This window comes from Pelophylax lessonae (assembly GCF_965119305.1).
Source record: "Pelophylax lessonae genome assembly, chromosome: 2".
Lineage (NCBI taxonomy): Eukaryota > Metazoa > Chordata > Amphibia > Anura > Ranidae > Pelophylax > Pelophylax lessonae.
In genome coordinates, this window is record NC_138769.1 from 587,102,247 (window position 1) to 587,174,335 (window position 72,089).

Genomic DNA, 72,089 nt, shown 5'->3' on the forward strand with positions numbered 1-72,089 from the left:
CAAACAACACTGGACAAAAGTTGGCCAATCAGTTGGTCAACAATCTGTGCGTGTGTACGGGGCTTTAAGGGCCATACACACTATAAGATTTTCTGAAGACTTTTTCCTTTAAGCCCCGTACACACGTACCGATGGTCGGCTTACAAATGTTCCTCTTTTCTCCCCGGGATGTCGGTGTCTGCTGAAAAGTGCAAAGACAGCACAAGGACAGCACAAGAATTTTGTCCGCCGACTGCAGAAGTGATGTCATGTAATGGTTAACTTTCCCTGTGTTTTCTATTTTCTGAGCATGCCCAGTCTTGCAAATCTGCGGTCTGTCGGCCGAATTGTGTACTGACAGGCGAACAATCGTCCGTTCTGGTGTCGGCATACAAATATTTTCATGTTTGCACGAAAGACTTTTGTCCGCGGATTGTGCGCAGACATCTGTCGGAGGCACCATACTAACACGCGTACAATCGGCAGATCCTTCGTCCACCGACGTTTGTATGCCGACGATCGGTACGTGTGTACGGGCCTTTAGACTTATCAAAACCATATAATATGAGGTCACACCTAAACACTTTCAATTTGTATGCAATCTGGCAGGCCCTTGTACTACATAGAAAAGGTAAATCTGAAGGAAATCTGACCACAATAGTTGGATAGTGTGTATCCAGCTTTAGTCTTTCTGACTATATTTTATTTGTAATATGATAAATGGTTATATTCGTCACAATCTACTGCCCCCCCCCCCCCCTACAGAATTTAAGGATTCTTCTCATTGCCAACTCCTGTCATTATTTGAATTCGGCATGGCTCTGACTGCACAGCCATGTCATTCATTCACAGATGTCTATAAAGGCCCGTACACACGTACCGATCGTCGGCAGACAAGCGTCGGCCGACGACCGATCTGCCGATTGTACGCTTGTTAGTATGATGCCTCCGACAGCCGTCAGCGCACATTCTGCCGACAAGAATCTGTCATGCAAGCATTAAAATTTTTGTATGCCGACACCAGAGCGGCCGATTGTTCGCCAGTCAGTACAGAATTCGGCCGACAGACCGCAGATTTGCAAGACTGGGCATGCTCAGAAAAGAAAAAACACAGGGAAAGTTAACCATTACATGACATCACTTCTGCAGTCGGCTGTAGTGGGCAGACAAAATTCTTGTGCTGTCTTTGCACTTTTCAACAGACACCGACAGCCCGGGGACAAAAGACGGCCGATCGTTCGCCGACGATCGGTACGTGTGTACGGGGCTTAAGGCTCGGTTCACACTAGTGCAGGCAATGCATCCTGCATTTGAATGGGCTGCTGTTCCATGTGAAAGGTACAAAAAAAAAAAAAGATGCATGCACTTTTTTAAAAATGCAACTGCAGGGACTCCGCGTGTTTTTTTTTTTACCATGTGGCTCCTGCACCTGCGATCGCGCTGCAGGCTGAGAAGTCTGCAGGTGCTATTCAGAACGAATGGCAACCCTGCGCATTGCGCAAGAGCAATGCAACTCGGTTGTGGATATCAATGCAATACCCACAACCAGAACGCATGGCTCGCACTAGTGAACTGTTAGCCTAAATTAAAAAAACAGAAGTCCAATCTCCCACAGAGACAGAGAGAGTCATAGTTTTCCGTGTATAAGTTTTGGGGACGTCACTGCACTTGTAGTCCAATAATACTTTCTTCATCCCTGTAACTGGAGGACCGACCTACAGCTGAAGGAATAGTCTGCAAGAGCCAGAACACCGCAATGCACATTTCTTTTAATTTATTAATATAGGCGCATTCATTTATTTATTTTTTTTGCAGAAGGTAAACAATCTTTTAATACTAACTTTCGTTTAACCACTTGCTGAACAGCCACTGTACTTATACTGCGGCACGTCGGCTCTGTCCCGCAAACATCCCGCAACATCGTTTTGCAGGACAGCTAGTGGGGGTGCGCACGTGCAGATTGCCCACAGGGGGAGCCAATCAGTGGGTCCGGCGGCCATGATGTCTCCCGGGCATCTGCCATAGCTCCCCGTGGAGACAGAACGGCGGTCTGCCGAAGTAAACACGGCAAACCGCTGTTCTGTCAGTAGGAACACAGCTTTCTGTGTTCATCCAGCAAGCCCCCCCCCCCCCCCCCCACTGTTAGAAAGCAGCCCCTATGGACACATTTAATCCTTTGATCGCTCCTGGTGTTAACCCCTTCCCTGCCAGTGTCATTAGTACAGTAACAGTCCATATTTTTAGCACTGATTACTGTAGTAATGTCACTGGTCCTCCCAAAAGTGTCAAAACTGTCAGTTACGTGTTCAACTTGTTCGCCGCAATGTCGCAGTCCTGCGAAAAATCGCTGATCGCCGCCATTACTAGAAAAAAATACATTTAAAAAATGACATAAATCTTTCCCCTAGTTTGTAAACACGATAACTTTTGCGCAAACTGATCAATACACACTTATTGGGATTTTATTTACTATAAATATGTAGCAGAATACATATTGGCCTAAAATGATGAAAAAATTAGATTTTTAATTTTTTTTTTTTTATTGGGAATGTTATATAGCAGAAAGTAAAAAATATTGTTTTTTTTTTTTTTTCAGAATTGTAGATTTTTTTGTTTATAGCACAAAAAATAAAAATCTCAGAGGTGATCAAATACCATCAAAAGAAAGCTCTGTTTGTGGGGAAAAAAAAGGACATCAATTTTGTGTACAGCGTCGCACGACTGCTCAGTTGTCAGCTAACGTAACGCAGTGCCGTATCGCAAAATATGGCCTGGTCATTAAGGGAGTAAAACCTTCCAGTCCAGAAGTGGTTAAAGAACCTTTAACTTTAATTCTGGGAAGGGAAGCTGTGGTCTATCAGCAGCCAGCTAATGCATCGTCCAAACATTTCCCAAGCCTCAGAGCTGCAAATTAAAGACTGCTGAAAGCATTTGCTTTTTTTTTTAGGAGATATAAGACATACAAGTTTGTATAAACCCAAATTAAATGGCTATCACATGCTTTAGCTTTTCCAGCTTTGTGTACATGACACTTACACTCCTATCCTGTTTAAAGGTTACTGTTACAATGGCAATGCTCCTCCTGCTCTGTCGCCCAGTAGCAGTAATAGCAGGGCCACCCCCTCCCTGTTCAGCTCACACGCAGGCTGCACACATTACAGGCTGCACTCTCTGACAATGGCCGTGTACATTGTGTTCTTCCAGATATGTGTAGCTCTCATAGCACTGCCCATACACATCCTTGCTTTCCTGGGTCTATGGAATCCCATAATCAAGAATTTTTTTCCTTATATCATGGAAAAAGTCACCAAGAACTTCAACAAATACATGGCCGAGCACAAGAAGGAGCTCTTTAGGAACTTGAATGACTTCAGAGGCCCTTCTAGGGAGCTCAGAATCCTGGAGCTGGGCTGCGGCACTGGTGCAAACTTTCAGTTCTATCCTGAAGGATGTAAAGTCACCTGTGTAGATCCTAACCCTAACTTCAAGACGTTTCTGAGCAACAGCCTTGCGGAGAATCAGCATATCCAATTCCAGGCCTTTGTGGTGGCTCCAGGGGAGAACATGGCCCAGATACAGAGTGGATCCATGGATGTTGTGGTCTGCACATTGGTGCTGTGCTCTGTAGACAATATTGAAGGGATTTTGGCGGAAGTTCATCGTGTGCTGAGACCTGTAAGTGTATTTCTGGTGCCTCACATGTACGTTAGATGTTCAATAATGACTATAGGGTATATCAGTGGCATATAACCAGTTACAGGTGTAGTAGGAAAAAACTCCTTTAAGTAGAACTATAGGCAAAACTTTTTTTTTTCCATTTTGAATAGAGCGAAGGAGGGTTATAAACCTTGTCAGGTTTTATTTCTTCATCTGTGTCCCATTGCCGAGATTTCCCTTCACTTCCTGTCCCATAGCCAAAGAGAAAATGAGCAGAAATTCCTGCAAATTAAAGCAGCGTTCCAGCCTAAATAACAACAATGGCTCAAAAAATAGATGACCACTCCCCCATTCATTTTCGGATATTTGGTATTTATTTATTTTTTGTCATTTTAGGGTCTTTTGCCTCAGCGAGGTATGTTACTTCTGCTTGTCTGTTATCTTCTGGGATAGCTGTGTCATCAATCCTATGAGTCAATGGGCATCCCCCACCACTAGCATTGCGTTATTTTAAAACCAGAAATGACCCAATGCTAGGTGGAGGTAGGGGCCAGTTTTTAAATTGGGAATTCAGTCTGTTGTTTGGGGCGTGCTTCATTCCCACTGCACATGTTCGAGATTGGGATTTGCATGGTGCACCTAATGCTGAAAGAGTCCCAGCGGGCTTCAGATGCCCATAGTCATGATGGCCGCATTGTGAATCAGGAGCTTATAGTAAGTAATGAATGCTGCACAAAGAACAAAAAGAGCATGATTTTGCAGATTGCTGATTTGTCAACCACAAGTGGTAACTGCCACGGGGTTATTTATAAAAAAAAAAAAAAAACGTCTGGAACTCAGCTTTGGGGAAATTCCTTGGAGACCCCCAGTCATGAGAACTAGTGTCCTTATTAGAAGATTTCCTCTCTATTAAGTACATTTTCTTTTACTTTTTCAATGATAATGGTAAACGGGGCAAACAGAGAAGTTGAATCTACTTAAAACTGACAAGCGTTCTAATCTCTCTGCACTCTATCCAAAACTAAAAAAAAAAATGTATACTTTTAATTCCCAATATTGTAAGGAGTCCCACCAGCTTTCTTCTACTCTAGGTTTCCATTTCTGCTTGTGACCCCATTGGGGGCATATTCCCTTTCTTCCTGTTTATGTGACAACTATTCAAGTTGAGGTGTCACCTGACAGGAATTTACAGGCAGCAATAAAAATGTTGTTAGAAGTCCTATCCTTTCTCTGTTAACAATTTGTTTTTGGCTGTCATCTCTCCCGCACTGACTCCTTCATGGACAATATCATAAGGGATGCTTGGCTAATGGTAGTTCTCTATAATGTCTAGTGTAAGGAAGCCAATGTTAGCTATCAAGATGTTCCCTGAAACCTTGGTTTTACATGGAACTCCAGAAAATGCTCTGCACTTAATCTGCTGTCCTGGCCTACTTCTATGCTAAGTTTTTTTTTTTTTGTTTCTGCCTGTGATCCAGTTGGAAAACCCAATCAGGGACTCATTCAGGCTTGTAACTACCCCAGAAGGCAGATACGGCTGCTAAGGATTCTGGGAGTGGGTATAAGTCTGAGGGGATAGCGTAACTCAGTGTCTTTGGCGGGAGCAGAGTCCCAGGAGGGAGAGAACAGCTATCTCTCCTCCTGTTTGAGGAAGTGGATGTCTGAGAATCCAAAGGATGCTGAGTTGAGCTGCGGGCATCCGGTGTGCCGAGAACCAGCGGAGGGAAGCGGGGTCCAGTCCCAGGAAAGCCTACACAGGTCATGAGTATTGAGGATTGCCCCTGGGGGTCTGCCAAGTATCAGTGGGGACCACTCCGGAGAAGGTTCTAGGATCCAGGTACCAGCTAGCTGTAAAGGGGGTGCCTAGGTTGAGGACCTTGAAGTGACAGAGGGGGTACCTAGGTTGATGACCCTGAAGTGACAGAGGGGGTGCCTAGGTTGAGGACCCTGAAGTGACAGAGGGGGTACCTAGTCAGGGGACCCTGAAGAGTTGAAGGGGGCACCTGCAGTTTGGGCCCTGAAGAGTCAGTGCACTGTGTGTAGTGCATCAGTTAAGAGTTGCAGCCATACAGGAATTCACAACAAGCTACCTCAAGCCAGTGTAAGGCAGGAGGGGGTAGTCAGTGACTTTTGAGAGCCAGCATTGTCAGAAGTTCAATGTTCTACAGTCCTGGATCTTCTGGACTAGAGTCGGAGTTCCAGCACAGCTTTCAGAGATACAGTGTGTTCAAAGCGTCAGTAAGCGTTGGCTAGCGTCGGCTGGCGTCAAGACAGCACTAACAGACATTTTTGCTATAAAAGTCCCAGAATTGTACATAGTCGAGCCAAAGGAGTATCCCACTCATTTCCTTCTCCCATCCCCTAAAACTACAATAAAACAATCAAACAAAGATGCCGGAGTTGTCAATGTGTCAGTTCTCACACCCAGGGTCGCAGCTCACATGGGCTGGAGAGGTAACCGGTAATAATGGCAGACCCACATCGGGCCCAATGTCTGGAAAACCTGCTATATATATATATATATATATATATATATATATATATATATATATATATAGTATATATAGTATATATAGTATATATAGTATATATATATAGTAGTGTGTGGTTTTTTTTTTTTTTTTTTTCCCCTCAATGCATTCTCTGCATTATGGTAAAAAAAAAACTTTGAATGGTAGCACAGCCCCCAGCCTCTCCTAAGTACTCATCTAAACCTGATCCGGATCCAGCGCTGTGCACATCTGCAGCAGCTCTTCTCCCTGGCCCTGCTCTCAGAGGCTTGGCAAAGAGCAGCGGGAGCCATTGGCTCCTGGTGCTGTCAATCAAAATCTGTCAGCAGAGGACAGGACTGAGCCGTGCTGTGTGTCTAAATAGACCCAAGCAGCCCTGCTCAGAATCAAATAAACACAAGTGCCCCCATAGAAAGCAGTTTCCTAGGTGGGGGGGGGCAGGAGTGGGGGACCCCAGAAGAGGAGGATTGGGTCTGCTCTGTGCAAAACCGTTGCACAGAGCAGGTAAGTACAACATGTTTGTTATTTTTACAAAAAAAAAAAAAACCTTTACAATCACGTTAAGCTGCCCTTTATGGTTGTGGAATTTTTTGTTTAAAATTTTTATTTTTAAGAACGTTAGACTGAGTTTCTAATATTTAGTGGGGTCAAGCTGACATTAGTTTTCCACCACAGTGATGAGAAAACCTGAAAAACGTTTCTCGAATTAATGAATTTCAATCAGTGAAGGTGGTTTTCATGGAAAATTCTATTCACTCCAACATCGTCGTTTCAGAAAAGTGTTTATTAAAAAACAAAAAAAAAAAAACATGGTACATGTCCAGAACAAATAACAAAATGCTCACAGACTTTAAGAACAGAGTATTGAAGAAAACAGAATTGCACACACATATATTGTCATATCTGGTAACAAATTATAGCACATAATCCACTTTTTACAGTAAATTTATATATAATGGACATAGCTTAGTACGAGTATATCAGAAGCTGACAAATTAGAGAAGTATATTAGTTACTAGTTCTAGCATTCTAAGCCCTGACTTATCTAGCCACAGGGACCATATTTTTTCTAGTTTGGCAGGGCAGCCCCCATGTTGATAAATACGCTTCAGTTGGAAAAGTTTATCTCCCATGTACCCTATCCATTCCTTGCACATGGGGGGGTTAGCAAATTTTCCATGGGTCAGAATCAGTTTACGTGCTTGAAATAGAGCTGTAGTTATGGCTTCTTTTGTAAATTAATGTCTCTGAAGACCATCCAGACCAGGACCCCTAAAATACATTGTTAGGGTTCAGTCTGGATCACTTGAAAAACTGTATTTAGCAGTTGAATGAACTCTGACCAGTATATATGAAGTTTCGGACATTGCCATAATATTGGCTAAACATAAAAGACAGGAAGTAAAAGAAAATCTACTCAATGGAGTTACAGACTGAAATAAAAAACAGACACCATAAAACAAAATTTTTGACGGGATTTCAGTTTTAAAAGAAGTTTGTTGTAAAAAGAAACTCGGTGGCAGTCATTGCTGACTTCCCCTGCTGAAAATGCTAGCTGCCCGTCAACCTGACCATGTTATTTTTACACTGAACTGTTTTAGTGACCTGAAAAAGTATGCAAATAAAGAAACTTGCATGCTTGTGACTCAGAAAGCAATAAAGACAGAGGCATATTGTAACAGCCGTGGACCTAGCATTTTCAGACCAAGATCAGCAATGACATCCCCTAGATTTCTCTTGACAAGTTTACTATAAATAAAACTCATGTAGAGGAAAGCAAGAGATTTATCTTAATGAAGACATTCCCAGCCGCATAGATTTCTTCTTATTGCCAATGCCTGCTACGGTCAACCATTAGGGGAAAAAGTAAAGTCCTATGTATCCAGGAGTTGTAGCCTACACTGCAATGAAGACTTCCAATACGACACCTCTGATTGACCCAGTACTGTCACATGCGCCTACATACCTGACAATATTAAGTATTGCACGCTGAGCAAAGAAAAGGTCAGTATATTGTACTGGGGACGGAGAATTTAAGAGACGTAATTCCGCTCATTCAGAGCAATATTACAGTGTACCCGAAAAAACTAGAAATAGTAGATAAGTGGTCAAATAAACAAAACAAATATAATTGTAAAAACTAGTTGCAGGCACACTAGTGATATCAACTTTGTCATACAAAACTAAAAATACTGTGCTGTGCTAAACAAAATAATTATGGTGCAAAGTTTAGTGAAATACCAAAGAAGTTATTTAACCACTTGCCGACCGCCACACGACTATTTACTGCGGCGGTCTGCCCCTCACAGGCAGAGCGACGTAGTACTACGTCGCTAGCCTGTGAGGGTCTAGGGAGCGAGCGCGCGCCCCCGGAGGCGCGCTCCCACTCCCGAGTGGTCACGGACCCCCCTGCGCGTGTGACCGGCGGACCCGATGTCCGCTGGTCACTCGGCGATCGTCGGTGCAGAGGGAGAAAGGCAGGCGGCTAATGTAAACAAGCCACCTGTCATTCTCCTACTATGTAGGACCGTTGATCACTGTTCATACAGCTCAAGCCACAGCCAATCACAGTTAGAATCACGTCCCTAGGGACACACATAACCCCTCCCTCTCAAAAAAAGTTAACCCCTTCACTGCCAGTGTAATTTTACAGTAACAGTGCATATGTATAGCACTGATTACTGTAGAAATGTCACTGGTAACCCCAAAAGTGTCAAAAATGTCAGTCAAGGGTCCGATCTGTCCGCCGCAATGTCGCAGTACCGCAAAAAAAATCGCAGATCGCTGCCATTACGCGTTAAAAAAAAAAAACAACAAAGATGACAAAAATCTTTCCCTTTGTTAGTAAACGCGATAACTTTTGCGCAAACCAATCAAAATATGCTTTTTGCGATTTTTTTTTTTTTTTTTTTTTACCAAACATATGTAGCAGAAAACAAATTGGCCGAAAATGTTAAAAAAATTTGATTTTTACATTTTTTTTGGGGGGAATATCATATAAAAAAAATGTGAAAAATATTGTTATTTTTGCAAAATTGACGCTCTTTTTTTGTTTATAGCGCATGATCAAAAAATTTCACAGGTGATCAAATACCACCAAAAGAAAGCTCTGTTTGTGGGAAAAAAAGGATGTCAAATTCGTTTGGGTACAGCGTCGCACAACCGCGCAATTGTCCGTTAAAGTCACGCAGTGCCGAATCGCAAAATAGGCCCTGGTCAGGAAGGGGGTAAAATCTTCCGGGGCTTAAGTGGTTAAAGCGGTCCATTACCCACCTCCCCCTGAGATCCTCCTCCCTTCTGCCCCCATGCTCGGTCCAGCGCCGTCATCTTCATTTGTGATGTCCTCTGGATTCTGATCCCAGAATAGCCAATGGCTCTCCAATGCCTCAGCGCTAAGCCCACCCCCTCCTCTTTTCTTAGTGAAAGCTAATGCATCCTGGGATATGTGACATGCATATCTGAGGAGGCACAGTGGGTAAAGTGCACGTCGCTCACCTAGGCAAATGAGGAGAATGAGGGGCAGGCCAGAAGAGTTTTTACAAAAAAAAGCTAAAAAAAACAAAAAAAAAACCATTTCAACATCAGAGAGCAGGAGGGGTGTAGATGAGGACATATGAGAAAGAGGGTGACAATATGCTTTTACTTTAAAAAAAATACAAAACATATAATTGTGAGAAAATGTCTACTTGTAACTCATTCCCATGTAGTCCCATTCTTCACTGAAAAATCAAATGAATCAGTGCATCCTCCACCAGTGTAATGAACCATCGCCAAAAATGAATGTATAAACACTTACTATAGTTCCATGACCTCCTAAATTAATAGAAAGGTCATCATTTGCATGAATAGAAGCTCCCTGGCACACTGTAGGACACACAAGTTGGTAGTGGATCAGATGCAAAACTGCCCAAAGATGTTAGAGGGCCGATTGACAGAACTTCCTCTGGTGCCAAACTCCCTTGCACTTGCCACATTCTTAAAGGACTGGAACAACCCACAAAGTCAAACAGTGACCATCTTAGATCTATAAGGAGCCTCAGTTAGGATACAGCAGCCATCTTTGACCCAAAACAAGGCTTGGCCCTATCCCTCGTGGATGTTAAAATTAGCTTATAATTGCCCACCCCAAACCCTCCAAGAATGCCCCTACCTTCCCTGTACCCTCTACCCCACTACTTCTTGACCTACCTTACCTCGGCTCCTAAGCCCTCCATACCCAATCTCTCTTGCTCCTATTTTCTCCCCTATTTTCCATACCCCTCTACTCCCTGTGAACCTTACATGGTCTGACTTGAGTCCAACCAGGATCCTCCCTGATCATTTACGAGGCTACGCCTTCCGTAACAACTGGAGGGCCACCACAGGTTGAGCACCCGTGTGCTAGACAGTACCTTGGTATAGAAATTCCCCTAGGCTAACTCTCACTGGGGCTCAATCAGTACATGCAAATGATAGGCCTACAGACAAATATTAGATTCAACACACAACCCCAGTTTTGTACCTAAAACCTCTAGGAATCTATATTCCATTCATCCCAATGCGTTTGTCCCCCATTCTCTTGTTTAGGCAATACCTATATTGAACTCATCTGTGCTCTCTGGAGTTTTTCTATTTTCATCCTACTTTTGCAGCTTGTACTTATGTTTTTTGGATATACTTGCATAACAGTTCATAAAAAACTTTGTGGGGAAAAAACGGAAAATTTATATCAATACTTACCGTAATTTTCCTTTCCTGATGGACTCCATGGCAGCACACGTATGGGTAGGCTCCGCCTCCTCTCCTACCCTATAGGACCCCACTCCCATAAATCTTTGCTCCATACCAGGAGCCGTGTTCCATAACTAGAACTACTCCAGCAGATGGGAGGGGACTCCTGCTGCCATGGAGTCCATCAGGAAAGGAAAATTACGGTAAGTATTGATATAAATTTTCTGTTTTCCTGACAGACTCCATGGCAGCACACGTATGGGAAATAACTAGCCATACACACCCGGGCGGGTAACTGCTGGTTTAACAGAAAAAGGTTTAATTTGCACCGTCAACAGACAAGACTTTTAAACCAAAGTTGACCGAAGATAAAGAAGCCGGTTCAACACAGTAATGCGACATAAAGGTATGAATTGATGACCAAGAAGCCGCTCTGCAAATCACGTCAGGAGCTACATGGAGAGAAGCTGCCCACGATGTAGAGATCCCTCTAGTGGAATGAGCTGTCACCACCTCTGGAGGAGCCAGTCCATTAGCTTTATATGCCCACTGGATGGTCTGAACTATCCAACTAGCTATAGATCTTGAGGAAGCTTGTTTGCCCTTGTTTTTTCCACAGATGAGGACAAAAAGATGGTCTGACTGGCGGAAAGGAGCTGTAGTTTCCAGATATAGCCGAAGAGTTTCCCCCACGTCCAAAGGATGGACAGAATTTTCATCTTGAGATTTGAACGTGGGTAGGACAATTTCCTGGTTGACATGGAATACCGACATTACTTTCGGATTGGAGCCAAGCATCGGAACCAATACTACCCGATCAGGGAAAAACGTAAGGAATGGTTCCTTGTAACCCAAGGCACCGAGTTCAGAAACCCTTTTGGCCGAAGTAATAGCCACCAGAAAGGCTGTTTTCATGGAGATGTTTTTAAGGAAGAATGGATCCTTCTGATCCAAGGTGAGTGAGGAAAGAAACCCCAAGACCGTAGGAAGATCCCACTTAGGGAACCTGGGCTTTCTAGGAGGTCTTAACCTAGTAGCGCCTCTGAAGAACTGGCGAACCAGGGAGTGTTTCGCCCATGCAGTCCCAGTGAAGGCCGAAATGGCTGAAATTTGGACCCGAAGGGAGCTTACTGCTAATGACAGGTCCAGACCGGACTGGAGGAAGCCCAAAATATCCTGGATTCCTGGGTCAGAGACAGAGCTAGATCTGCTATCCACATAATCCTTAAACTTGGACCAGATTTTTTCATAGACCTTGTTCGTGCCGGGTCTTCTGGCACTCATCATTGTAGCGATTGCCTCGTTTGGACAACCGAGCGCTTTCAATCTTTCCCTCTCAACAGCCATGCCATGAGATGAAGCTGTGCTGGGCAGGGGTGAAGAATAGGCCCTTGGGACAGAAGGTCCGGCCTGACTGGCAGAGGTATCGGGTCCCGACAGCTCAGCTGGAGCAACAGAGGAAACCACGGTCTCTTTGGCCAGAAGGGAAGAATCGCTATGATCTGCACTCTCTCTGTCCTGAGTCTGTGAAGAAACTTGAAGATGACTGGCACTGGAGGAAACGCATAAGCCGTTTGAAAATTCCAATGATCCGTCAGGGCGTCTACCCCGTAGGCCTGGGGATAACGCCACCTCGTGTAGAATCTCTCCAGTTTGGCATTGCTTGGAGATGCGAACAGATCTACCTCTGGACGGTAACCTAGAGACATGACCCATATGAAGGTCTCTGGATGGAGTGACCACTCGTTGTTGTCCAGAGCAGACCTCGAGAGGAAGTCTGCCTGGACGTTCTGGGCACCCGGAAGATAGGCGGCTGACAAGTTGGACAGATGTCTTTGAGCCCAATCCATAATAGGTTTCACTTCTTTCAGAAGAGAAGGACTGCGGGTGCCCCCTTGTCTCTTGATGTAGGCGACGGCTGTCGTATTGTCCAGTCTTAGTAGGACCGAGGCATCGGTCGCCAGATGCTGAAAGGCCTGGAGAGCACAGAACGCTGCCCGAAGCTCCAGCACATTCGAGACCACCCCGTATGTAGGGAAGTCCCATCTGCCCTGGGCCACCTCCGACAGGCAATGTGCTCCCCATCCCGTCCTGCTGGCGTCCGAGGTCATGACCAACCAGGACGCTGGAACGATTGAATGGCAGTTTAAAAGATTCTTTCGCTGAAGCCACCAGGTTAAGCTGTCCTTCATGGACGTAGTTATCCGAATGAGGACTTCTGGATTCTCGAAATTCCATTGTTGGAGGAATCCCATCTGAAAGGGCCTCATCTTCCACTGTGCCCACTTCACCATGGGAGCCGTGGAAACCATGGTCCCAATTATCTTCATGCACTGGGACGCCCGGAGATGAGAGGCTGATAATGCCGGACGAATCCTGTTGCGAATTGTCGGAATCTTCTCTAATGGAAGGGAGATAGTGCCTCTGGAAGTGTTGAAGAGGGCCCCTAGGAAGACCAAAGACTTTGTGGGTTCCAGATGACTTTTTTCCAAATTCAGGAGCCACCCAAACTCTTGAAGGGTGGAAATTACTTGAGATCTGTGAAGCAGAATTTGATCCTGATGTTCTGACAGAAGGAGCAAGTCGTCCAAGTAATGGTAAAGATGAATCCCTTTTGCTCTGATCAGGGCTACTACAGCCAGTAAGATTTTGGAAAAGATTCGAGGTGATGTGGTAAGCCCGAAAGGGAGACAGGTACATTGAAGATGCACCTGACCCACTGCGAATCGGAGAAATTTTTGCATTTCTGCTGCGACTGGGACGTGAAAGTAGGCATCTTTCAAGTCTATGGATATCATCCAATCCTCTGGCTGTACCACTTGCCGAATTGTAAAAAGTGTTTCCATCCTGAACCTCTCTTTCTTGATGAAGGTGTTTAGGTGTGTTAGGTCTATAACCGGCCTCCAAGAGCCGCTTTTCTTCAAGACCATGAAGAGCGGAGAGTAGATGCCTTGGAACCGTTCCTCGGTTGGGACAGGCACTGCCGCACCCTGGGCAACCAGGGATTCTACATATGTAAGAAGAGTTGACTTCTTCTCTTCTGAACGGGGTAAGGCCGTAGGAATGAAGCGAAGAATGGGGCTTCTGTCGAAAATCCACACATGTCCGTGTGATACGGTTCTGACGGCCCATTGATCTTCGATCGAGGCTGCCCAGACGTGCGCAAACTGAAGCAAGCGTGCGCCTACCCGCACCGTCTGGACAGGTTCGATGTCAAAAAGACTTCGTCGCCTCTCGGCTTGCTGAAGATTTTCCTTTGGAGAACTTCTGCCCTGTAGACTGAGGGCGCTTCCAGTTCTTCCTGAACTCACGACCGGGCCTGTAAAAACGGGCCTCTCTGGCACGATCAGGATTTTGTCTGTTTTGAGGTCTTCTCTGATCTATCAACCGGCGATCCTGGGGAAGGAAACCAGATTTACCACCAGTGGCACGGGTAATAGCACTGTCCAGTTTATTACCAAAGAGGGAGGAACCCTCAAAGGGAATTTTGCACCAGGCCTGCTTAGAGGCAGGGTCGGCCAACCAGGGGCGCAACCACAAGGCGCGTTTGGCCGTGACAGAGGACAGCATGACCCGCGCCGCCAAGCGGATTATATCAATGGATGCCTCACCCAAGAAAGCCGTTGCCAGTCTCAACTCCTGAATGGCTGAACTCCTGGCCACCTCTTCGGAGACACTCTGAAGTGTAGCCTCCACGCTGTCTACCCAGGCTTCCATTGCCTTGGATGTGGCTGCCAAAGCCAGAGCCGGCTTACACGCCATACCTGCGGAGAGATAAATCTTCTTAAGATCTGTGTCAATCCGCCTGTCAAGAGCGTCTTTGAATGAGACTGAGTCTTCCAATGGTAAGGTTACGTGTTTCACCAACCTCATCAAGGCCGCATCCACCGTGGGAGCGGAGTCTAGATGTTTCACCTTATCATCCTTAAAGGGATACATTCTGGAGACCTTAGATGACAAAGAGTTTTTCTTTTCAACTCCCTGCCACTCGTCTGTAATAATTTCTCCCAATTCCCCTAGGAGGGGAAAATGGGAACGCTCTTTTTTGAGATGTTTGAAGTATTTCTTCTGTTTAGCTGGGGACTCAGCTGGATCTTCCCATTTTAATGCCTCCTTAACCGCCTTAACTAGCGGTGGGACCATAGCAAGTTCAAAACCTACATTCTGGTCTGCCAAATCATCTTCACTGTCTGTAGAATCTTCTGACAGACGACTTGGTTGTGAAGTACCTGGCTCCACTTCATCCCTTGGGAGGAAACCAGGAGCCTCTGAAGAGTGACCCGAAAGCCTGCTCGAATCCCAATCTCTAAGGGATTCTTTTACAATCCGCCTGACCATAGCCTCCACTGGTTGTGCAGTGTCTTGCTTTTCCCTCAAAACCCTGGAATAACAGGTATCACATAGGGATCTATCCTCAGGGATATGGGCTCGACAGCCCCAGCATGATTTCCCTGAACTGCGGTCAGAATGGCGGGATTGCCGCGGAGCGACTGAACTGGAAGTGTGCTCATGTCGTTTAGACCTGGAGCTAGACCTATGACCAGACTTTGATGAAGAATGCCGATGGGCTGAAGGAGAACGATCCTTTGATCCAGAAATAGGGCGTTGGTCAGACCTAAAAGGGCTAAATAGGGAAAGAAAAACACACTTAGGCTCCATTCCACCAGCCAACGCAAGCAGGTAAGGGTTAAGAAAAACTAGCTCACCTGTTGCGCAGGGACTGGCCACCGGGGGGTGGTGAAGCATCCATTTGCAGATAGAAGCAAAAGCCTGTACAGGAAGAAAGTAAGCATACATGTACTGACTTTCGTCTCCACACCAACCCTTTTACCCCAAATGGCACCTGGATCAAAGCATGACTCACCGCTGAAGAGCAGAGAAACAGCACGGGGAAGCCACCGCAACGCCCGCAGACATCCCATTGTAAACAGGAATGACAGCTGCTTAAATCTCCCGGGCGCCGCAAAGCCACGCCCCAAACGACGCAATATTGTCATAGGAGATCGGGAGCGATGCGCGCGCAGACGATACCAGGGCCAAGCCTCATCCTGGACAACCAATTGAAGGTCCAGCGAGGCAGGGGGAGGAGCCTAAGCGACGATCTGGAACGCAGGAGCGCTCCACCGACCACAAACAGGAAATGCAATGAAACCAAAAGAAAGTTTTATACTTTACCACCATGACGATAACCGAACAGTCTCAGGCCTGGATGAATTCATGCGTGTGTGACAGGGCATCAGGGCCTATCCGCTCAATAGCAAGGACGTATTGGCCATCAATGCAGCCCACCTCTCATTCAGGATTTACGGCATCTTCAGCATTTTAAAATAATATTGCCCGGGTCCACCCGATAAATATAGAGATTGCTGGACATAAAACAGGAGGCATCCGACATCAACAAGGTCCACACGCCACCAGCTCGCCTGAAACCGATAGACGTCCTATAAGGTAAGACTTCCTTCTCGCAGGAGGAGGACGAAAAAGGAACACGGCTCCTGGTATGGAGCAAAGATTTATGGGAGTGGGGTCCTATAGGGTAGGAGAGGAGGCGGAGCCTACCCATACGTGTGCTGCCATGGAGTCTGTCAGGAAAAGTAGTTTTTAGCAATACAAGTAAAAATCAACCTAAAAATCTAATTAACCACTAGGACCATGCTAACTTCTGACACTTGTTGGTTACAAGTTAAAATCAGTATTTTTTGCTGGAAAATTACTTAGGACCCCCTAAACATTATATATATATTTTTTTTTTAGCAGAGACCCTAGAAAATAAAATGGAGATCGTTGTAATACTTTGTCACACAGTATTTACGCCTACAAACACATTTTTTTTGGAAAAAAATACACTTTTTTTAACTAAAAATAATGTGAAAGATAATGTTATGCCGAGTAAAAAGATACATGTCATGCTTCAAAATTGCACAGGCTCGTGGAACGGTGACAAATATTGGTACTTAAAAATCTCCATAGGCGACACTTTAAAAATTTCTACAGGTTACCAGTTTGGAGTTACAGAGGAGGTCTAGGGCAAGAATCATTTTCTTATTTATTTTGCTTTTTATTTTTACTCTGTCCCTTTTTAAAAAAAAAAAAAAAAACAATTTTGATCACTTTTATTCCTATTACAAGGAATGTAAACATCCCTTGTAATAGAAATTGTCAAACATGAGGGCTGGGAACTGCAAGAAAAAAATTCCCAGGACTAAACCGTAGCCAACCAGGTAACATGGAGCTCAACCATAAACAACTGGAGCTCACCTGAAAAAAAAACAATACATCCAGGTCCTCTAAACAGCAGCCTACAAAACCTTGTGGCCAAAAGAAGCATCCGCAGATGCCAACACATCCATCTTATAAAACTTTGTGACAGTGTGCACAGACGACCAGGTAGCTGCCTTGCAAATCTGCAGCACTGACACCTGAGGACAGAAGGCCCAGGAGGCATTAAGCGCCCGAGTAGAGTGCGGGTAAACAGGAAAACGAGGAACCTAACCCCTAATAGAATAGGCCTGAATCACCGCCTGTCTGATCCATTTGGAAATGGTCGCAGCAGAAGCGGCCAACCCTTTGCGATGTCTATCTGTGAGTAAGGATGATCGAACTTTTGAAAAGTTCGGTTCGGCCAGAACATCCGAACTTCCCGAAAGTTCGGCCCGGATTTCAGAACCCCATTGAAATCAATGGGACCCGAACTTCGGTAATCAAAAAACACCATTTTTAAGCCCTAAAACCCAATAAATGCCCCTAAAAAGTGCCTAGGGTTCTGGGTCATGCCCCATTAACTATTAATCACACAAAAAAAGTTCTTAAAAATTGTCATTTTTGATAAAAAAAGCCAATTATTGAAAAATTAAAAAAAAAAAAAAAAAAAGAGATTTTTTGATTTTTACTTTGGATTTAGTATCTGGGGGGTCTAAAAGGTGTGCATGTGAAGTTTCAGCTCTGTAGCATGTCCAGAACCATAAAAAAAAAATAATTTTTCAGTAGAACAGGGATGTGGGACCCGCCTCCTTTAACTTTAACACCTATATGATCTTTTTTTCTGGTTCTGGACATGCTACAGAGCTGAAACTTCACAGGTACACCTTTTAGACCCCCAGACACAAAATCACACAAAAAAAAGTTCTTAAAAATTGTCATTTTTGATAAAAAAAGCCAATTATTGAAAAAAAAAAAAATTAGTATCTGGGGGTTCTAAAAAGTGTACATGTGAAGTTTCAGCTCTTTAGCATGTCCAGAACCATAAAAAAAAAAAAAATTGTTTGTATTAGAAAACTTTCAGCACAGGAATATGGCTTCTCTGCTGTAACACCTTGCCGGTTTCAAAGCAGGCATTTTTTTGGGTTCTTTGCAGTCAGGAAAAACATCTGAACTTGTGTATAATGGTACTGTGCACAAGTTCTGATGTTTTGCCTGCCTCCAAAAACCCCCAAAAATGCCAGCAAAAACACACCTGGGAATTTTTTTTTTTTGACGCTAGCGTTTTTTTTTGCATTTTTTGGGGTTCTTTTGAGGCAGGCAAAACATCTGAACTTGTGTATAGTGGTGTATATACACACATCCATATATTTATATACACACCTAGAAATATATAGGTGTGATAGTAGCAGAAATATATGCTTGCGCTAATGAAATCATTTACAGTAATATATTTCTGCTACTATCACACCTATATATGTCTAGGTGTGTATATAAATATATGTATGTGTGTATATATACCACTATACACAAGTTCAGATGTTTTGCCTGCCTCAAAAGAACCCCAAAAAATGCAAAAAAAAAACGCTAGCGTCAAAAAAAAAAATGCCAGGGTGTGTTTTTGCTGGCATTTTTTGGGGGTTTTTGGAGGCAGGCAAAACATCAGAACTTGTGCACAGTACCACTATACACAAGTTCAGATGTTTTTCCTGACTGCAAAAAACCCAAAAAAATGCCTTCTTTTAAACCGGCAAGGTGTTACAGCAGCGAAGCCAACCCCCTGTCTGAAAGTTTTCTAATACAAACAATCTTTTTTTTATGGTTCTGGACATGCTACAGAGCTGAAACTTCACATGTACACTTTTTAGACCCACCAGATCTGAAATCCAAATCCTTTTTTTTTTTTTAATTTTTTCAATAATTGGCTTTTTTTATCAAAAATGACAAATTTTAAGAACTTTCTTTTGTGTGATTTTGTGTCTGGGGGGTCTAAAAGGTGTACCTGTGAAGTTTCAGCTCTGTAGCATGTCCAGAATCAGAAAAAAAAAGGATTGTTTGTATTAGAAAACTTTCAGCACAGGAATATGGCTTCTCTGCTGTAACACCTTGCCGGTTTAATAGAAGGCATTTTTTGGGATCTTTGCAGTCAGGAAAAACATCTGAACTTGTGTATAGTGGTACTGTGCACAAGTTATGATGTTTTGCCTGCCTCCAAAAACCCCCCAAAAAATGCCAGCAAAAACACACCTGGGCATTTTTTTTTTTTTTGACGCTAGCGTTTTTTTTGGCATTTTTTGGGGGGTTTTGGAGGCAGGCAAAACATCTGAACTTGTGTATAGTGGTGTATATACACACATCCATATATTTATATACACACCTAGACATATATAGGTGTGATAGTAGCAGAAATATATTACTGTAAATGATTTCATTAGCGCAAGCATATATTTCTGCTACTATCACACCTATATATGTCTAGGTGTGTATATAAATATATGGATGTGTGTATATACACCACTATACACAAGTTCAGATGTTTTGCCTGCCTCCAAAACCCCCCAAAAAATGCCAGCAAAAAACACACCTGGGCATTTTTTTTTTTTTGACGCCAGCGTTTTTTTGGCATTTTTTTGGGTTCTTTTGAGGAAGGCAAAACATCTGAACATGTGTATAGGGGGTATATATACACATATATGTCTGAATATATACCCCTAGACATATATAGGTGTGATAGTAGCAGAAATATATTACTGTAAATGATTTCATTAGCGCAAGCATTTATTTCTGCTACTATCACACCTATATATGTCTAGGGGTATATATATACAGACATATATGTCTATATATACCCCCTATACACATGTTCAGATGTCATGTCTGACATCAAACATGTCCTCAAAAAAGCACTGGCAGTGGCAGCCCCTGCAGCATAAAAAATGCTTGGCTGGTGAGAAGCCATATGGGTGTCCCGAAGCAATTCAGAGAACTGATCATTTCTCTATAGCGGTCACCCTGCTATGGAAGGGTTTTGTCACCCTTCCATAGCAGTCACTGCCAGTTAACCCTACACTACACTACGGTCCCCTGACACTTAACACTTTCCCTACAGAAACTAAATTTTTGAAGCTAACTTAAGTGTAAAGGAGCACTCTAACTACACTAGATATCCCTTTCCTCACACTAATAAATAGCTAAATGACACTTTTCAAGTAAAATTAACAGAACTGCTTCCACTCTCTTCCATGTCCAGTATAACAATGCTAGGAATATGGCGCGGGCGATCTTATATACTGGGGGGCGTATTCACTAATGATTGGTCTAGGGACCCCCTAGTCACTCCAATCACATTCCTAGCATTCTCCTGCCCCCTCAATTGGCTTTTGCTAATGGTTCTGGTCCAATCACGGGCTTTTAAAGCCCATTTCCTGAAGCATTGCATTTTGGTCGGTTCTGGTTGCCGAATTCCGAACTTTTTGGGCAAAAAGTTCTAAATTCGGCCGAACCTCGAACACCCAATGTTCGGGCCGAACCGATGGTGGACCCGAACCGTTCAATCATCCCTATCTGTGAGTACAAATAGTGAGTCTGACTTCATTAAAGACTCTGTATCTGCCAGGTACACCCGAACCCCATCCAGGGAATGCAAGGCAATCTCCTTAGAATGTTCAGGCCTGGGATATAGGAAAGGCAACACAATGTCTTCATTCAAATGTAAACCAGAGACGACCTTTGGGAGGAACAACCGACAGGGACCAGGAACTACCTTATCTCTACCTTATCTCTGTGAACCACCAAGTACGGTGAACAACAAGACAACGCCACCAGCTTCGACACCATGCACGCAGCAGTAATAGCCACCAAAATGGCCACCTTCTGGGACAACGTAAGCAGGGGATCCTCCCGAATATTTTCTAAGGGAGGTTTCTGGAGAACTGACAACCAAATTGAGGTCCCACGGCAGCAATGGAGGTAAAGGTATGCACGCATGGAAAGAGTTGCCAATGAATGTTGTAAGAAAACCGCCAAAGTCAAAACCTGGCACTTAATGGTACCCAAGGCCAGGCGCTTCTCAACCCCTCATTGAAGGAAAAGGGAGAGCCCCAAGAGACTCACACCATGCAATGTACTGCTTCCAAGTACGATGGTAGATCTTCCTAGAGGTACATTTTCTAGCCTTTAGCAGCACAGGAAATAACGATTCAGACAAACCTCTATCCTTCAGCACCTGGCGTTCAACAGCCAAGCCATTAAAGCCAACAACTGTAAAGCAGGATGGAAGATTGGCCCTTGAGAGGATGTCTCCAATGAGTATTGGTGACCAGCAATACCAGATCGGTGTACTAGGACCAGCGAGGCCAGTCTGAAGCCACTAAAATGTGTCTGTGGCGTTGGTCAGAGGATCCCGAGACCGTGCCACAAACCTCTGTACCTTCCTTGAAATGTGTACAGCAGAGAGAGCTGGAACAAATTGGTCTGCTCACCTTAGAATGATGACTACTTCCCGAGCCACCAGGACACTTCTTTTGCCCCCTTGGTGATTGACACAGACCACGGCTGTGGCATTGTCTGATTGAATTCGTACCGGACACCCCTGAAGACAAATTGTCCAATGATCCAGACAAGTCTGATCGTTCAGAGTTCAAGTACATTAATCAGTAGTCTGGACTTTTCCAGAGTCCAGACCCCCTGAGCACATCTGTACCGAGGACGCCTCCCCACCTAGACAGGCTGGCATCCATGGTGACAACCGTCCAGTACATGGGGAGAAAGGATTTTCCCTGTTGAAGTGCGAGCGAACAAAACCACCTCTAGAGACTGTGGATTATTTTCCCGTTTCACCAGAATCTTTTTCCAGAGATCTTGTGTGGAACTGTGCAACAGAACCACCTCGAAAGGTAGACACCATCAGGCCCAGCACCCTCATGCAAGCCAAGAGGGATGACTGGCTGCTGGAAAACAGAAGCTGAATTGCCTCCCGCAATGTCTGGAGTTTTTCCAGAGGAAGAAACACTCTGGCTAAGGCCGAGTCCAGAGTCAGACCCAGACAGTCCAGTTTTGTGGACAGAACCAGAGCAGACTTCTAAAGGTTTAGAAACCAACCAATCTCCCTGAGAGTTCACAGAGTAATCTTCAAGTTGTCTATCAGAGCAGTCGTAGGCAGCGCTCGCTGAAGATTGCCCAGGTACCCCCATACCGCGATCCCCTGCTGACGCAACAATGCTAGCACCGGGGCCAACACTTTTGTGAAAACCCAAGGAGCAGAGACGAGACCAAAAGGTCTCGCCACAAACTGATAATGCTCCTCGCCCACGGCAAAGTGAGGGAAATCCCTCTGAAGAAGGGACACCGCTATCGTGCAAATGCACTCCATTCGGAATTTCTGTACCAGCACAAAGAAGTTAGTGCCTTGAGGTCCAGAATTGGACGTACCTTGCCTTCTTTCCTGGGAACTGTAATAAGGTTTGAGTAAAACCCCTGAAAATGTTCCGAAGTCGTAACCGGAACAATCACCCTTTGAAGCAACAAGTCTTGCACTGCCCCAAAGAGACCCCATAAGCGATCTGGACACAAGTGCAGGTTGGAAGGGAAGAGCCTTTCCGGAGGATAAGACTGAAACTCGATCTTGTAAGTGGACCGAATGACTTTGTTGACCCACTTGTCTTGTACCAGGGAGGTCCATGGATCCGGAAACCAACGAAGATGTCCCCCCACCCCAGATGTGTGAGGGCGCCCCTCCATGATGAGGAAGCCTTGTCCACGGGTCTGGAAAAGCCTGCTCCTGGCTTGCCAGACCAGGTCCTCTTGGAACCTTTAGGGACGAAAAGGCATCTTATGAGCATGGAAGAAGAATGGCCCACGTCTACGATGGGGCTCCTTGCCCTTGGTAGCCTGCGGAAGAAGAGTACAACCCCTGCCCCTCCCCCCCCTCGTGAGACACCCAAATTATGTCATCCAAGGAAAACTCCAAACAGACTATCTTCTACAAGGGGGAGATCGGAAAAGGCCTTCTTAGGAGTCCACAGACCAGCATTTCAGCCAGGTAATATGGCGAAGGACCACTGCTGATACAGACAGCCTAGAAATCAAAGGAGCCGCATCCAAAGAGGCCTCACAGATAAACTGTTGGACCAACTGATTCGCCAGCTCCCCAAAGGCAGGGGGAAGTTTTTCTCCTCCAGGTCCTGGTGTAAAGGTTAAGCCCACTCAGTCAGAGTTTGCGACACCAGGGCAATAGTAAATATCGGGCTAAGTGCTGAACCAGTCACAGTGAACATATGGAAGACCAGAGCCTCCGACCTCCTATCAGTCAGATCTTTAAAGGCCGGGGACTCCTCAACCGGAATTAAGGTAGCTTTATTTAACCTGGAAATCAGTGAATCCACTACAGGTGGGACTGTCCATTTTTTTAGGCAGAGAATCCTTATAAGGATACCGCATCGTAAAACGCTTAGGGACCACAAAAGTGCACTTTGGAGAACCCCACTGTTTTTTTTTGTGACAATGTTTCAAAGTAAGTGGAAAAAGGGGAACACCCTTGCCACTTTGGAGGGCCTGTGGGTGCCAAAAGGGACCGGCGCTCCTGGCGCAGCATCAGCCGCATCCTCCATTTTTAAAGTTTCACGCACTGACATAATCAGTGCATCCACCAGCACCTTTCCATGCGCGGCTAGAGGAGCAGAGGAATCATCCTCCCTATCTGAGCACTCAGGGTGTGTGGACACAGCCTCAGAAGGGTGACTCACGTCTGCGGTGGCTGAAACACACTCAGGAACTGATGAGACAGATGAGGCGGGGGGGGGGGATGAGTTATATACTAAGCTCACCTGGAAAACATATCAGGGGAGGGCCGCGGACTGCGTTCCGGCAAAGGGGATGCCGACCAAGGGCCCAGGAATGGACCACCTACTGGACCCCGCAAAAAAATAAGGGGGTCATCCTCTGAGCCTCTCCATAGAGGCCTGCATAATAGGAAATTGCCCCCTTTCAAAAGGGGGGCCATCTGCCGCTATGTGGACGCACAGGCAGGGTACTCAGATGGGCCCACAGCGCTTAAAAGGAGCTGGTGCCTTACACAATAATGGCGGCATGGCAGCCATCAAAAAAATAAACTGCCTCCACAGTGCCACCCCTACAAGGGAGACGCCAAGCTGGCCGCATGGCCTAGAAGACCACAAGCCACGGGCTAAATTTTTGTGGATGCCCAGCCGCTTGGGCACGAGCCCCAGCGGAGCCAACCGCCCAGGGGTAGCAGAGGGGAGGGTAGATGCCCAAATAGAGGGCCGCCCCACAGAGCTCCCGACCAGTAGGCCACAAAGTTGCGACCTGAATTTTTGCCAGATCCAGCCGCGTGCGACGCGGACCCGTGGATGCTAAACCATCTGCTCCCCCAGCCCAACAACTGCAGCAGGGAGCCCAGAGGACATCCCTGCCCTAGTCACACAACCCACAGGGTCCTTAGGAACCCTGCTCAACCCCCCCCCCCCCTCCGTTGCGCACCTAGAAAAACATGGTCAGCAGCAACTCCAACAAGCCCCCCTAAGAGCATGTGGCAAAAGCCAGCTCATAACCTCACCCAGGGAGGGGGGGGGGGGAGAGGGGCTGAAAGACTCCCAATGACCACTGAAATTTTAGAGGGGCTGGGGGGGGGGGGAGAGGAACCCGGGGGTCCCACCGTCCCAGGGAGGGTCCCACGTCCACCCAAAAACCCTTCAGGGGAAGAGGGGGGAGAGCTACTTACCACACCAGGAACAGGGTGGGCATGGCTCCTGACAGACCACCGCTCCATCGGAATGTGGGTGGCTGTCAGCCAGGAGGAACGCTGTGACCTTTAACTCTCAGGCCAGCCCCCATCAAGTGGGGCTATGTCGCGAGCAACCTAGTGCAGAGCTGAGGCCTGCGCACGCTCCCTGGCCAGACTGGGGGACCCTCTGGATCTAGCTTATCCAGTCCATTGCCCAGTCCGGCAGTTGATTGAAGATTCTCACAGGAACAAAATAAGACCGGAAAAAGTTCCATATAAAAGGAAAAAAATGCCAGGACCAGAGATACCAGCAAGGAACTAGGTCCCTACTCCTGACTAGGCAGAAAAAAAAAACTGAGTGCCTATAGCTGAGAGTGGGAGTGAAGTGGGACTTCCCCTATAGGTGTAGTCAAGCTTTTTTCTGCCTAGTGTCCTACTCCTGTAGATGGCAGTATAACCCAATGGTCAAGAAAATAAAGAGCTGTGTCCATCAATGAACGAAAGAGAAATGCCATTTTTTTTTTTTTTCAGCAAGAAAAAAAATGGGCCTTATAAGGGCGTTGGGAGGAAGCGACGTATAACATCACTCCGGTCCTCCAAGGCCATAGATAGTGGGGGCCATCTTGTCCTCACTTGACTTCCTGCACAACACCTGAAACTGGATTTGTTTCCCCACTACTGACGGCTCCGGTAAGCGGGGAAAATGGCCGGGAAGTGGCGGGAGGGGGGCAGCTCTCCCACCGACCATAAAAGTGATCTTGCAGTGAGCCTGCCTGCCATGTTAAAAAAATACCGGGGTTATGGCAGTACCAACGTAAAACTGCGGCAGGCAGTGGTAGAGTCTGTTGGTAGAGCTAAATGACAAAGAAAGAGGGTTGGTCCTATAATGTTTTCTACAGCTTAGAATTTGATAGAATTAGAAATAGAGTTTTATGAAACATCTACTAGTATTTTATGAGGTTGCAAGGAAAAGTAATACGCTCAGCAACTAATTGAAATTCCTATAGCACACATATGACTGAGAAATAAATGCACATGGGATGGTACACCCCATTAATATCCATCATACCACAAGAACATACCTAAAATAAACACACAAGGATTGTGGAAAAGTTTAGGCTGTGACCCTTTTTTATTGGGTTTAAAACAATTTTAAATATGAAATGAACTTTAACTTTTAATACCAAACAGAACCTCTGTTTACCATTAATAGACCAACATACTTCAGTCACTAGGACTCAAGCAGTAATATCTTATACCAACCAAATAACAGTTTACCAACAACTGTCCACCCACAAAGTGGCAACATTACCCATAAAGATGGACCTTCGATATCAAACAGAACTGTTGTTAACCAATACCAGACCAACATGCTTAGTCACTAAGACTCAAGCAGCAATATCTTATACCAAATAACACCGTACCAACCACTGTCCACCCACAAAGTGCGCAACGTTACCCACATAAAGGTGGACCGCAACGAGGGGAAATAGCAAAGGGTGAGGGAGGGTGGGGAGCAGGTCAAAAAATCCAGAATCTCCAGTTATTTTTGGTTGCGGTGGCTCCCTGCATATCTATGGACCGAGTGGGAATTCCCGTCAGGTCCTAGGATGTTTAGTGACCATGTACAAGTCACAATTGGCCCTATAGGTCTCCACACTAGTTCATTTTATATCAAAAGATCCAGAAGGAAGGCTGAGGAGAATCCAGCGGTGAGTCAAGCGCTAACAGACCTGAGATAAATGCTGACTCCGCCCAGTGACAGGGGAGGATATAAGTAAAAGGTTTCACTCATTAGCTAGATATTACCGCCAAAAGATTTGTCACCAATCCAGTGCTCAGCAGCTGAGGTAAATCTTCCTAGCAACAGCAGGCAGCTTGTCACCTGAAACACAAAACAGAAAGAACCAGCAAAGTAGCTATAGAGAGACATGTACTTTACAATCATCTTAGCCCTCTATTAAGAGTAAAATGTATTTATAAAACAAATGGGTGCCGGGGTGACAATCCCATGGAGCCACTTCTCTATTTTATTCCTTTGTGTCCCTGACATTCAGCTGCAGTAATAAAAATGTCAGTGTGACGCCCATGATAAGGTCACTAAATGCATCAGTTCTACTTTTTCAGGAGGAAAATAGGAAAACTGGCCATACATTAAGTTCACTACGAGAAATATTATTTGTTATTATTTATGTGTTTGGAATTAATTATGTTGGTAGAACATCTGGAAGGATCTAAGATAGGACAGGGGACCATTTAGGAGATAAAAAGTCCAATGAACCCTCTAATTTAGCAAACACTTTGCTCAAGAGCATAATGCAGATATTAGCTTGGTTTCAGTACTAGGCTTAGAAAGGGTCATCCCCTCCATGTTTTTTTCTGAAACTCATCAAGAGAGAGATAGTTAGGTTTTGCCTGGACTTCTCCTTTAAATAACACTAGACCTGCTCTGTGCCACATTCTAAACCTAAACCTAATCTATCTAACCCTGTAAAGCAAAAATCGCTGTACTTACCTTTTCTGTACCCGATCTGGTCTGGTCTCCAGTGGCGAAAGCTCTGTGCAGAAGAAGACTGATAACGGCTGTGAAATGCCTGGAAAGTGACCTCACCCAAAGAGTTACTATGGGGCTTCCGTCGTCGGATGCCTCTCCTGCCCCCGACTCCATGCTGAAGCCCCCGCTGACAGCTGATGCTGGGACCGGACCGGATTGGCTGCAGAAAAGGTAAGTACAGTGATTTTTGCTTTACAGGGTTAGATAGATTAGGTTTAGAATGTGGTATAGAGCAGGTTTAGCGTTAGTTAGCTTTTGCCTGGTCTGCTATTTTAAGATGGAAATGAGAATCACATCAGGAACTCCGAATAAGATTTTGCACAACGTTCTTTGATTACCACTAAATTCCAGGAGTCTGGCTATAAAATCATGACTAGTGTGTACAAAGTACAAAAGGTTTTATGAGATATAATGCATGAGCTGACAGCTATTGGCCTGGGCAACAACCCAGCTGCCTATCTTCTCCAGTACCAACTTAAATCACCTTCCTAGCAAACAATAAAAAAATTCCTTATTGATTTATTTACTAAATGCTGCTAGGGCCTGCAATCCCATATTGTGGAGACGAGAATAACCCTGTCCATAGCCTTATGGCTCAATCAGATAATTGAAATCTTTTCTTTGAAAGCTTTGACCGCAACTCTGTACTACTGTTACAATAAATTTAGATACACGTTTTTACTAGATGGACTTTGTATATTCTAAGAAGCATAAAAACTTGATAATTGACTCATAGTATGTGTGACAATCTCTCGTCCCTTGAATGCCACTGCTACACTGTCACCCAGGCCCTATCCTCCTCCCCCCACCTTTTTTAAGGTGACCATACTCAAATAGATTTTTGTAACAGATTACAGTATTCCATCTACACTACACAGCAGGAAGGGCAAATCTCACGCTGTGCCCATTTGTATTTTGGCTGCTTTTTAAAATACCTAAAAATGGGCTGCATCCTTTTGGATGCAGCTACTGTACAGTTATTTAACATTTTTCTATTGAGGGATGTTTGCAGGGAACCCACCCACTGAGGTAATTTCGACTTGTTCACCAGGAACCAGACAAAATTCAAACAGTGTATGGCATGCTTTAGGCCCCCTCGCTTTCTTCTCTTTGGCTTCTAACCCCCACCCCCTTCCTTCTGTGAGTTTTCTCCACTTTCCTCTGTTACTTGCTTTGGGAGCAATTGTTTGTTTAAAAGAAAATTTGTCTGGATGGTCCACAGTGCCAATAGGAAAGGTACAATTTCCCTTTGGGTTTCACATGACTACTTGATCATTGCCTTTTATTTATACCAGATCTAAGCATGTCTATATTGGTATGCTTTCTATAATTATCTTGAGACCACTGTAGTTTCTACATTAAATATCTGTGATGTGACTTGCTATTTTATACACTATATTACCAAAATTATTGGGACGTTTGCCTTTACACGTACATGGTCTTTAATGTCATCCCAGTCTTAGTCCATAGGGTTCAATATTGAGTTGGCCCACCCTTTGCAGCTATAACAGCTTCAACTCCTCTGGGAAGGCTGTCCACGAGGTTTAGGAGTGTCTATGGGAATGTTTAAACATTCTTCCAGAAGCAAATTTGTGAGGTCAAGCACTGATGTTGTACGAGAAGGTCTGGCTCTCTTTCTGCACTCTAATTCATCCCAAAGTTGTTCTATCAGGTTGAGGTTGGGACTCTGTGCAGGCCAGTCAAGTTCCTCCACCCCAAACTTGCTCATCCATGTCTTTATGGACCTTGCTTTGTGCACTGGTGCACAGGTATTTTAGAACAGGAGGAGACCATCCCCAAACTGTTCTCACAAAGTTGGAAGCATGAAATTGTCCAAAATGTCTTGGTATGCTGATGCCTTAAGAGTTCCTTTCACTGGAACTAAGAGGCCAAGCCCAAGCCCTGAAAAACAACCCCACACCCTAATCCACCCTCTACCAAATAATTTGGACCAGTGCATAAACAAGGTCCATAAAGACATGGATGAGCAAGTTTAGGGTGGAGGAACGTGACTGACCTGGCAAGGTCATCTTGGAGGTGTGTTTGGGGTCGTTATCATGTTGGAATACTGCCCTGCATTCCCAGTCTCAGAAGGGAGGGGATCATGCTTCAGTATGTCACAATACATGTTGGCATTCATGGTTCCCTCAATGAACTGTAGCTCCCCGGTGCCGGCAGCACTCATGCAGCCCCAGACCATGACACTCCCACCACCATGCTTGACTATAGGCAAGAGACACTTGTCTTTGTACTCCTCACCTGGTTGCTGCCACACACGCTTGACACCCTCTGAACCAAATAAGTTTATCTTGGTCTCATGAGACCACAGGACATGGTTCCAGTAATCCATGTCCTTAGTCTGCTTGTCTTCAGCAAACTGCGGGCTTTCTCGTGCATCCTCTTTCCTTCTGGGTTGACAGGCATGCAGGCCAATTTGATGCAGTGTGCGGTGTATGGCCTGACCACTGACAGACTGACCCCCCCCACCCCTTCAACTTCTACAGCAATGCTGGCAGTACTCATATGTCTATTTCCCAAAGACAATCTCTGGATATGATGCTCAGCACGTGCACTCAACTTCTTTGGTCGACCATGGCGAGGCCTGTTCTGAGTGGAACTTGTCCTGTTAAACCGCTGTATGGTCTTGGCCACCTTGCTGCATCTTAGTTTCAGGGTCTTGGCAATCTTCTTAAAGCCTAGGCCATCTTTATGTAGAGCAACAATTCCTTTTTTTTTTAAATCCTCAGAGTTCTTTGCCATAAGGTGCCATGTTGAACTTACAGTGACCAGTATGAGAAAGTGAGAGCGATTAACGCCAAATTTAACACACCTGCTCCCCATTCACACCTGAGACCTTGTAACACTAACGAGTCACATGACACTGGGGAGGGAAAATGGCAAATTGGGCCCAATTTGGACATTTTCACTTAGGGGTGTACTCACTTTTGTTACCAGCAGTTTAGACATTAATGGCTGTGTGTTGGGTTATTTTGAGGGGACAGCAAATTTACACTGTTGCACAAGGTGTACACTCACTACTTTACATTGTAGCAAAGGGTCATTTCTTCAGTATTGTCACATGAAAAGATATAATAACATTTTTACAAAAATGTGAGGGATGTACTCAGAGAGTGAGATACTGTATTATGATTAAATATCTCTTTAGGGAACTTCAGCTGTGAACATGCTTACGGTACCTGATAGGTCTGTGGTTGTATTTTATGTCACTCATTGTGATACCAAAAAGGTTAAAGGAGAAGTCCAGGAAAAAAAGGCGGGACTTCTTCAGCGATTGATAAGGGAGAATGGCCCGGCCACATATGTGGCATTCCGACTTACATTGATCTGCCCACTGGGAGGTACAAAACCTCAATACCCCGGAAGGCAGAGCGGAATGCAAAACCGGATACTCTGTAATGAAACAGCAATATTATATAGGATAACCAGGCTTACCCCAGCAACATCGGGACAAATAACCAGAATCAAATAATATCAAAACACACAGCAGCCTGCATGATAAGCACTAATCATAGCAGCTCTGTATATATTAATAATATCATATAAATAAAATGTGCAAGGCATATTGAAGATCAGACCAGCTGACCCATAATCTTAGGACATAACTATAACTGCTGTGCCTAAGTACAAAAATTATTATGCCTGTATACACTTACCTATAGCTTGTTAAAAAGATAGTAATGATCACAACAACTGACTCATAATCACTAATAGGGAAAGTAATTTATTATCCCAAAATAATTAAATTATAAAACAAATCCCAACCTAAAGTTGCAAAGATAAGTTCTAATTTTATACTAGTGGGGGGGGGGGGTGGTTGCCGGGACCTCAAACCAGCCATCCATTTACAATAAACTCGTTACCAAAAGCAAAATGAAAAATGAAAACATGCATCCAAACATAAAATATACAAAAACATTAGGAAAATTAAAAAAAACCCTAACGATCAGAAATAAAGCAATTAAGGTCAAACTCCATGTTAAGACCTCTAGGGGCGGATACCTTAGTTTCTTGAATCCAAAAAGATTCACGTTGACTAAGCTGACAAATAAAGTTTCCTCCTCACCAATGGGGTTTCACATGTTCGACGCCCCAAAATTTGAGGCTGCGTGGATCTCGATCATGGACATTCCGAAAGTGTCGAGACACACTGTGGGTTTTCAGGCCTTTTTTAATATTACCCACGTGTTCTCTAAGCCTAATGCCCTGTACACACTATACAATTGTCTTTAGATTTTTTCATTTAGATTTACCAAAACCATATAATATGAGGTCAAACCTAAACACTTTCAATTTGTATGCAATCCGGCAGGCCCTTGCACTACATAGAAAAGGTAAATCTGAAGACAAAAGTCTGCAGATAATCTGATAGTGTGTACAGGGCATTATTTGTAAGGGCCTTGGAAGTCCTCCCGATGTACTGCTTACCACACCCACACTCGAGCATGTACACTACTCCCACCATGGCACATGTGATGAAACCCTGAATAGTGTAGGATGTATTTGTGGCTTTCGCAATAATCTCTTTACGTTTTTTACTATTAACCCTTGAATGCCTGCATGCAACACATCACCCGCATGCATACAATCCTGAAAGAAAAGAAAGGGATCTACTGACTGAGTGTACAGGAGGGTCCACTACACCCGGGGCTAGTCAGTCTCTCAAAGTGGGGGCCTTCTTATAGACTAACCTGGGTCTCTCTGGAAGAACGGGACCCAATACTCTGTCCTGCTTTAAAATGGACCAGTTCTTCTCAACAATTTTTTCCACTTTCTTATGTTGCATATTAAAGTAAAAAATGAGCCTAAACTGACAGAGCTGCTATGATTAGTGCTTATCATGCAGGCTGCTGTGTGTTTTGATATTATTTAATTGATTTCGGCTATTTGTCCCGATGTTGCTGGGGTAACCTGGTTATCTATATAGTATTGCTGTTTCATTACAGAGTATCCGGTTTTGCATTCCGGTCTGCCTTCCGGGGTAGTGACGTTTTGTACCGCCCAGTGGGCGGATCGGTGTAAGCCGGAATGCCTCATATGCGGCCGGGCCCCTATCCCCTGTCAATCGCTGAAGAAGTCCCGCCTAGAGGGACGCAACGCGTACGACGGGGGGAGGGGCCGGTGATGTCACCTGCCATCCATCGCGGTCAGCCGCGCTTTTTGTATCGCTCCATTTCATGCACTAGCTGGTGCCTGACAAGGTCATTTTATACTTGATGTGAAGCTTAATAAAGGTCTTAAGGATTTAAGCACCCTGTATGGACCCTTTACTTTACATGTGGATATCTGATTTGCTGTCTGACGAGTGGAACCAGCTTGCCTGGGGAGGATGATGGATGGCTCTGTTCCTGATCTATTAGCTTTTTCATGTTGGAGGTTCTGAGAGTTCAAGCTGTTTTAGCCCATCTGGTAACACAGGGGCTATACCTGAGGTGAGCAGATAGTTTTACCGGGTGGTGGACGAGCACTGATTGGAACACTGCTTATCCTGATTTGTGCATGCTTCACCTTATCTGCAACTGGGGACTTACTCTTTATTGATCCTGAATATTAATGATAGTGCTGAACACTTACTATAATGGCTGTGACATGCCTGAGAAGTGACGTCACCATAGACTTACTATGGGGCTTCCTTTGTCGGATGCCTCTCCTTCACCCGCCTGCATGCTGAAGCTGCCACTGACAGCTGATGCTGGGACCGGACCGGATCGGCTGCAGAATAAGTTAGTACAGTGATTTTTGCTTTACATGGTTAGATAAATTAGGTTTAGAATGTGTCACAGAGCAGGCTAAGTTAGGTTTTGCCTGGACTTCTACTTTAAATAATTGTGTGCATTACATGCAATAGTGGAATTTGGCCACTAGGGGTCTCCATAAGGCCACTGATATCATGCTATTTAAAGGGGACAAAAAGAAGATTCAAACATAAAAAGCATTTCTAAGAATTTAGTTTTGATAGTAATATGATATTTTGTTTTAGGTGCATACATTTGAATTAAATTAAAAATCTGTTGATAATAATTGATGGTTAACCTCTTGCTGACCATGAAACGCATATGTGCAGAGGGTGTGCCTTAACCATTTGCCTACTGGGCCAATTCTGACATTTCTCTCCTACACATGAAAATCGTCATTTCTCCTTCGTTCATTGATGGACACAGCTCCTTATGATCTTGACCATTGGGTTATACTGCCCCCTACAGGAGTAGGAAACTAGGCAGGAAAATGCTTGACTACGCCTATGGGGCAGTCCCAGGGGGTACACTCCCGCTCTCAGTTATAGGCACTCAGTTTTTTTCTGCCTAGTCAGGAGTAAGGACCTAGTTCCTTGTTGGGATCTCTGGTCCTGGCAATTTTTTCCCTTTTTAAATGGAACTTTCTCCTATCTTTGTTGTTATGTTCTTGTGAGAATCTACCATCAACTGCTGGACTGTGCGAGGAATGGATAATCTAGATCCAGAGGGTCAACCCAGTCTGGCCAGCGAGCGCACGCAGGCCTCAGGTCCACGCTAGGTTGCTGGACGGGGGCTGGCCTGTGAGTTAAATGTCTCACGAGGGCGCATACGACCTGGCCTCGCCCTGAGTCGCAGCGTTCCTCCTGGCCAACAGCCCCCCATTCCGATGGAGCGGTGGTCTGTCAGGAGTAGTGCCCACCCTGTTCCTGGTACGGTAAGTAGCTGTCCCCCCTCCTCCCCTGGAGAGTTTTGGTGTGGACGTGGGCCCCTTCCTGGGGCGGTGGGACCCTCTGGTTCCCCCCCCCCCAGCCCCACTAAAAATTTGGTGGTCACTGTGGGTCTTCAAACCCCCCCCTTCCTGGGTGAGGTTATGAGCTGGCCTTTGCCTCGGGCTCTTAAGGGTGGGGCTTGTTAGAGTTTCTGCTGACCGAGTTTTTCCTGGTGCGCAATGGGGGGTTGAGCAGGGTTCCTTGCCACCCTGGGGGTTGGTGACTAGGGCAGGAATGTCCTCTGGGCTTTCTGCTGCAGTTGTTGGGCTGGAAGGAGATGGTTTAGCATCCGCTGGTCTACGCCTCAAATGTAGGCCGTGGCTTTGCGGCCTACTGGCCGGGAGCTATGTGGGGCGATCCCAGTGAGGGTGGCTACTAAGCCACTACCGTCCGTTTGGGCATCCGCTCTCCCCTCTGATGCCCCTGGGTGGTCAGCTCCGCTGGGGCTTGCTCCCTAGCGGCTGGGCATTCACAAAAATTTAGGCCGTGGCTTGCAGCCCACTGGGCCATGAGGCCGAGTCAGGCGCCTCCGTTGGGGGCGACCCCAGTGAGCTTAGCTGAAGCCCCCGCTCTTTCCTTTGGGCACCTGCCTGGCTGGGATCCATGCACTTGTGGCTGGGCCATCACAAAAATTTAGGCCACGGCTTGCGGCCTACTAGGCCATGGGGCCAGCTTGGCGCCTCCCTTTAAAGGCAGTGGCTCTGTGGGGGCAGTTTATTTTTTGATGGCAGGCGTGCTACCATTATTGTGAGGATGATTCCTCTGCTCCTCAAGCGCGCATAAAAAGGTGCTGGTGGATGCACTGATTGTGTCAGTGCATGAAAATTTTTAAAATAGAGGAAGCGGCTGATGTTGCGTTGGAGGCTCCGGTCCCTTTTGGCACCCACAGGCCCTCCAAAGTGGCAAGGGGGTTCCCCTTTTCCGCTTACTTTGACAACATTGTCAGAAAACAGTGGGGTTGTCCAAAACGCACTCTTGTGGTCCCTCAGCGTTTTACTATGCGGTATCCTTATGAGGATTCCCTGCTTAAAAAATTGACAGTTTCCAGGTTAAATAAAGCTACCTTTAATTCTAGTTGAGGAGTCCCCTGTCTTTAAAGATCTGGCTGATAGGACGGCAGAGGCTTTGGCCCGCCATATATTTACTGTGGCTGGTTAGGCACTTAGGCTGGTATTTACTATTGCCCTGGTGTTGCAAACTCTGACCGAGTGGGTTAAACTTTACGCCAGGACCTGGAGGGGAAACAAATTTCCCCTTCCTTTGCAGAGTTTATCTTTGATGCCCCTTTGGATGCGGCTCCATTGATTCTAGGCTGTCTGTATCAGCAATGGTCCTTCACCATATTATCTGGCTGAAATGCTGGTCAGCGGACCACACTTCTAAAAAGGCCTTTTCCGATCTCCCCCCTTGTAGGGGATTGCCTGTTTGGAGCTTCCTTGGATGACATCATTAGGGGTCTCACAGGAGGGAAGAGTACTCTTCTTCCGCAGGCTACCAAGGGCAAAGAGCCCCGTTGTAGACGTAGGCCATTCTTCTCGGCTCTTAAGAGGTCTTTTTGTCCCTTAGGGTCTCAAGACAAGGGATCAAAGCCCTTTAGGGCCTCCACTGGAGGTTCCAAGAGAACCTGGTCTGGCAAGCCACGAGCAAGCTCTTCCAGACCTGCGGACAAGGCTTCCTCTGCATGAAGGGGCTCCCTCACCCGTATCTGGGTCGGGGGGACTTCTTCGCTGGTTTCCGGATCTGTGGACCTCCCAGGTACAGGACAAGTGGGTCCACAAAGTCATTCGGTCAGACTACAAGTTCAGTCTTATCCTCCAGAAAAGTTCTTCCCTTCCAACCTGCACTTGTCCCCAGATCGCATATGGGGTCTATTTGAAGACTTGGTACTTCAAGGATTGTTTGTTACGGTTCCGACTTCGGAACGTTTTCAGGGGTTTTACTCTAAACTCTTTACAGCTCCCAAGAAGGAAGGCAAGGTATGTCCAATTCTGGACCTCAAGGCGCTACTTTGCTTTGTAAGGGTACAGACGTTCCGAATGGAGTCCACTCGCACGGTAGTGGCGTCCCTTCATCAGGGGATTTTTCTGGCTTCTATCGACATCAACACCTACCTTCACATTCCAATATGTGCCAGTCACCAACACTTCCTCCGCTTTGCCGTGGCCAAGGAGCATTATCAGTTTTTGGCCTTACCCTTTGGTTTCGCCTCCGCTCCTCGGGTCTTCACAAAAGTGTTGGCCCCCAGTGCTAGCATTGTTGCGTCAGCGGGGACTTGTGGTACTGGGGTACCTGGATGATCTTCTTCTGTAAGTGAAGCCTCCGACTGCTCTGATGGACAACTTGGAGATTAATCTGAGGGAGTTTGGTTATATTCTAAACCTTCAGAAGTCTGCTCTGGTTTCGTCCACAAATCTGGACTATCTGGGTCTGACTCTGGACTCGGCCTCAGCCTGAGTGTTTCTTTCTCTGGAAAAATTCCAGACATTGGAGGAGGCAATTCAGCTTCTGTTGTCCAAAAGACAGTCATCCCTCCAGGCTTGCATGCGGGTGCTGGGCCTAAAAGTGTCTACCTTTGAGGCGGTTCTGTTTGCACAGTTCCCCACGAGATCTCTGGAAAAAGAGATTCTGGTGAAATGGGACAAGAATCTATGGTCTCTAGAGGTGGCTTCGTTCTCCGGCATTTTGACAGGGAAAATGCTTTCTCCCCCCTGTACTGGACGGTTATCACCACGGATGCTTCTTTTGGCAACAAGGTTTTGCTGGCTGCTGCTTAGGGGACCTGGTCCTCATTCATTGAGGGTGTATTGTTTTTTTTCAGGTGAGCTCCAGTTGTTTATGTTTGACCTCTATGTTACCTGCTTGGCTGCGGTTTAGCCTTGGGAATTTTTTCTTGCTATTCCCAGCCCTCATGTTTGACACTGCTTTGGGATGTCCCAATGGTCCAGAAGATAAGAGGCTGTGTCCGTCAATGAACGAAAGAAAAAAAATTAGATTTTTGACCTACCGTAAAATCCATTTCTCTGATGTTCATTGACAGACACAGCACCCACCCCTCTGTGGAGTTGGCTTTCTTCTGACACTGCTTGTAACAAAACTGAGTGCCTATAGCTGAGAGTGAGAGTATACCCCCTGGGGCTGCCCCATAGGCATAGTCAAGCTTTTTCCTGCCTAGTGTCCTACCCCTGTAGGGGGCAGTATCACCCATTAGTCAAGAATATAAGGAGCTGGGTCCATCAATAGAATATCAGAGAAATTAATTTTACAGTAAATCAAAAATCTAATTTTTTTTTTGCTAGTAAATTACTTAGGGACCCCAAAAATTTTATATATATTATTATTTATTATTTTTTTTTTTTAAGCGGAGGCCCTAGAACATGTCGATCGCAATCTACCTGTTGACCGCAGGCTGGTGACAGGTAGATCATTGAAAGAGTGTGTTTGTTTTATAGAATTATAAACAAAAGGTACCACATCCCTAATCTGTATAGGATCTATACTGGGAAAGGTATCCCAAAGAGTGTGTTTTGTCCGTCCGGCGTTGTTGTGGCCGCTTTCCGGGCTGTCCTTTGCGGCCCGGTCTGAGCGACACTACGCATGCGCCTCTTCGGATGCGCGCGCAGTTGAGGACCTGACCCGCCCACGTTACGCGTGACGTCATGCGCGGCGTGGTGCCGGGTTGAGGGCCATATTAGGGGGATTAAGCGTCTCATTCAGTCACTCAGGAACTGGTGTGTGCGGAAATGGCGGTCCCACGCGGGTAAGATACTTAGAACCATATTGGCGTACCTGTTATCAGATGATAGATGGGTTCCTTTTTCACCTTGTAATATGTCGATCTCTCCAATAATGCTATTTAGATGTCTGTGATGGCTGGCCTTACCCCTCTGACTAAGTAATACAAGTACAATAGCTCATACCTGGGCTTTATCCAGATCTCTAGTTACCTATCCTTACCAAGAAGGACTTATCCTCCATCTTTGCAGGTAAAGCCCCCCCTTCGCTCATTTTTCAATCATTTAACGGAGATATAATATACAGCATTTTGGATACAGATGCACTACTTGTTTGATTTCCATCTCAACAGATCATTACCCCGCTGGGTATTTTCCAACTTGGCCGCCATGTCTGACACCTCCTGCCTTTAACCTTTTTCATTTTGACTATATAAACGTGTCTATCTCAGACACTGAATAAGGTATATATGTTAGACCTATAAACAGGCTTTTCTTTCTTGTTTACCGGGCGGTGGAGGCTTTCTTAGCTCATCACACTTACATCTCTATCCCACCCCCTATGCCCCTCCACATCCGCGGGTGAGACGTTTTTTCTGGGGAGCTTTCTATCCAATTGGCTTGGTGGTGGATCTCTCTGTGGTGACGGCCCTGGATGCCCTCTGATGTTCCATATTAGCATGCACTTCATGTTTTTGATGTTATACATATATGCATTTGAACTAATAACAATTGTTTGTTGTCACTGCATCATACAGGCACTGTACATTGACACATTCTTATTCCCCTGAAGAAGCGGTGCATCACTGCCCGCGAAACATGTCGGGATTGGTTTAATGCTCATCATTGGACCTATTTATCTTCATTATCATTACTGCCTTATGTTCAATACATTGTTCTTTTTGTATATGTCAAAATACTTGCATCTATGTTGTATTGTTTGTCTTGGATTTTAAAGATGTTATGTCAATAAATATTTCTAGTTTTTAAACTATGTACTTATTATTTTGAACTACCTGGTACCTTTAAAGTCCCACTAGCCCTCCCATTTTTCTTCGCATTTCTATTTGTTTTTCCCTTCCCCTTTCCTTCCCCACTTTTCCCAGTTCCCCACCCTTTTTCTTTCCCCCCCCCCCTTTTTTTGTTTCCCTTTCCCTATCCCTTTCCTCTCCTTACTTTCATTTTCTTTCCCTCCTCTTCTTTCCTTCCCCCCCTTTTTCTTCCCCTCTCTCCCCTCCCCCTTTTTCTTTTCCCTCCTTTTTTTTCTCTCTTCCCCTTCTCTTATATGTTTTCCTTCTTTCTCATGTCTTCTTACCCCAGCACCTACCTGTACACCTCGGGTTCCAGCTGTGGGTTTCACTCTTTGGGATACCTTTCCCAGTATAGACAGGTAGATCATGAAAATGTCCCTAATTTGACCCCCCCCCCCCCCCCCGCCTCTGCCTCTCTCATCCTCTTGGCAGAGCGGAGGGCAGAAGGCAGCACAGCTCCGGACGGAGCTGGCCAAGGTAACTTTTCAAGTTAACCGGCAGGTGATTGGTTACTTGGACACAGGACAGTCCTAGGAACCAATTAGACTTGTTATTATGGGGGGGCTTGCCCAAGATAGCGCTGAAGCTGGTCCTGTAGTCGCCAAGCTCCGCTTCTGCCCTGGGGATCCGCATCTTCTCAGCACATTCCACCCTCCGTTTACTCTTTCACAGGTTCCTGCAACCCCTTCTGACATTCCGGGTGCCTCATGACGCTCCTCTCGGTAAGCAGAGGGGGAGGGGTGTGCACAGTCCTTAACACAGAGCCGGCAGGTCTACTCTTCCCTTTCTAATATCTGCCTCTCTACAAGCGCCAGAGCTCTTTGCTCTTCTAACTGCCTTCCCACTAACTGCTGCTCCCCGCTGCCCGGGGATGTCCAAGGGCAGGCTGTCAGCACCACAAAAAGGGGCAGAGGACACTGCTATGGGGGAGGGGTAAAAATAATATTGTAAAAGAAATAAAAACTACTGACACTGTCCACTTCCCTACTGATAACCGTTCACTGCCCTACTAACTCTGTCCACTGCCCTACTGACACCACCAACTGCCCTACTGACACCATCCACACACGTTCCACTGGCCTAAAAACTAACACAGTCCACCTTTAAGATAGGCTAACTTTATATATTTACAGTAACATTTGTTTTAATTATACCTTTCTAAATTTTCCTTACTAATTAGTTAGGCCTTGCTAGTTCATTTCTTGAAAACAAACTGTGCCAAACCCCGGGGATCTTTGCTCTCTTTTATGTTGTTCAGGTAGATCCCTAATTCTCAAAGGCTGCCTACCCCTGCCCAAGAGAAAAAAATGGGCGATGTTTTAAAAGCCTTTACAGGATGCCAATTTAGAGTTACACAGGAGGTCTGCTGCTAGAATTATTGCTCTTGCAATAAAGTTTGAGACCATACCTCACATGTGTGGTTCGAGCACCATTTACATATGTGTGCGTGACCTATGTATGTGTTCGCCTTTGCACGTAATTTCAAATTTTTGTTGTTCACTTTTATTTCCATGTTGTCCATCCCTTGTGATAGTATGGACAGAGACAGGTTCTCTTTACTGAGACATTTGGGGTCTATTAGACCCCAGATCTCTCCTATGCTCCTAAAAGCATTGAATCAAACTAAGGTCGATTTAATCAGATGCTTTCGCAAGCCAGTAACGGCTTGTTTACAGCTAAGCGAAACCGAAAGTGACTAAATCCTTGTTGTTTCAAGTTTCTTAGACCATAGAGATGATCGGGGTGTTCCAGTCCTCGGTCATCTCTATGGTAAGCCGGCGGAATTAGGTCTCTAAAAAGGGACAGTCCCAAATGTGAAACAGTTGGGAGCTATGGGTCATGTAATCTGAAACCAGGTTAAAGGGCGGCAGCAGGCAGGCAGGAAGGGGTTGAAGTCATTTGTATTTGGTTTGTATTTTATTTTTATTTGATCACTTGATATTTAAGAAAGAAGCATACCCTATGCTATAATTAACAGCTGCGGCTTAATTAAAAGGAAGGTGGAGATTTACTCACCATAGTTTACTGCTGGATTACAATATTTGAGTGTACTGTTTAGGTGTCCTTACAATTGATTCCTTTGGGAGGTGTTGACAAAGACTGACACAGGAAGAAAATGCGCCAATTTCTATATGCACACTTATTTCGTTTTTTTGCGTCAAATAAATAAGAGTATTGCACAACAATGTGTTAATTTGTTGCAGGACACTAGTGTCCATCCATACACATCCACCTCGCCTCTCTCTCCTGTAATGCAGCCCCTCACAGTCCCCCCTCCTCACTGGAGTATTTATGCCACTTTCATAAGAACAATTACCTTAGAACATTGGCACAGGTGCTTGATTGTTTTGGCACACGCTATAATGGAATACACATAAAAGTTGTCTAATGGCATTGCTGATTTAGCACATGGAAAATGTTATTCATGTATTTAAAATAGGGAATTTCTATTTGGTTATCACCCCTCTGTGTGAAACACAACAAGGTTTCGTCTTTGCTGTCTATCTGTGCATCTGTGCATGCTTGTACATCTTTACAATAACTTTCAAGCAAGACATGAGCCTACATTTGCCTCATGTTACTGGAATTTTGTTAAATCTATCAAGGCCAGGTCCCGCCTAAGAGCTGTATGTAAAGTCTGCAATCTTACGACAGCAAAGACTCTGTTACTACAATACCTGCAGACAGTCCATCCCTGCTTCCATATACTGTATGTGCACAACTCAGCAATGTCATGTCCCTGTGTCCACTATCTGTTTACACTATCAATTACAGTATGTAGTCTTCATTGCTATAAAGTGTCATGATCCTCTCTCACATTTGAAGTTAGATGGTAATGCCTGCAAACCAATCCCTGCTAACTGCTCTAGTTTTGTTAGTTTTATTGTCTTGATAGTCTGGATAGACCTAGACCCCACATGAGGGGTATGGTGAAGTCAGCCTATCCATTTTTTAGACTAACCTGATCAGAAGCTCTGTAAAGTCTGTGGGCAGCTGGATGTAAATGGACTTGCGTTCATTTACATCCAAGTCTATCCAAGTTTGAAAAAAAAAAAATGCAAATGATCTGCGTACTTTTCTGTTTTTCTAGACCTAAATGTGACTGATCCAAGGTAGTCTGATGTAACTATCTGTGTCAAAGGTGACATCCTCCCCATTCTGCCCCGATTCAGCAGATGATATGCTCACAGATGCCATGCTGACTGGACTGGATGGCGCTCAGGGGTCTGGACACGCTGTATATTTTTCTAGTCTTTTTATGAGATGCTGGGGTCGGGTAGATTGGTGATTTAAAACTCATCAGGTCAAACTGTAAGGGGAAATAGGTTTACAAAGGTGTCTACCCCCAATATCATCATCTCCAGTTTTTATACATGAAGCATTAATGTTACTCTTGTGTTCTGATTATTTGTCTGTTCTGTTGCAGGGAGGAGCATACTACTTTATTGAACACGTTAAGGCAGATCCTTCCTCTTGGAACTATTTTTTTCAAGAAATTTTGAATCCAACTTGGAAATACATAGGGGATGGATGCCGGCTAACAAAGGAAACCTGGAAATATCTGGAAAAAGCCAAATTTTCAGATGTCAAATGTAGACATATCATTGCTCCATTTAAATACAGCCCTGTCAAACCCCACATCATTGGATATGCTCTGAAATAAAACATTTTTTTTTAAGATATGTTTATTGGTTTAGCAAATAAATACAATACAGAAAAAAAGAAATAAACGTATCTCATGTCTTATCATTATAAAGCTGTTTTAGGAAGATAAGAAGGCTCCATGTACACGGGACGTTGTTAAAAGTCCCTTTGAATGCTGGAATTTTTAGGACGTTTGAAACGTCCGTTCGGTCGCGTTTGTACCTGCGTTTAGCGGGCGTTTAGCGGCGTTTGGGGGCGTTTGCGTTTAGAAGCGTTCCTAGAGGTCAAAAAAATTATTCCCCTTTAAAATGGAAAAACGCGAACACTAAACGCGGGTCATCGCGTTCGGACGCGTTTAGACGCGTTCGGACGCGTTTGTGCATTTGAAACGCCAGGAAACACACGTTCGAACGCAAATAATTGCGTTCTAAAAAAAGTCCCTGAACGCAACTGCCTGCAAATGACTGTAAACGACCTGGTGTACATGGACAGATAAGATAAAATGTAGATGGGTTCAGGGGCTTCTGAAAAAAACGCCCAACTGCTCCTAAACGACCATTTCCAGCGTCCCGTGTACATGGAGCCTTACTTTGGGTACTGTACATTAAATTGTACAAGATATTAGCAAAACACAGAAACAGTATACAAGCCCCAGTTTCCTGTATCTGGAGAAACTAGAGTAAATGGGCAAGAAACCCAACAGTCCTGTATCTTATCAAACAACTTTGGGGAGGGAGGGATTGATTTTGAGCTCATATGTGAGCTTATAAAGTGGTAGACTAGCATTAATTAGTTGCAGCCAGGTATTAAGAGATGGGTAAGAAGGTTCCATCCATGTCAGTAGAATTGTCTTCTTTGAATAAAAGTACAATATCCACAGCAACAGTTTAGCATATTTAGACATGGAGAGATCACTGAATACTCTCAATTGGCAATACTTCGGAAGGCCCAATGCTGATGAAATAAAAGTGTTAATCTCAACCCAAAAGGTATGGATTAGAGGGACGGTCCAGAAGCTGTGTATGGTAAACGGTTGTCTAGGGCACCACAACCCCTAAAACACTCAGGTGTTGAGGGAAGGCTCATTTTACGTAATCTGGATGGTGTAAGATGGCTGTGGTAGAATACCTTCAATTGGATAATACTATCTTTAGAGAAGATTTATTGAATTGTTTTAAGTTTCCTCGCATTCTGATCAGTCAGCATCTGTGAATTGGAGGGCCGGTAGGGACCACTTAGAATGGGCTTCCAAAAATCTCGTTTTAGAAAAGACAGTGAGCTCAGAGTAATTTATTGATATTAAAAGTTTCAGCTGGATTCCTCAATAGATATTCTAGGGGGGAAATTAGAGTTGGGTTGTTCAAAGACTTAAATTGGGCCTAGATTGCATGTTGGAGCTGGTCAAACCCCACATCATTGAACAGAAAAGTATCCTTGTAGTTGCAAAAATAATTTAAACCCCTGCACAGTCTATAAGTGGTTAAGGTTTTTAATTCCCTAGGAGGACCACCTCCAAGTATTGGGGATGGAAAGTAATTCAGGAATGGAAGGGTCAAACCATAAGGGGTTATTTGGGCAGGAGGACCATCAGTCAGATGAGGTGCATTTTTGTATAGATAGACAGGGAGGTGGTCAGCATTGTAGTGCCAGCAGCTGTTGGTACTTGGCGCCTGTATATAATATTATACAGCAGAGGCATACTGTAGCTAGAACCTTCAGCGCCCCAGTGCAAAAAACATGATGGGCCCCCCTGACTTCCCTCTTCCATCCGAGCCCCAGGCTTACAATTTTGGGAGGGCGTCCATGGACATCCTCCCAGAACCCTGCCTCCCATGTGCCCCCTGGGGCGCCCATCCAGCACACTCTGTGACTGCTGTGTCCTTCGGAGGATTACAGATCACGGTGAAGGGCCAATCACAGTGGCCCTTTACCATATGATCAACTGATAACATGTAAACAGCCCTGGCAGTTATCAGCAGTCCTCTCCTCCCACGCTGTGTCTGTGATAGGAAAGGAGAGCTGTTAACTAGCAGGACTGTCAGTACATAGGCTGCACTGATTATCAGTGTAAACAATCAGTGCCACCTATTAGTGCCCATCAATGCTACCTATCAGTGCTTATCCATGCTGCCTGTAAGTGCCCATCTGTGCCACCTATCATTGCTCATCTATGCTGCCTATTAGTGCCCATCTGTGCCACATATTAGTGCGCATCAATGCCACCTATCAGTGCTTATCCATGTTGCCTATCAGTGCCCATCTATGCCACCTATCAGTGCCCATCAATGCCACCTCCCTCTGTGCGAGGGAGAATGGAGAACTGTCAATGCAGGCCCTGATTTGTATGAGAGAGATACACTCAGCTCAAAGTCTTGGGACTAGCAACCCCGCTGGGGCCCCCAACAGTAACAGTCGCACTTGTGACCCTGGTAGTTCCGCCACTGTTATGCAGGGATTCAAAAAAAGGCATTATGGCAGCTTCAGAAGTTGTACATGCATTAGCTGGGGATGTATGCAACCAATCATGGTTGTAGACCAGTTGGGAGGCTAGGTAGTAGATATAAAAGTCACGGAAGGTCAGTCCCACTAACTTAATAGGTAATTTAAGAATGTCCAGAGCAATTCTGGATATTCTTCCCTGTCAAAGAAAAGTGGAACATATGGCATCGAGCAGTTTAAAAAATTGGCATAGGGATTTTTCAAGGGGAACTGGCCAAATGATAAAGTAATTTAGGTAGGAAAATCATTTTTTATCATGTTAACTCTACCCATAAGGTCCAACAGGAGATTTATCCACTACTTGGTATTTTTCTGCAGCTGGGAGATCAGGGGGCATACATTTTTCGATATGTAAGTATGTAAAGGTAACTGTATTACAATTCCAAGATATTTAAAGGAGTATACAATTTAAAGTTATGAGTGTGGATACATTTCAGGAATGGCAGTTTGATCTATATGGAAGATACTTCCCCCAGTTGACTCGAAAGCCTGACTCATCACCAAACTCCTCTATTACACCTAGTAGGCCGCTCAGGGATTCATTAGGAGCCTCATAATAAATTAGAGTATCATCTGCATATTATGAAATACACTTTTCCAAGGTACCAGTGGTAAGACCCATTATATTAGGTGAGCTACGAATACAGATAGCTGGGGTTCAATGCCCAAGGCAAAAATCAGCGGCAAGAGTGGGTATCCCTGTCGCGTGTAGGCAGGTAGAGGTTACTGCTGCCCCAGCAGGGAAATTAGCAGTTAATCACACTCCTAGGCTTTTCTTGGCAGTTTTTGTTTGGGTCCGACCCTCCGGTCCTTTCTGCTATAAAAGGACCAGGGCTCAATCCAAAGGGGCTCCCGAGTGTTAAGGGAATGTTTTCAGTTTATTCCAAACTGTTACCTGTGAATGCCATCATGGTAATTTTATTCTTTAAGTAAAGCATTTTAAATGTTGCCTTTGCCTGGCCTGAAGGTACTTAAGGTGTGCAATGTAAGTAAAATATTGTTTACAGCTCGAAAACACATTGGGGTATGAAGACATCAGTACAACAGTTAAGCAAGCAAGTGTTTACCAATGATAATGAGGGTTTCTCTAGCAGCTTGTTGTTGGGTGTGTACATGTGGCAGGTGAGTAAGCGCCTTGCAGTGAGGGAGACATTGTTGGCACTCTTTTGGCCCGCGATCTGTCTCCCATAGCAACGGGAGCAGATCTTCACCACCTGGGCCCTCATCCTGTACACAGGTGCAGAAGAGAGAGTTAAGTGAACTGCATGCCTGGAATCCATGCTAGATGCATGGTGGGACCCCATACTGTTACTGGGAGTGAGGTAGTGCTGATACGCTAGACAGGTGGAGAGGGCATTGGCTCTGCGTTTCCCTCCCAAATGCACAAGAAACTGTGGTGATGGTTAATACATCAAGAGAGTTTACTAGAGTTCATTCATGTTTAGTCATCTGTCTGGGTCATGTAAAGGTACCCCATGTGTAGTGTATGGCAGTGACCTTGTACAAAGTGCCTAGCATAGCCCAGAAGAACCCCCCTGGGGTAGGCCTCTCATGTGACCCTTGCTTAGTGCCCAGCGGGGAGGGAAACATGGAGGAAATGATGACCAACCTGTTACATGAACCCTGCCCACAAGCATACCTAAAAAAAAAATTGGGAAAGCAGTAGATATATGGGCGTTCACCTGAACTCTCACTACTGGAGTGGTATAGCGGCGTCGGATCCACTCTGAAATATACGTAACTACGATAAAGTAAAAAGCAGCCTATGAAAACGTTATTGATTATCTCACAGAAAAATGTTCATCTGAGCATTTCAATGTGCATATAGTTTGTTTTTGCAGTGACTTTAAGAACTAATGTACACAAACATTTATTTTATTATCCATACAAGTCAATAAGCAAAATACAAAAGAAACTCCTGGCAACCCAGAAGTATTTAGCTGTCAAGATAATATGTTAAATGACTTTCTTCCTACTTCACATGGCAGTGTTTAAGTCTGGTAATTCAGGCCTGGACACTGCATCCTGCGAGAAAGGGGAAAAGTTTACATGGTCTCCATATCCAGAATCGCTGCATATGTACTGAGCTCCTTATTGGAATCATGGAGGAGAAAAGGAACGGGGAGTATAAGCAGGCGCTGAACTGGCAAGTGACCAGACTTGTATAAAGTACTCAAAATTTCTACTTGAGTAAAAGTACAAGTGCTCGATCAAAAAGTGACTTGAGTAGAAGTGGAAGTGCTCGTAGAAAAAGTTACTTAAGTAGAAGTACTAAAGTATTCGACATTTTTTTTACTTAAGTATTGCAAGTAGTTTTTTCAAAAAATTTGCTACTTAACCACTTTACCACCGGAGGATTTTGCTGTCTTCCGTCCAGGCCACTTTTTGCGATTCGGCACTGTGCAACTTTAACTGACAATTGCGCGGTCGTGCGACGCCGTACCAAAACAAAATTTACGTCCTTTTTTTCCCACAAACAGAGCTTTCTTTTGGTGGTATTTGATCACCTGTGCGATTTTTACTTTTTGCGCTATAAACAAAAAAAGAGCGTTTATTTTGAAAAAATAACAATATTTTTCAAATTTTTTTATATGAAATTCCCCCCCAAAAAAATGTAAAAATCAAATTTTTTTAAAATTTTTGGCCAATTTGTTTTCTGCTACCTATGTTTGGTAAAAAAAATCACGATAAGCGTATTTTGATTGGTTTGCGCAAAAGTTATTGCGTTTACTAACTACGGGAAAGATTTCTGTCATTTTTGGTGTTTTTTTTTTTAACGTGTAATGGCGGCGATCTGCGATTTTTTTTTGCGGGACTGCGACATTGCGGCGGACAGATCGGACCCTTGACTGACATTTTTGACACTTTTGGGGGTACCAGTGACATTACTGCAGTAATCAGTGCTATATATATGCACTGTTACTGTAAAAATGACACTGGCAGTGAAGGGGTTAATTTTATTGGAGAGGGAGGGGTTAATGTATGCCTGGTGCTTACTGACGTGTGGGGGGGAGGTGACTTTGTGAAACAGGGACAGATCGGATGTCCAGCTATGCTGAACACTCCGATCTGTCACTCCCTGTCACTATGGAGATCCGCCCGCTGTGTTTACACACAGCGGGCGGATCTCCAGACTCGATCCCCGACGATCGGGTAAGAGCAGCGGCGATCGCCGCTGCTCCTCCCCTGGCCCGACTCCCGCTGTGAATGAAAACAGCGGGAGCGCGCCTCCGGCGGCGCGCGAGCGCCGCCTACAGGGGGAGGAGTCCAGCGACGTAGGTCTACGTTGCTGGACGGGATCGTGGCAAAGTGCCGCAGTAGCCTCCATGTGAGCGGAGGTAAAGTGGTTAAGTACTAAAAGTAAAAAGTACCAGTAGTTTATGAAAAAAAAATTCTACTCAAGTACTGAAAGTAAAAGTACAAGTACTGTGTTATATAGTTATTAAAGAAAGAAGTCAAAAGTTTGAACATCATATTGTTTTTTATTATTTCAAATGATTTATTCAAATAATTAACCTAAAGGACAATCACAATTCCTTAGGCTGTAACTTTTTGTAAACAAAAAACAGATAAAGTATGTCCCTCCCTTCCCCTTTTAAAGCCAGGGGTGGTCTCCTTCCTGAGCTTCCTCACTCTCACAGCCAGGCAGATCACTTGAAGTTGAAGGGCCAGGGGTGGAAGGTGGGGTTTTTGGTTCGTCCATCTTTTCAGCTGATCAAAAGGCAGAACAGGAGCATGCGCACTCTTCTTAATCGCGGTTTGATTTGATTTGCTCAATTGATGATGATGTGCCAGGCCAGCTTCATCAAACCTACAAACCTAAAGTGAAAAATGCATCAAAAACTACTAACAAAGTGGCTGTGCTAAAAATGCTAATAAAGTGCCTGCAATTATATATATATTCTTCTTGTATTCAAAATCATCGCCCACAGTATCAAAAATAAAGTGACATGTCTGTGCTAAATGCAGTGCAAATTATTCCCACAATGTAAATTTAATTCATATAAAATATATATGACAATACCACAAAAAAAATAAGTTGTGATTGTGAATAAGTTAAGTGCAAGTTTAAGTGTGTAAACTAAACTTTATAAGGAAAAGTCCATAACTGAATTCCAGTGTGCAATCTAAGAAGTGCTTGTCACTTGCTGTCAGATGCTTCCACCTTTCTTCTGTGATCTGCTCAAGTAAAGTGGTGGACTGGATAGCCTCTCTCTCTGCCTCTCACCTTAGTAGCACTGGCACTGCACTGGTTCAAAAAGCTGTCTATATTATTTTCATTATAAGAACTTGTCAGAACATGCTTCCACCACCTGTCCTTCGCACTAGTAGTGCTCATTTGCTTTGCTCAAGTCAAGTGCCACTGCCAGTGGCCACTGCAGTGCAGGCACAGCCGCACAGGCAGAGGCAGGCCGCAGGAAGCACAGGCACCACCACAACACAACACTTATGGTCCATGGACCATGATGGATGGTCGGATAATCATCATAGCCGTCAGTCTCACTCTTCTTGGTTCAAAAAAGCCACCCATGACCCGTGTGTATATAATATATTAATATTTTATATTGATTATTTGATTCTCAAATGGCACATTTGCCATGGCAAGGATTAGGCCCTCTCCATGGTCCACTTCACTCACCTCATAGAGAAGAAGATGAGATGACGAAGAAAATGATCCGAGTTCTGCTCCCGCGTCCCGCTGCCCGTGTCACAACTCCTCTCAGTAAGGGCCCTAAGGGGTGGAGTCTGAGTGACACACAACACGTTTAGAGGCGGAGACCTCGAGCGGGAAGACGGCAGCACGGCTCCTCCAGTGCGGTCTTAATTTGATGATCATGACAGTGATTCCGCGGGCCGCGGCGCGAGCGAGGCTGTGGGATTGATTGAATTAATTGTGCTGCCTACTGCTACACGCTACCTACTACTACTACTACTAAATTGTGAGTCAGTATATTTTATTTCATTTTTATATATAAAAGTGGTATTGTTGAGCACTACTAGCCACTAGATCTCCTGGCTGTCACTTTGTCACATGTTGGGGAATCACAGCGGCTCGGCTCCAGAAGTGGCGGGTGTCCCCGTCATCCTGCCAGGGCCGCCAAGAAGTTTATCACCTAAGTTATTAATATCTTATCCTCTTCTTTTTGTTCATCCAGATCCCCTACTGGAGTCTCAAAAGTAACCCTCGACAGACCATCGGCATTAGTGTTCTCTGTAGCAGAGCGGTAGCGGATCGAGAAGTCATACTTGGCAAGGCGAGCTGCCCAACGCTGCTCCAGGGCTCCCAGCTTGGCAGTATCCAGATGGGCCAGGGGGTTGTTATCGGTCTGTACAAAGATCTTAGCCCCTGTCAGGTAGCCCGCAAATTTTTCTGTCATGGCCCACACCAGGGCAAGGAGCTCCAGCCGGAAGGAACTATAGTTATGAGGGTTTCGCTCTGTATCCCGCAACGACCGACTGGCATAAGCGATAACTCTTTCACGTCCTTCTTGTACCTGTGACAGTACCGCCCCAAGTCCATAGAGGCTGCCATCAGTCGATAAGAGGAATGGTTTGTCAAAGTCAGCATAAGCCAAGATGGGGGCCGATGTCAGGGTTTCTTTCAGGGCCTGGAATGCCTCTTCCTGCTTCTGTCCCCAGGGGACACTTTGACCCTTGGGCCTCCCAGCTGTTCCTCTCTGCAGCTCATTCAGAGGGCCCGCTATCTTTGCGTAGTCTTTGATGAATCGCCGGTAATATCCGGTCAGACCGAGGAAAGCCTTCAACTCCTGCAGTGTTCTGGGCGCTGGCCATTGTTGTATCGCAGCCATTTTGTCTTGAGATGGCAGCACCCCATCTTGGGACACCGTATGGCCTAGGTACTCTATCTTCCTCTTGAAGAGATGACACTTCTTTGGCTTTATCTTCAGGCCATGGGATCGCAACCGCTTGAGTACCTGTCCTAGTCGGTCTAGGTGTTCTTGAAAAGTAGCGGAGTATACAATGATATCATCCAAGTATATCAAGGTTGCTTCAAAATTCAGGTCTCCCAGACACTTCTCCATCAGCCGCTGGAAGGTGCTCGGGGCATTGGATAGCCCGAATGGCATTCTGTTAAATTCGAATAGTCCCATGGGGAGTATGAATGCAGTCTTGGCCCGGTCCTTCTCGGCCACCGGTACTTGCCAGTACCCGCTTGCTAGATCCAGGGTGGAGAAGTATTTAGCCCGCCCTAGGGCTGTCAGGGACTCCTCGATGCGTGGCAGAGGGTATGAGTCTCGTGTGGTGCATGCATTCAACCGCCGATAATCCACACAAAATCGAACAGTGCCGTCCTTCTTCTTGACAAGCACCACTGGGGCTGCCCAAGGACTTTGACTACCTCGTACCACTCCTGAATCTATCATCTGTTTCAACAATGTCTTCACTTCCTGGTACAACTTGGGCGGGATCTGTCGATATCTCTCCCGGATTGGGGGAGCGTCCCCGGTCGGTATCTCATGTGTGATAGCATCTGTGCAGCCAAAGTCATCGGCATGGCGGGCAAACGCAGCCCTATTTCTCCCACAGCATGGCTTCAACCGCCCGCAAACGGTCTGGACCGAGATTCTTCACATCTATCTCCATTTGGTCCACAATGGTTCTCCCATTCCATTCTGGGGTCGGAGCCTCTTCGGGTCTGGCAGTAACTGCCAGTGTCCATGCAGCATTGCCTGTTGGAGCTAGAGTCACTTCTTCCCGACTTAGCACTTCTCCCCGATGTAAGTACACATGGGCCAGTTCTACTCCAGGTGCCAAAGCGACTTCCAGATGTCCCACATTCACAGCTCTTATGGGTACTCGTCCATTCTGGACCACTGCCAGTGTCCGGGCCACTAGGGCATCCTGACCTAGTTCTCCTAGACCCCCTGGTTCGATGATCACCTCCATACCTTCAAGGTTGCGGAAGGTTCCCACAGGCAGTGTCAGTATAGTCTCCCGACCAGGAGGAAGACTGAGGGTCGCCTTTCCCGGCACTCGGATAGTTCCCACGGACTGGTGTACTGGGACACTCTTCTGTGTCCCACAGAACCGGATCAACCGTTGGAAAGCTTTTTGCGTGGGTTTGTGTGGGGTGGCTTGCTTCCAATAGCCAGGTCCCCGTTTAGTGAACATGATCTGATCCAATTCTCGTAGAATATTCATGCCCATTATCACCGGTACATCCTCCTTGAACGTCTCGGGGACCAGCAGAATGCCTTTTCTTCCCACTTCCTGTCCACACAGCCGTACGTTCATCCACACGACTCCCGTGACCGGAATTTGCTGATGGTTCGCAGCTGTAACTCGGACCAATGTCTCTCGTTCTGGCTTAGCCAGTGCTTGGAAGTAACAATTGAAGTATGACTCAGGCATGGTCGTCACCTGTGATCCGGTATCTACTAAGCAGTTGACTGGAATTCCTTCAAATTCAGCTTGTATGACGGGGCACCCTGCGACCAGGTGTTCAGAGCTGTGCTGGGTGTCTTGACTCTCCACCTTCCCCGCAGTACGCCCCACTACTGCGGGGGCCGGTAGTTTAACGCCGGCTCTGAGCGTCTAGATAGATCACTCTGACACTCTCTGGCGAAGTGTCCTCCTTCTCCGCACCGCCAGCACTGTGTCCCTGGACGATAGTCTCTCCGCCTGCGCGCGGGAGGCGCCCTGGCTGGCCTTGTTGGAAGATATTGAGGAACTTGGTGTGACGGTGAACTCGGGTAAGGATGCTGTGGTGTAGGAACCAGTGGGGCAATCTGATAGGGCGGTTGTTGGGCCGGATAGGCAGCCCCAGGGGAATAGCTCGACTCCATTCGCCTTTCCATTTGTGTCAATTTTTCGTGCATAGCACTCAGGGAGCTTTGCAGGTCTTGTACCACTTTAACTAGGACCTCTTCCTTCCCCACAACCCCAAAGGGTGTGGCGGTCTGGGTCCGTATCACTCCGGAGGCATAACTTTCTTCTTTACTGCGTGCCACAGCCTCCGCCAATATTTGCCGAAAGTTCAGAGTAGGGTCCACCCTGACTCAGGGGTGAGCTGAAGAGTCCCAGAATAAACTGTTCCCGCAATATTCGGTCGGCAGATCCCATGCCAGATACTCCGTCTGCCTCCTTTTTCTGTACCTCAGCCAATACTTCTTGTAGAGCCATCGCATATTGTGAGACCCCTTCATTTTCTTGCTGAACCCGGTAGAAGAATTTCGCCCGGAGGTGGCCCGCACTAGCTGTTTCACCGTATATTTCTTCCAGAAATCGCACAATCTCTTGCAAGGTGCTGCGTGTGGCTTCTGATTGTAGAAACACATTCTTTCGGGCCTCACCCTCCAGGGCAGCCAAAGCGATTTCTACCTGTAACTCTGGGCTGACATTGTAAATTCTTGCAGCGCTCTGTAATCTTGTCACCCAGTCTGACAGTGACATGTTCTTGCCATCAAATTTTGGCAGCAAGTTAAACAGCATGCCCATAGGGAGGGCCCTTGCAGGGGTTCCACCATTGCCTGAGGTACTCACATTAGCATCATGCACATTTCCTTCAGCCGCCTCCATCTCTGTAACCGTACCCTGCTCGCAGCGCCACTTGTAGCGGTCAGAGGAGTAGGGGACCGCAATGCAGAATTCAAGTACGGTACAGCAGACAGAGAGGCTGAAGCAGATACCGGCTTTATTAACCAACAGAGTATAATGGCCGGAGAATGATGTTAACAGTAAAAACAGATTACATAGGTTTACAGCAAAGTTAACTGCAACGTGATACTTAAAATGGCGCTCCCGCCAACGCACACACAGAGATACAGGCTACTCTGTTATATGATCCTATCTGATTCCCGCTAACCGGGACACGTTGCTGCAACGCTCTGTCTACAGAAACCTGCTCTATGCCCTACCACAGGTTAGCACCGGTGCAACTCACAGTTCTGTAGGTACAGCTGCTTTATCTCAGTCTCTGTGATGGTGGATGCAGTCAGGTCTCTGGATCTGTCCCTTGCTGTCTGTAGCTGCAGTCTCTTATGCACTGGTCTGGGTTTCTTTGCAAGTAGTTTATCTTGTTCTGTCACTTGGAGGTCACTGCAGTCTGGCCCCTTGCTCTGTAATTTGCTTGAGGTGCTCTGGGATGTTCTCTCCTCTCTTTCTCTGGTTCTCAGCTACTGTCCGTTGTATCACAGTTCAGTTCTGTCTCCTCTGGCAAGATCCTGTTGTTCTGTCCCAGGATTATACAGTCTATATCCCTCTCAAGGCCACAGCATGCAGTACCTTTCCTCAGCTCAGCACAGCCATAGAGACCCGAACACCACACACTTCCTGGAACTTCCTGCTTCCTCCCTTCACCTAAAGCAACATCAGTGACCTCTTGTGGCTGGAAGATGCATGACAGTCTGTGGGAATTTCTCAATAGAACTACAGTGTAATGGAGTTAGTCATTCAAGGGGCTGACCCCCTACACATACACAAAGGGATTGGAAGCAGCCTTTTGGATTCAGCTGAACCCAAGTTAGGACCAAACCCAAAATCCTCACTACACTTTAAATGAGAACCCTGAACAAAATTAAAGCACAAGAATAAACTATATGTGTGAGTTTATTCTCATGCTACTTTTTAGGAGTCATTTGTATCACTGAAATATTTTTGCTGGCACTGAAGTGATTGCCAAAAAACCAGGGGAATTACTCAGTAGCATGAGAATAAAATCACCCCTGTAGTTTAATACCCAATGCCATGTAAAACCTCCAGGCGGTGAGTTCTCCATACATTATAAAGACATGGGTGAGTGATATAGCAGTTCTATGTCCTGCACTCTCTAGTGGATGTATACAGAACTTGCGGACAAAAGTGACTGAAAATCCAAATGTGGCACCCTCCTAGGTAGGTGCTAGTGAGAGATTATAGTTTTTGGCTCTGTCTGCCTATCAGAGGAGCAGCAGGCAAATCTATATTGCTCTCTGCTTATTGGAGAGCAGGATCTGTTAGTGAGGTCTGCTCATTGTGCTCAGTATGCGATTCATTATGTCTAGGGAGTGTTTCACACTGGTCCAATAGGGAGGCATGTTGGACAGTGGGAAGAAACCTGACAAATGGATGCATAGGCTTTGGTCCAATCCTCTTGATTGGCAGGGGCAGGTCGCCTCGTGGCATTCCAGGACACTGTATAAAAGCCAGGAGCACATGTGCTGCGGGGTCTTTGGCTGGAGAGCAGAGTCCCGGAGGGAGGGTGGAGGCTGCCTCCTCCTCTGTAACAGTGGCATGTGACCTCAGGAGGGTGGCCCTGAGGGCCAGAGGAACGGAGCTGAACCCAGAGGTCCAAGAATGCTGACTGAGGGGGAGACACTGGAGACCCTAGAAAAACAGTATCATGAGTACAGGGGCCTGACCTGAGGGGGGGCTACCCCAAGAGTAGGATAGTTAGTGGACGGGTGTCGGCAGTCAAGAAAGAGGATACTGAGGAGAGTGTCCTGAAGATAACCTTAGTTCATCAAGTCGTCTTAGGAAAGAGACTTAAATCTAAACTCACCTCAGTGGCAAGGTGGATCAACAGCCTGGCTGTACCAAGAGATAGAGGTCCTCCAGTATTGTGAATAGTTAATTCAGAGTATCCCACTATTCCCTTCTCCCAACCCTAATTTAAATTAAAACCCAAAAACAACTACATACCCCCGGACTGATTATTGAAAAGCCAAAGAGGAAAAGCGAGAGACTGTGCATGTCAAGGTGTGTGTGTGTGTATTTATACTGATCAGTTACTCTCGAGTGCTGTTTAATTTGGGGATCAACTTTCTCTTTCATAATTTGGATCTAACATCACAATCATGTATTTCAGACCAGCCAAAACAAAGGACTGTTATGTATGTAAAGACCATTTAAGCAAGCCAAATAGGAGTACATAGTGTAAAAATGTTATGATACGTTTTATTAAAAAAAGGACATGTACTTACAGAAATCCACAAGTAAACAGCATGAAAGATTCAAAACAGGCCAATGTGATGTATCCTCACTTTTGTCTGGTGTTTGGGTGGCACATATGCATGCCTTATGAGATACATTGTTGTCAGCGGTATCACACTATATATATATATTTTCTTTTTTTGGCTGCCTACAAAAACCTGGGTTGGATGAGGGATCCCTTCTCCGTTGCCTTTTGAAGATTACATATCCAGAAACAAAGTCTGACTACACCTTCTTCAGAGACATCTTATATCATTTTTTTGGTCAAATTGACTTGCGTACCGTAAGGTAGTGTAAGTCCACTTGTTCTGGTAAGCGTACTTATCTACTACCACAACGGAGGGCACGATCTCTACATCTTCCTCAATTTTCTACACATTTATTTGGACTATAAATTTCTCACAGAAGTTCTAATATAACAAAACTTCAGGAATTTTTATGTCATCATAGATGTATTTTGTCTGTTCAACATAGTTCAATTTCACATATAGACTGAGCTGAATAGACATTTTTACATATGGACTTTATTTTTTCATATGGGATTCATTCCATTCACTTATTTATCTTTTTTAGAGATTTTTTGCATATATTTCTATTCAATTTTCATGCATATTATATGAGCATTTTCAGTTCATTCTTTCATCATTTGCGCTGCACTTTTTACATTTTTACTTTTTCACCAATTTCTTTGTCAGTTGGTAGTGCTAGCAGCTCTTTTATTGTTAGCGCGGTATTTACACCTCTTTATAATGCCTGTAAGTTAATTTCAAATTAAAATTATAAATGCTGTATGATTTGTTTAACTAAAAATTGAGTTCCAGATTCTATAAGACCTGTGTATGATATTTAGACTAATATTTATTGATCTATATGTGTACTGTATAGTATTACACTCTGGTATTATACGTTTTGCCTGATGCTCTCTGTAAACTTTCTCCAGCCTCCATATTAATGGTAAAGTTGGGTGAAGGTTTGGTTAGATGTCACTACACTTCAAGAAAAAAACGTAAATATAAAAGATATAACAATATTGTAACTGTAACGTTGTCTTGTCAACTTTAATAAAGTGTTTACAATAAAAAATAAAATTATATTTTATTGTTCTGTTTGTCATCAATTTTCTGTTTTATCTGTTCCTAACCTTTCATTCCAGTTTTTTCTTTCTTTCTCTAAAGCTGGCCATAGATGGGTCATTATTTTTTTCTTTCAGTCAGCGGGCTGAACAAAAAAAAAGGTATGGAATCTCCCCAGCTGAGACATTGCATTCTAACAGGACTCTCCACTGTCAGGGTACACGGATCAGTGGCTTCAGCCGCTAATCAACAACAGTCTTTCAATATTTCTATTTAACAATCAACTTCTGTTGAACAGGGAAGCCCACACAGAAATTTGGCCTGTCCCTACTGAACCGAACAAATTTCCATCCATCTATGGCAAGCTTTACTGAACTATTAATATTTCTATAGATTTGGTTTGTCCTTTTTGATCTTGTTGGGAAAAAAACAGTTTTCTGAAGAGTATAGATCAAAATGTAAGTGTAGATTATTGTACTGTGTTTGCAGAGAGATTGGAGTTTAATGTGTATGTGAAGTCCAAAACTTTTTCTTTTTTTAGTTTTGGTTAGAGTAGGGAATGGTTATAATCTCTGTTAGGTTGTTTTTTGGTCTCTGTGTCCCATCATAGAGTTGTTCTTTTAGTTGTTGTCAGAAAGACACAGTAGGAAGCAAGAAGAGATCTCTTTAATGCAAGAGAATATCCCCAGAAGAACTAATGAAACTAACATATATCATTAACCATACGTATATAGATGCACACCAGTATAAAAATAATACAAGATTTATATAAAAAAAGATTAATAATAGTACATACTGTACATCCCATGTACAAATAGGTACTATCAACAAAGGGCCTGACAGAAGTCCTGGTGAAATTGTGCATATTTACCTGGATAAATATAATTACTAATAGAGATACCTTCAGAAGAATTTTGCAACAAAGTTCAGTTGCAGGGTTCCCAGGATTATTGCAACACAGCATTCATCTTGGTGTCAGAGACTTGAATATAAGATCTGTGGTGATGAGGAGACCCTCCAGCAGTTGTCCAACCAACCTGGAATGCAGCTTCTCACACGCAGACATGGTGGTGTGGCACTGAAAATTAGGATCAGCCCATCTACTCTCCACTTTAGTCCCTCCCTAGTAGCTTCTAATCTGACATGCAACCCGACCTCTACCAGAAGTGGCTATCTGATGGCTAACCTGGCTGTAGCCTATGTTGCAATAAACAGGTTCACCTACTAATAAACTGGAAGGTGACCACTACATACACAAAGTAGGTCTCCACGCATTCTTGGACGGCCTGTCAGTCTCGATAGTAACCAACATATGGATAGGAAAAACTCCTAGCATAATTCTGTATAAATGGCTTTATTAAAAGAAAGCAAGTGCACTTACATATGTAGACGATAAAAACAAGTGAATCAGTAAAAAGCTGCAGCACTAGTCCTGGAATTCAACCATACAAACACAGGAGAGAGCGGCCGAGGGGTGTGGTGGCATCATGTCTGGTACCACCCAACGCGTTTCATCATACATTTGACATCGTCAGGGGCGTGGTTACCAGACATGCACCAAGGTTTTTACAAAAAAAAGTGAGGGAGGAAGTGACGTCAACCAGGCATCGGAGTCTAACCAAATGAAAAGCAAGCTCAAAAGCCTGTCCGGAAATGGGACAATATTTGAAGGAGGGGCGGAAATTCATTGCACACACCTCCCATCCGCCCGGAAATAATTTTTCCACTGGGTGCCATGAATATCAGAAAGAGCTCTCAACATACTACATAGCAAACATCAAAGGCTCTGATGCCACAATATGGGCATGTTAATAAACGTCTCGAAAAATTGCATAAAAATTATCAAAAGTACAAAAAACACAGTGTGGATATATTGCATACACACTATATACGTATAATATCTCCACTGCCATCTGGTGGCAAAAAAAAAAATACTTGCAAAGAAATATAAGGACAAAAGAGTTGCATGCATACATTCAAGCAAATTAGATGGGAAATATCTCAGCAGCCCCCTGGTGGCAACAGAGAAGACTGCAATGAAAAATAGTGAAGGATTCATTATATACAGTATCTCAAAAAAGTGGGTACACCCTTCACATTTTTGTAAATATTTTATTATATCTTTTCATGTGACAACACTAAAGAAATTACACTTTGCTACAATGTAAAGTGGTGAGTGTACAGCTTGTATAACAGTGCTGCCCCCTCAAAATAACTCAACACACAGCCATTAATGTCTAAACCACTGGCAACAAAACTGAATACGCCCCTAAGTGAAAAGTGTCCAAATTGGGCCCAAAGTGTCAATATTTTGTATGGCCACCATTATTTTCCAGCACTGCCTTAACCAACTTGGGCATGGAGTTCACCAGAGCTTCACAGGTTACCACTGGAATCCTCTTCCACTCTTCCATGACAACATCACGGAGCTGGTGGATGTTAGAGACCTTGCGCTCCTCCACCTTCCGTTTGAGGATGCCCCACAGATGCTCAATAAGGTTTAGGTTTGGACACATGCTTGGGAAGTCCATCACCTTTACCCTCAGCTTCTTTAGCAAGGCAGTGGTCATCTTGGAGGTGTGTTTCGGGCCGTTATCATGTTGGAATACTGCCCTTTGGCCCAGTCTCCGAAGGGAGTGGACCGTGCTCTGCTTCAGTATGTCACAGTACATGTTGGCATTCATGGTTCCCTCAATGAACTGTAGCTCCCCAGTGCTGGCAGGACTTATGCAACCCCAGACCATGACACTCCCACCACCATGCTTGACTATAGGAAAGACACACTTGTCTTTGTACTCCTCACCTGGTTGCCGCCACACACGCTTGACACTATCTGAACCAAATAAGTTTATCTTGGTCTCATCAGACCACAGGACATGGTTCCAGTAATCCGTGTCCTTAGTCTGCTTGTCTTCAGCAAACTGTTTGCGAGCTTTCTTGTGCATCATCTTTAGAAGAAGCTTCCTTCTGAGACGACTGCCATGCAGACCAATTTGATGCAGTGTGTGGCTGTGTGTTGAGTTATTTTGAGGGGACAGCAAATTTACACTGTTATACAAGCTGTACACTCACTACTTTACATTGTAGCAAAGTGTAATTTCTTCAGTGTTGTCACATGAAAAGATTTAATAAAATATTTACAAAAATGTGAGAGGTGTACTGTACTGTTCTGTACATATCAAGTTTTTTGTGGAACATGTAATGAATGAATTAATGCAATGCTCCCGTCCAGTTTGTTGTGAGTGAAATCTCTCAATTTTTTTTCCTCTCGAAGGAGTTTAGTGCACAGATAATACATTTCCCACATGGATAAAATTCCTTCAGATCCTGAAAACAGCTCCGCCTAACTGGACAGTCTATAACATTCTGGGCAATCCTGTGTCTTACGGATGGAGCACCCCTAAAGATGATGCGAGGATGGTTGGGTATTACAGGGCCCAGAATACTATAATTTTTTAGGATAGACCAATGTTTTTTAAAAATCCTTTTCAATATATAATGTTGATTCAAGAAAGCGGTAACAAAATAATTTTTAAAAGATTCATCTGGGCCTTCCCTTTCATCAACATTTCCCAACATGGTAATCCTGGTTATTTGTGCCACTTCCTGTATGGTAGCATCCAAACAATTTACATCATATCCTTTTTCGATAAACCAGGATTTTAGTTGTTGTGCTTGGAGTAGAAATTCACTCTCCAGGGAACAGTTGCATCTTAGATGCATAAACTGGCCTTTGGGGACAGACGTTAACCAAGATGCGTGGTGGCAGCTGTCTATAAAAATAAACCCATTACGGTCTGTTTCCTTAAAGTGTGTGGTGGTAATTATCCTATCCCCCTCTATCTTAAGGTCCATATCTAAAAAGCATATCTGCCTATTGCTAGCTATATGTTCTAATTTTATACCCCTATCATTAACATTAAGATCTGCGGGTAGTATGGTGGCTTTCAAAAGACTCTTAGACTTACATCTCAAGGATCAGGACATTAAGGGCTATGTGAGATGATTACAGCCACACACCCCCACACAGGTTGAACTGGATGGACTATTGTCTTTATTCAACCTCACCTACTATGTAGCTATGTAACTAAGATCCTGAATGAAATTATCAAAAGAAGTACAGTTCCATAGGAGGAGGACATCATCGATATACCACTGCCATAAAAGCAATTGAGGCAGATGGTTATTCAAGATGACGTCCTCCTCCCATTTGGCCATGAATAGGTTTGCCATACTGGGGCAAATTTAGCCCCCATGGCTTCTCTACAATAATGCAAAAAGAAGGAGTTGCCAAACCAAAAGAAATTATGCTGCATAGCAAATTCCAATAGTGTCAAAACAAAACTCCTCTGTCCCGACACTAAAGAATTGTCCTTCTCAAGGTAGTATTCAACTGCCTCCAATCCTCTATCATGAGGGATAATCGTGTAGAGGGATGAAACATTGGCCGTGGCCAAAAGGTAGCCATCCCTCCACTCAACACCACCCAAGAGATTAAGGACATGGGTGGTATACTTTAAGTAGGATGGCATTTTGGAAACAAGAGGCTGTAAAAATTCGTCCACATATTTTACGATCCTTGAAGTGAGCGAATCAATCCCGCTAATAATGGGGCAGCCTGGGGGCTTAAGCAGGTTTTTATGTACTTTTGGGAGAAAATAAATAACTGGAATACGTTGAGCAACTGGAACAAGATATGATTTCTCCTTTTTGTTTACTATTCCCTCACCAAAAGCCTTATTGACAATTGAAGGCAATTCTTTCTTTTATTTAATGGTCGGATTAGAACATAAAGGTTTCAAATGTTTATAGCTTTCTTGGAGGGGCACATTTCAAACCATGATTCAATACAGATTTTTTGAATGTGGTTTTGGACAAGTTAAAAATGCCCACATCTTTCATACCCATCTTCTTTTTAGACCTTGCACCCCTCTGGAGCCTCTCTTGATTCTTTGCCCCTTTTTTTTTGGATTGGCCCTGGGAAAATCCCCTTGATGTCAATTTGTTTCTAAGGGGTTTCCCCCAGACCTTAAATGCGGTTCCTGCTGATAGTATCTAGAGCCATAATTCCCTATTCTATTCCCTATTAATTCTATTTCTATCCCATCCTGCCCTAGGAGTATTTAATGGTTGCGGTAAAGCCGTAGTTCCCACTTGGATTCCTATTTATATCCCATCTACCCCCAGGGGTATTCAATGGTAATCAGGAGTGTAAATGTGGCAAACAAATATGTGGGTTGCACTTTTAGATCATTACAATGTGCTTGGGGAAACATGTCACTATTATCAAAAAGGGTTTCCCTGGCCATAGTGTCTCTAAACACTATGACCTATGTCATCACAGAAACCCTAAGGATACCTTTTTTTTGGTTATAGACAAAATAGCCCCCCATTGGAGAGGTTGTAATATCAGAAGGGAAATATTTTGAATGGAAACCAGATGAATATATTACTTGAAATCCTACGTCCCTTTCGGCTTGAATGTTGAGTGGGATGTTAGTTTTTTTATTAATAACAGCTACAAGAGGTATTTTTAAATATACACTTTTTGGAACTTCATGTCAATTTAGAGTTTTTCCCCATATTCCTTCTACTTCATCTTGGTCACACAAAGGAAAATACCTTTCAGGTTTGTCTCTTGAGCCACATTTTTTTGGGGGATTTTCATGTTGTGGTTTATGGGTGTATATATATATATATATATATATATATATATATATATATTAAAATTAATCCTTCATTATTTTTCTTTGCAGTCTTCTCTGTTGCCACCAGGGGGCTGCTGCGATATTACCCTTCTAATTTGTTTGAATGTATGCATACAACTCTTTTGTCCTTTTATTTCTCTGCAAGTATTTTTTCTGCCACCAGATGGCAGTGGAGATATTATACGTATATAGTGTGTATGCAATATGTCCACACTGTGTTATTTGTACTTTTCATAATTTTTATGCTATTTGTTGAGGCGTTTATTAACATGTCCATACTGTGGCGTTAGAGCCTTTGATAATTGCTATGTAGTATGTTGAGAGTTTTTTCTGATATTCATGGCATCCAGTGGAAAAATTATTTCTGGGTGGATGGGAGGTGCGTGTAATGAATTTCTGCCCTTCCTTCAAAGATTGCCCCATTTCCGGTGTGCGGCGGATGTGACAATTTACAGGCTTTCGAGCTTGCCCTTTATTTGGTTAGGCTCCGATGCCTGATTGACCTCACTTCCTCCCTCACTTATTTTATGTAAAAAGCGTGGTGCACATCTGGTAACCATGCCCCTGACGATGTCAAATGTATGACGAAATGCGTTGGTGGTACCAGACGTGATGTCACCACACCCCAAGAGTGCATGGAGACCCGTGTCATTCGTTTGGTGTTGAATGGGATCTTTTTTCCCTGAGGCCTTCTTTGACTTTTCCATTCATTTGGGGGCCAATATATTCTGGTAAGCTGCCACTTCTCTCCTAGTGTGGATAGACGTAACATTCTTGGGAGTTGGATCTTTCCTGCATGTCTTCTGGATTTCTTCTTTGTTTTCTGCTAATTACTTTTGGATTAAAATACCTTCACTAAGGAACTTTTATTTGTATACAGATATTTTTGTTCACTTCTACATCATCTTATATGCCATTTTGGACACTATTTTCACTGCAGTTTTTTGCTTGTGTGATATACACACTTTTTTTTATTATTTGTTTGGTCACTATATGCAATGTATTTCTCATTTTAATTATTTATATTTTTTTCTATATTGTAATGAGGTTTTATCTATTCACCTGTGCTAGCAGCAATCATTGTATGTGTATTTAGCGCAAATTATTGTACTTGGTTTTTGATAGTTTACATGATAGATACACTAATTGCTGCTTGATACTTATTCGCAGCAATATGGATGTTTTTGAGTTTCATACCAATCACATTCTCAATCCAGAGGGAGTGTTTGATGGGAACCTAGTACCCCAGGATGATCTGGCAGGGCATTTCATGAGACTTAAAAACCTCATGACCTCTGAGCAATCATTGTATGTGTATTTGGCGTAGATTATTGCACTTGGTTTTTGATACATAAAGTAGCATAGACCTACTGTAGTTATCTGGCACTGTGCATGCATGATAATAGCAATAGGACAGAGATAGGATAGATACACACTTAAGAAGCTTAAGGCAGTTGAAGTTAAACTTTTAGAACATAGGAATATTTTCCTAAAAGTCTCTGCTCCTGCTCTGGGTAAAAATGCAGCAGCAGTAGCAGCTCCTGTTTAGTCAAGGTCACATGGCCAAGTTCTTTGTTTCTCTCTCTACTACCTCCTTCTGGGTAATCTGACCCAGACACCCAGAGACAGGAAGTGATGTACATAAATAACCTTTATGAACATTAGGCAGCAGAGCCACTTAAACAGGGCAGCAGATTCCACCTACAAAGATGTTTAAATGTCATTGAAACGTAATCTATAAGTAGCTGCCTGTTAAAGCCGATGATGAGGTAATATGTTCTTCGAGAATATGACTATCAATGTAAAAGGTCACTGCACTTATCACCAATGTGAGGGGGCCCTTCGCTGGCCACCAATGTAAGGGTATACTTATTTAGGGATCATAAATGTGATGGGACATTACACTGAACACTCTGCATACTGCAGATCCCAGACATACAGCATTATGGACTGTTGTACTCCGTAAGTTGTGCTGTAAAATACATACAATAGACAACTGCACTTTGTAAGTTGTGCTGTAGCTATAGCTATACATTACATACTCCTGACCTATGCACTCTGCAAGCTGTGATATTACACACTCCTGGCTGCATCTGGTTTAGAGTCACTAATATGTATTTGCATATTTTGTGATTATACTGTTTTTGAACATAATTTTGTTTTAAAGAGGTGTGTGCTGTTAAAAAATGACCCCTCTTTGGGTGTCAAATATGCTAGGTATGCCACTGCAGTCTCTTTTAGATTTACAAACAACTATATGGTACAAGGGATAAACTGGTTGGATTGAAATGAACAGACTTGTTAGGTAGGCCCCCCGCACACTGCCTAGTTGGTAAATATTCTGACCATTCAACAAAGATTGTACAAATGTATTGTAAGTTGTGTGTCCACTTTTATCCTATGTAGCGCCCTCCTAGGTAGGTGCTAGGAAACCGCATTTGGTGGCTTTTTTCTGCTTATCAGGAGAGCCTGATCTGTTCGTTTAGCCTGTCACATGTTTCCAGGTGCGATTTATTGGGTCTAAGGGAGTCTCCCCACTGTATCCAATAAGGGAGCTTGTTGGAGAGTGGAGGAAACCTAACCAGTAGCACACCAGAGTTTATGGCTGTCTCAGTGGGTGGGCATTGCTGCAATGCATCCTGGGATTGGCTATAAACCCAGAGGGAGCATGTGACAGGGCGTCTTTGGCGGGAAGCAGATGTTATATTCTCCGTGTTGTGAGAGACACAGGACTCTGGTCTGGAACAACGGTTGTTTATTCAGGACTCTCTGTACACTCCAACATGCATTATAGGACAGCTCTGCATATCAATACATCTCTACATGTGTCTCCAAGATGGCCACTCTGCCCCTTGACCCTTGTCATCACTCCTGGGTGGAGCCAGCCTTAAAGTGACAGTACATGTGAAACCCTTCAGGTATAACACCTTCCATCCATCCCTAAAAAAAAACAACAAAAAAAAAAAACACAACAATACGAGAACAGGCATAAAACAGTAACTAATAATTGTCCAATACAGTTCTCCAACTCAGGAGATTTACATGGCTTCTTCCGCGTCCGGATGTGAGAACAACTTCCAGGGACGCTACGGGGAGAACATGGCAGCGGATCACTTTCGGTGGGCCCGTCGAAAGTCTCGTAACCGCTCTTGCATTTGAAACCGGTCAGGAGGGCGACAGTGTCGTTGAGGACGGACACCCAGGGCCTCGGGGCCGGAGGAAGCAGGGCTGGCCGGAATGGACACCGGCGGGGCCAAGAGGGGATCCCCTATCTCAGAGGGTGAACAGACCTCTGGACCAGGGTTGGAGGGCTCTGTTGGAGCTGAGTTCAAAAGTTCAGAGTCTCCCCAAGCATCAGTCTCAATGCCTCCTGATCCGGTAGGAGCAGATCCTTGAGATACTGGAGGTGCAGCCGATGTCAGGGATTCGGGCAGCTGAGAACGAGGACGCAATTGGTCTGCATGCCTTCTGCAAATGGAACCATCTTCCAGGCAGACCCGATACATTTTGGGTCCCAAAGTCTCTGCGACTATAGCAGGAAGCCAACGAGCGTTGGAAGCGCCATAAGATCGAGCCCATACCTTTTGCTGGGCTGTAAACCGGGGAATCTCGTTGTGTTCGACCCTCTTGTCTTGGGACTGCCGTACATGTTCCTGGACCATCTGAGGGCGGAGCATATCCAAAACAGTCCATGGCTGCCGACCCAAAAGAAGTTCAGCTGGAGTTTTCCCAGTAGTTGCATGTGGTGTGGTTCTGTAAGCAGAAAGGAAGGAGTCCAGCTGCTGGGGTGACAGGGACTGTTGTTTACTTGTAGCCACAGTAGCTTTGAAATAGCGTTGAAGGTCTGTACAAACCTTTCTGCTTGACCATTTGTAGCCGGGTGGTAAGGTGCGGTCAACTTGTGTTTGATGTTGTGGGCAGTCAGGAAACCCTGAAACTCCTGGCTTGTGAATTGTGCACCGTTGTCTGTGACAATTTCTCTGGGGTATCCAAACGTAGCAGCGAGATGTAACAGTATGGAAATCGTCGCCTTAGTCGTTGGCTGGGTAACAGGAATGACCTCAGGCCACTTTGAATGGGCATCAATAATGATCAAAAAGGTGTGTCCTCTGATCGGGCCTGCAAAGTCCAGGTGTAGGCGAAACCAGGGGACCGTGGGCCAAGTCCAGGGCTGGACGCACCCTCGAGGAGGGTCTCTTGCAGTTTGTGCACATCCAGCACACGCATTCACATATGTCGTGATATCGGAGTCGAGGTTCGGCCACCACACATAGCCTCGGGCCTTTTGTTTCATACGTGTGCCCCCGGGATGACCAGCATGTAGCAAGTCCAGAATGTGTCTCCGGAGGGTCTGTGGAACGATCAATCGGTCTCCCCATAAAACACAGTTGCCAGCCACAGTTAATTCCAGACGCCTACGGAAGTAAGGTTCATAATCCTGTGTGACAGTAGCAGGCCAACCGTACCGTACCCAGGAGAGTATTGTCTGAAGGAAGGTATCCTTGGCTGTATGGGCTGCTACTTCCCCGGAAGACAGAAAGGACAGACTGGTGTAACGACAACTCTTGACAGGTGGAGAAGAGTCTGTTAATGTCCTTGTTAGCCGGGACATGGCGTCCGCATTAGCATTGGCATCATGGCTGCGATACTGGATTTTGTAGCTATATGCTCCCAAGAATAGGGCATAGCGTTGAAGACGGGCCGCAGTCGTCTGGGAGATGCCTTTGTCAGGGCTAAAGATCTGAAGGAGTGGTTTATGATCAGTCAGTATGGTGAATTCCCTACCATACAGGTAAAGATGAAACTTCTTAATTGCCCATATGAGCGCCAGAGCCTCTTTGTCAATGTGAGAGTAATTGCTTTCTGCTTTTGTCAAGGACCTGGAGGCGAATGCCACAGGTTTCTCTGACCCATCTGGTAAAACGTGAGATAGTACAGCCCCTAGACCATAGGGTGAGGCATCACAAGCCAAGGTGAGAGGCCTTTGGAGGTCATAGTGCACGAGCATGCGTGACGCCAACAGCTTTCGCTTAGAAACTTCAAAAGCACGTTGGCATGCAGCCGACCAGTTCCATCTGGAGTGTTTCTCCAAAAGCTTGTTCAACGGAAACAAAGTGTGTGCTAGATCCGGCAGGAATTTGTGGTAATAGTTCAGCAAGCCCAGGTATGATCGCAGCTGTTGGACGTTGGTTGGGGCTGGAGCTTTTACTAAAGCATCAACTTTGGCTTCCGTGGTGTGTATACCCTCTGCATCCACAAGGTGGCCACAAAACTCCAATTTAGGTACCATGAATTGGCATTTCGCTAAGTTCACTTTTAGACCCTGCTCTTGGAGTCTGGCCAACACAAGCTCCACGTTATGCTTGTGTTCCTGGTCCGTCAGGCCCGTGATGAGCATGTCATCTAACAGGCACTGTGTGAAAGGAATGTCTGCCAAAATCTCATCCATTTTGCGTTGCCAAATGGCTGGGGCGGAGGCTACACCAAACACCATCCGATTGTATTCATACAGTCCCTTGTGAGTGTTGATGGTTAGAAACTTACGGGACGAAGTGTGGACCTCAAACTGTAAATAAGCTTGCCTGAGATCAAGCTTGGTGAACTTTTGACCTCCTGCAAGAGAGGCAAAAATGTCATCTACTCTGGGTAGGGGATACTGGTCTATCTCCAGTTGAGAATTTAGTGCCATGCGGAAATCGCCACAAATGCGTAAGTCCCCATTCACTTTCTTTACTGGTACAACTGGTGATGCCCACTCGCTGTGCTCTACCTTTGAGATGACACCTTGTTCCTCCAGCCGGCTTAGTTCAGCTTCCACACCTGCTCGGAGTGCGAAAGGTACCGTCCGAGCTTTGAAGAACCTAGGCTGGGCATTGGGTTTCAGCCTGAGTCTCACACAGTCATGCTTTATTTTTCCCAAATGGTGATCAAAGACTTGTGGGAATCGCTGTTTCAGGGATTCCACCCATCACTCGTTATCTCTTGATGTGATGGTCACAGTGTTGCAGGGGTTAATGGCGATGTCTGGCATGCCAAAGTGAGCAATCCAGTCTCTCCCAAAGAGAGGGGGTCCCCCATGTTCTAGGATATACAATGGCATTCTCTTTGTCTGACCCTTGTAGGATACCTGTACTTTCACGTAACCCAGTGGGTGGAGTATCTGCTTTGAGTATGTCTGCAGTTTGATTGGTGTTGGACGGACAGTTGTTCGGATCAGAAGTTTTCTCCATTGTTTCTGGGTGATAACTGAAACTGCTGCTCCTGTGTCTACATCCATCTTGAGTTTCTTTCCTTCCACGGTTACCTCTACAGTCATTGCTGAGGGTGCTGAATGCATATGATGTATGTCCAATCTGTGGAGCACTTCCTCATCCTCTGATTCCGATGACGATGTATATCTTCCCACCATATATGCCTTTGTCCTGGTGTTCAGAGGTTGTTTATTTCGCACCTTCTTACTACGGCAGACTCGTTTCAGATGGCCTGCCTTACCACAATTATGACAGAGCTGATCCTTAAACCGGCAGACTTTGTGATCATGGTCTGTATTCCCACAACGGTAGCAAGCTGACTCCCGGCTTGGTGAGGGTCTATATTTACAGTTAGCTGCAGTTTGCTTGACTGCTGTTCTGAAAACTTCCTCTTTAACCTGGGGGTTCAATCTGCTCTGGGGGTTCAATGCCTCTGTATCTTTCACAGCCATTTCCATCACTGAAGCTATCTCAATTGCCTTTGTAAGGGTAAGGTCTTTCTCTGTTAACAGTCTCTTTTGGCTAGACTCACTATTCAGTCCCATGACAAACTTATCCCTCAGTGCAGTCGGTAAATACTCCCCAAAAGAACAGGTTGAGGCTAGTCTGCGAAGGGCGAGCACATAAGCCTTAATATCTTCACCTGGCTGCTGCTGCCGCTGATAGAACCTGAATCTCTCTGCAATCTCTAGTGGTTTAGGCTGGAAGTGATTCCCTAACAGTGTCAGGAGCTCTGCCAAAGTCTTAGTTGCTGGTTTTTCAGGGAAAAGGAGATCCCTAAGAGTGTCATATGTCCTAGCACCAACCACTGTCAGAAACACTGCTACTTGCCTGTCGCCTGGGATGGCATTTGCACAGAAATATTGTTCTAATCTTTCAATCCAGGAGCTCCACGATGTCTGTTCGCCATCAAATTCACTTAATGTCCCGATCAATGACATTTTCCTGCTGGGCTCTGTGGTTTGTATTCAGCTGACAATCCAGAGTTTTTTTTTTTTTTTTTTTCCTTCTTTTCCTTTCTCACACGGATAGTAACCTTGTAAATCCCATCCTCGTCGCCACTGTTATATTCTCCGTGTTGTGAGAGACACAGGACTCTGGTCTGGAACAACGGTTGTTTATTCAGGACTCTCTGTACACTCCAACATGCATTACAGGACAGCTCTGCATATCAATACATCTCTACAAGTGTCTCCAAGATGGCCACTCTGCCCCTTGACCCTTGTCATCACTCCTGGGTGGAGCCAGCCTTAAAGTGACAGTACATGTGAAACCCTTCAGGTATAACAGCAGAGTTCTAGGAGAAGGCAGACAGCTGGTCTCTCCTCCTGCAGGTGTGAGGAAGGTGGTTCAGGCAGTCGGCCTATTGAACCGGGTGTGGAGCTGAGCTGCAGAGGATCCAGAATGCTGACGATTGGAGCTGCTGGCAGAATCATCTTGGAAAATACAATATCGTGAGTACCAGGAGATCTGCCTAAGGGTCTGCCTAGGAGAGGGGACCACTCCAGAGAAGTCAGGGGATCATGGAGCTAGCTCACACAAGGAGAGTATCAGTAAAGGGGGTGCCGTGTAGTTGACCCTGAAGATTAGGAACAAAAAGGGGTGCCAGGAAGGGTCCTGAAGTTGTTCTGCAGTACAGTCCAGTTTACCTCAGGATACAGTTTACCTCAGAAAGTTCATTCAGTTCTGTGTCACAGCTTGTGACAGACTAAAGCAGCGGCCTAGCCGTGACTAGCGCTACTCAGTGTTACTCAGCGTTAATCAGCATTTTTTAAGCCGTCACAGCCTATTGTGCATAGTGTATAAAGTTGGAGTATCCCACTCATTCCCTTCTCCTATCCAAGTTCATAATAAAAACACAAAAACCAAAGCTACTGGACTGTTTCCTGACTGAGCTAAAACACTTGGTAATGTTGAACTGTCATGTCATTGCTAATGGTAACCCAGGGGAACCCGTAACCTGCAGCTCCCAAGGGAGTAGTGCTACACCTATTATATCTTGAAACCATACCATATTATAACACATCTTTAAAGCTCAAGAAAACACCTTGGGTGAAAAGGGAGTAAACTGAATTAATTTTTAGGTGAAGATCACTAAAATCCTATACAGTATTTGAAATGTAGATGTAATTTCAAATTTAAGTCATTAGTAATCTTTTAATAAACTGTATCTTTCAATAAATTACCCATTGTTTCTGCCATTAAGGCCCTTGAACGGGCACATCCATTGAGCTATTCATAAGGATATTATTAGTTGACCAAAGGCACCTCCCCTCCCCCACTTCTTTAGAACATGACATATACACCCCTTTAATAATCGTATGTGCTGTTTTTATTACCCTTTGTAAGGAATTTCTGTCATGGAGTGTGCACGTCCCTTGCCACAGAGAGATAATGATAAATCAGCACACTTTTTAAGGCAGCCTTATAGAAGCTGAGGAGGGCCCGCTCAGAAAAGCCTTACCTCAACAGCTTCCTCAAGAAGTACAATCTCTAAAGAGCCTTGCTCACCAGGCAGGGTATGTGTCCTGTCCAAGACAGATCCTTCCTAATTATTGTTCCCAAGAAATGGAATTCCTATACCCCCTCGACCTCCACCCTATCAATCACAACTGGCTCATAGCTCGTTTTTCCTACCGGCCTGCAAACTTCTCCTAAAATCTACAATTATTTTGTTTGCAGGGCCATCTTTAACACAGGGAAAAAGGGGCAGCTGCCCTGGGCCTTCTCATTGTTGGAGGGCCCAAAGCAGCAGCCCCTTGAACCCATGCTGCCCATACTTGCCAACTGCCACAGATTCTAGCTGCCTGCCCATACTCCTGTCCCCAGCTGCGTCCCACAAATCAGAGCGCGGTCGGGACAGCTTACAGCCATTCTTGGTATTAGAAATTGCTGATTGAGTGGGCGGGAGCCGTCTGGTTTCTGCTGCTTGGGTGGGCTGGATGGGGATGTGCCTGCCCTCAAAGATCACGCCGCCCGGGAATAGGGAGGTGTAAGTAGCTGAGGAGAGGGATTGAGCAAATGTGCCTGCATGAAGGTAAAATCATCTAGCAGTATATCATGGATTCGTTTACAGGCACCTCTATGAAAAGCCTGCTTGGTAACTGCAGCTTAGCATGGAGGTGCTG

General features: G+C 44.8%; 1 protein-coding gene across 1 annotated transcript; it reads left to right on the forward strand.

The window, feature by feature from the left end:
- The first annotated feature begins 3,082 nt into the window (after nucleotides 1–3,082).
- On the forward strand, nucleotides 3,083–42,524 carry LOC309547468 (thiol S-methyltransferase TMT1A-like). The gene is made up of 2 exons (XM_082247331.1): nucleotides 3,083–3,654; nucleotides 42,281–42,524. Exons 1-2 carry the CDS (start codon nucleotides 3,157–3,159, stop codon nucleotides 42,515–42,517), a joined length of 735 nt encoding a protein of 244 aa, XP_082103457.1. The 5' UTR covers nucleotides 3,083–3,156; the 3' UTR covers nucleotides 42,518–42,524.
- Nucleotides 42,525–72,089: the final 29,565 nt, after the last annotated feature.

Bases quoted from the DNA above. Each gene is read 5' to 3' on its own strand.
- LOC309547468 (XM_082247331.1), top strand. From the start codon at position 3,157: ATGGCCGTGTACATTGTGTTCTTCCAGATATGTGTAGCTCTCATAGCA. The intron at 3,655-42,280 runs GTAAGTGTATTT...GTTCTGTTGCAG, and splicing joins TTCATCGTGTGCTGAGACCT to GGAGGAGCATACTACTTTAT.